This window comes from Silene latifolia, chromosome Y (genome assembly GCF_048544455.1).
Source record: "Silene latifolia isolate original U9 population chromosome Y, ASM4854445v1, whole genome shotgun sequence".
Lineage (NCBI taxonomy): Eukaryota > Viridiplantae > Streptophyta > Magnoliopsida > Caryophyllales > Caryophyllaceae > Silene > Silene latifolia.
Window position 1 is genome coordinate 150,938,634 of NC_133538.1, and position 51,363 is coordinate 150,989,996.

The 51,363-nt window shown below is 43.7% G+C and overlaps 1 pseudogene; it reads right to left on the reverse strand.

Moving 5' to 3' along the window:
• Window positions 1–17,528: 17,528 nt before the first annotated feature.
• On the reverse strand, window positions 17,529–43,851 carry LOC141627383 (ubiquitin-activating enzyme E1 1-like; annotated as a pseudogene).
• Window positions 43,852–51,363: the final 7,512 nt, after the last annotated feature.

Sequence of the window (51,363 nt, forward strand, 5' to 3'; positions counted from 1 at the left end):
AGCCGTTTTTCTGCCTCAGAGCCATGGCCCCGTCTTCGACTTCGTCCGTCAACAACAACAACAATGATAACAACAGAGATGTCACGACTGCTCAGCTAGCCAGCCTACTCACTGCTCTTAACGTCAATCTGGATCGTGTCGAGACCCGTATCGACACCCTGGAAAACAAGGAAGATGGAGAACACAACACTCCGCCTTTGACTGAAACTGAGAAACGGCTCAAGCTCTTGGAAGAACAACTCCTAGCCCGGGGTAACAATATCCATCTTGAGAATAACCGAAGATTTGAACCTGTTGGGGATCAACTACCCGACAACTTTACCTTGACTGATGTGCCCAAGTTCAAGGGAGTGGAGGACCCGCTCAATCATATCCGAGCCTTCAAAGACTACATGGCCATAAAAGGGGTCAAACAATAACTTTTGACCCGGATCTTTCCATCATCCTTAGAACCGATCCCTCGCCAATGGTACTACTCCCTTGAACCGAAGAACTTTATAACCTAGGATGAGGTCGCAGTTGAATTTGCCAAGCAATACGCCGACAACGTCGAAATCCAAGCCAATACCCGTACTCTTGAGGTCCTAACCCAGAATGACAAGGAAGGTTCTTAACCCGTTGGAGGAGGGTAAGCACTCAGTTGGTCAGCAAGCCGAGTGAGTCAACCTTGGTGGAAAAATTTGTCAACAATCTCTGCCCAGTATATGCCAACTTACTGAGGTACCAAAACATTAAGACCTTCCAGGATCTGTAAATCCTTGGGACACGCATTGAAGACGACCTCCGAAAGGGTGTCTTAGCCAAAACCACCGGTAGAGGCTACTAAGGATCCACATCAACCGGATCTCGCCCTTATGGTCAGACGAACAAGATTGATGAGGTCAACCTCCTTGAACCAACCGCCAAGAAAGCTGAACGCCCCCAAAGAGTGTTCACTAATATAAGGTCAACTTATGCAAGCGCCCTGAAAAGGCTTATGGACCAAGGGAAGCTACAACCGATCGGACCCACCCCGGATCCATCTGATGCTAAGAAATCCCGCTTTTGGAACCCTAATGCCTACTTTCAGTACCACAAAGGGAAAGGGCATGACACGGAAACCTGCTTCAAACTCAAACACATCATCCAAGACATGATCGAAAAAGGAGAACTGCATTTACCTCCACCAACTAAACCAAACAACAAAATGAACCCTTTGGGAATCCATGCCATCTCCGATGATGAGCCAACTTGGACTGCTCACATCTCATCCTGCCAATTGATGACGAGGTGAATGCCCTGGAGAAGGATGCCTCGGACGGGGTATTTGTGTTCACCACCTCAACTATGCTTGCCATGTTCCAACAAGTTGGGGAAGCTATAGCCAGTCTCTCCGAAAGGATCACCTGACTTGACAATGCTTACCGCCGACTGATTTTCAATCCTCCAACACCACACCCAAGGGAAGGTCCCCCAAACACCCAAAACTACCCTCGCCCGGATGGATTGCTCCCGCGACAATTTTGGCATGCACCTCACGACAATCAGCCTCACAAAAATCACCCCCACAACAATCAACCTCACAAAAACTACCCTCACAAAAATGTCCCTCACAAAAAATGCCCACCGAGGAATACCCCTTCAAGGTGCCCTCGAGATCCCGAAGTCAATAGCATCTGGAGAGATGATGTTGAAGATGTCTATATTGTCCCAGGGAAAGTGAAACGGGTGAAAGAGATTGGTCATCTTACCCGGTCCGGACGCCCCTATCAAAACCCGAACAATTCAACGATTGCTCCAACAACGAATGACCGGGTTGTCCTGGACACGGACACTCAAACCAAGGCTCTCGAGAATTCGATCCTCAAACAACTGCAGAAAGCAAAAGCCGAAATTTCAATTTGGCAACTGATTGCCACATCCTTCGAGCATCGGCAGGCTCTACTACAAGTCTTGGGAAAACTGACTGTGCCTTCTACCTCCTCCCCGGAAGAACTGGTGGCATATATGATAAGGGATGTCCCTAATTTGAGCAACCCAGCCATCTTCTCTGACGAGGATATCCCTCCCTTCAGAGTCAACCATAACCTGGCCCTGTACATCACCGTACAATGCCTCAAAAAGAATGTGCCTATGGTTCTTGTGGATGACGGATCCGCGGTGAATGTCATTCCCCACAAGACGTCTCACAAACTGGGTATAAAAGAAGCCGATTTGGTCCCAACCAATCAAGGAGTACGCGCTTATGACGGCACTCATCGTAAAGTCGTGGGGCTTATCACTCTAACCGTCGCAACCGGACCACTGGAAAGACAAACCAGTTTTCAGGTAGTCGACATTGGCGCCTCCTTCAATATGCTCCTATGGCGCCCCTGGATTCACGCCATCAAGGCAGTTACCTCAACTCTCCACCAGAAAATCAGGGTTCCCTTCAACGGGAAAACGATCACAATTTCTGCTTCCCGATCAAAGCCGTCATAAAAAAGGGAATAGCCTCCCAAGCCATTGAGGAAGATGATAATGAAATGTGGGGATTCCAAGCCGTGAATGCCATAACTGATGAATCAACACCCTTTGATTGTGACCCGTTTGCCAACCTCACAGTCAACTGCACCCTGATGCGCCAGGGTTAGTTCCCGGGTCTACCCCTCAATCCACTGAAGAGCACCTTACCTCCCTTGAAACAGGCTAAGGTCCCCGACATCCCCTTCGGACTGGGCTATGAACCTACCAATGAAGATATCTAGGAGATGAACCTCCTAGTTCGGAAGCGCAAGAAGCACGGAGTTATCCTCCGTCCCTATCATCTGACCCTCAATGGATACTTTGTCCCCGAGGGAGAGTCCGAGCTTTACCATGGCTTTCCGGAGCCGATCTATGACTCTGTGGCCAAGGTCAAGTACCCGGGTGTGGAAGTATTCCAGGACTGCTACTTCATCCCCGACAACACCGAAGCTGCATCAACCGAGTCTAAGCCGTCCTCATGCCTCGACGGACAAACTGTCACTCTCCTCTTTGGAGAAGATAACATCAGGCACCTTGACTATGAGGACATCATGAACATTGCTCTGAAGGACAACCAATTTGATCCGACCGCCTTGATCTCCGATACTGACCCGAAGAAAGCTACGCAGGGCTGGAGGAAAACCGTCAAGTGGACCGGCCAAGGCCGCATTCTCAAGATCACAACTGGAGAACACCCTATGTTCAAAGAGGGAAGTGAAGAAGAATCTGAGTCGAAGTCGGAGTCAGAGTCTGTCATAGGTCCTAACACTCCTGATGTCCCAGTCAAGGTCCCCTTCCCGCTGTTTTATCACAAACTCGTGGCTGATTCAGAGGCTGGGTTTACTAGGTTCACCCCCACTCCCATGAAAGGTGAGAACCTGGAGCCTGTTCCAGGGGCCATCTCTTCTGTTGTGTCGCCTCTGACTGACCATGAGATGTCTGTCCTCTCCGAGCTTTTCGCTCGTGTCAACTTAATGAACGCTAAGTTTGCTTATGACTCGTCTCAATTTAACCGCAATGCAATTCTGAATGACTATGAGGAATTTGAGTTGAGTGACTACCCACCTCACCTAGCCAAAGAACTTGACAAACGGGAAACCAGAACCCCCATCATTAAGGAGACCGAACCTATTAACGTAGGAACCGACAACACACCTCAAGAACTTAGGATAGGGACAACCCTTGACCCCTCGGAGAGACAACAGTTCATTAACCTCCTCCATGAATACAAGGACGTGTTCGCCTGGTCCTATAAAGATATGCCTGGGATTGACAGGGAAATTGCAGAGCACCGGATACCCATTAAGCCCGGAGCTAAACCCGTAAAGAAAAAGCTGCGTCGGATGCGTCCTGAATGGGCTCTGAAAATCAAGGAAAAAGTGGATAAACAGTTCAAGGCTGGTTTCATCAAAGTGTCTGAGTACTCCGACTGGGTGGCCAACATTGTTCCTGTACCAAAGAAGGACGGAAGAATTCGGGTTTGCGCCGACTTCAGGGATCTGAACAAGGCGGGTCCAAAGGACGACTTCCCTTTGCCACATGTTGACATTCTGGTGGACAATACTGCCGAAAATGCTCTCCTATCATTCATGGATGGGTATGCTGGGTACAACCAGATCAAAATGGCTGAGGAAGACATGCACAAGACTGCATTCACTACACAGTGGGGTACCTATTGCTACACGGTCATGCCTTTCGGTCTCATCAACGCCGGAGCAACCTATCAAAGAACCGCTACCACTCTCTTACATGATATGATTCACAAGGAGGTGGAGGTATATGTCGATGATATGATTGTCAAATCAAGAGAACGGGACGGCCACATCAGCGCCCTTCGAAAATTCTTCCCTCGTCTGCGGAAGTATAACACGAGACTAAATCCTCAGAAATGTGCATTCGGGGTCACCTCCGGAAAACTCTTGGGATATGTTGTCAGCAAGAGAGGCATTGAGATTGATCCAACCAAAATCAAAGCCCTTCAAAAAATGCCACGACCTAAGAACGAGAAGGAGATTCGGGGATTTCTCGGTCAGGTTCAATACATCAGCCGCTTTATTGCCAAGCTCACCATGATTTGCGAACCAATATTCAAGAAACTTCGTGCCTCTGATCACACCGATTGGGACGACGATTGTCAAAAGGCCTTCGACAGGATAAAGGAAATGCTATCCAAGCCTCTTGTCCTCATGCCACCTCAACCGGGGATCCCTCTATCCCTATACCTGACTATCACCGACACAGCCATGGGAGCAATGCTAGCACAAAGAGTCGACGGCGAAGAACGAGCCATCTACTACATCAGCAAAAAGTTCATTGAGTACGAAACAAGGTACACCCAACTGGAGAAGACATGCCTTGCCCTAGTATGGTCAACAAAGAAGCTGCGACATTACATGCTCAGCTACACGATCCACATCTACTCCAAGATGGACCCGGTCATATACCTCTTCGAAAAACCCGTACTAAACGGAAGGCTATATAGGTGGACACTTCATGCTGTCCGAGTTTGATCTCAAGTTTTTACCCCTCAAGGTTATCAAGGGAAGAGCAGTCGCCGATTTCCTAGCAGAGAATCCCGTCAATGAGGATCCAACAACCGACACATGGTCAGTTCCTGAGGAAGACATCCTTTGTGCTGACTTCGACGCATGGGACCTATACTTCGATGGTGCATCTAATCTGAGAGGCTTCGGGGTAGGAATCCTTCTAATATCACCAGAGGGAGAATATGTTCCGATCCCGGTCAAACTAGACTTTGTCGTCACCAACAATGCCGCCGAATATGAAGCATGCCTCATCGGCCTACAAGCAGCCATCACACTTGGCATCAAGAGACTGAGGGTCCACGGCGATTCCTCACTTATCATCAATCTGGTGTCCGGATCATGGAAAATCCGAAGTGACAGCTTAGCTCCCTACCAAGCGAAGATTAATCAAGAGGCCTAGTTCTTCGACCAAGTCGACTACTTCCACTTGCCACGAGAGGAAAATCAATTTGCTGACGCCCTGGCAAAACTTGTCGCGCTCGTCAACATACCTGACGACATGACATCGATGCCTCTATGTGTCGAGAGAAGGAGCGAGCCAGCTCACATTTGTGCCATCAACAACGATGAGGAAAGCCATGATGAACCCTGGTACCAAGCCATCCTCAACTACAAAACCAAAAACGAATTCCCTCCTAACTCTGACCCAAGAGGACAAAGAGCCATCTGTTTACTTGCATCACAATTCGTGATGAACCAAAATCAACTATACAAAAGAACATCCCAAGGGATTCTCCTCCTTTGCATTGACCATCACAAAGCCAAAAAAGTTATGGGAGCGGTCCACAACGGAGAATGTGGCCCTCACATGAGCGTAATGATGCTTACCCGAAAGATCATCCGGTAGGCTACTACTGGACCACCATGGAAGCCGATTGCCATAACTACGTCAAACATTGCCACAATTGCCAAATCTTCGCCAACATACAACACATACCACCATCCCTTTTATACACCATGACATCACCATGACCTTTCTCAACCTGGGGCATCGACATCATCGGGAAGGTTAACCCGATAGGCACTAAGGGGCATTGCTTCATCCTCGTCGCCATCGACTATTTCACTAAATGGGTGGAAGCGCAGTCATATGCAGTCTTGACCGCCAAACAAGTGGCCAAGTTCATCGAAAACAACATCATCTACCGATATGGGGTACCCAATGAAATCAACAACGACCAAGGCTCTCACTTTCGGGCGGAAACTCAGGCCTTGCTGGACAAATACAAGATTAAACGACATCGATCATCCCCCTACCGTCCCCAAACCAACGGAGCGCTGAAGGCAGCTAACAAAACTCTCGTCACCATTATCAAGAAAATTCAAGACAACTACCGTGATTGGCCGAGCAAACTCCTATTCGCACTCTGGGATACCGAACCTCCATTCGAACACCGACAGACGCCACACCCTTCTACCTAGCATACGGTATGGAGGTGGTTCAACCGGTAGAGTTAGAGGTTCCTTCTTTACGCATCCTACTGGAGAGTCAGGTCCCTGAGGCGGAATGGACCCATCGAAGGTACGACCAACTCACTCTTCTAGACGAGCGGCGGCTCAACGCCTTGCACAACGTCCAGCTATACCAACGACGTATACAACGGGCATTCAACAAGAAGGTTAAACCCAGGAATATTCGAGTAGGTGACTTGGTCCTCAAGTCGAACCGAGCACCATTACTCGTCGATCCGAGGGGAAGTTCAAACCCAACTGGGTCGGACCATACCTGGTCAAGAAAATACTTTCGGGGGGCGCAGTGAGACTGAGTGACCTAGATGGGGAGGATTTTACAAACCCGACCAACTCAAGAAATACTACCCTTGAACCATATCAGCCAACGACCTCAACCCTAGTTTTACAACTAGCAACCGCCTCAACCCTTTTCAAGTGAAGTTACTCAACGCGTTCTGATTTGAAATTGCATGTTTTATCGAGTCTAAGTTGCGGCACTTTACCCGTTTCGAATGTCCTTTGATCTGTCAAAGGCAACATCCATTTGCACTAAAACAAAAAAACCCTGAACTTCGAGCATGGTTTGATTTCACCTCTTCAGGTGGATACGTAGGCAGTCCCTCTTATACATGAGGGATACAACCACAAAACCCAATCAAAATTCACAAAACACCCTGAACTATGAGCATGGTTTGATTTCACCTCTTTAGGTGGATACGTAGGCAGTCTTTTCTTACACAAGAAAGATACAACCATACCCATAATCAAAAATACATCCCCATCAAAAAAATTCCTTTATGTTTAACCACATACAAAAAAGCACCCAAATCAACTTTCAAGGAAAAAAAAGAAAAATAAAATTCCTTTTCCCACAAAATACAAGAAAGAAGCCTTTCTCCCTTCCTACAAAAATCCCACTTCCTAAGTGCAAATGTTTAGGACGATTCAAACCGAATTGCCTTTACAAAATGGATGGAAGAAACAAGCGCTCACAATTTCGACACGAGTAATCCTCTTATTTAATTAATACTGGGAGGAATTACAAATTCAGCAACAAATAAAGCTCAGCAAGTCTACAACTTGTCAAAGCTAAGGTGCCGACTAAAACACCTCACATAGTAAAACTAGCACAAAACACACAAAACATAGCTAGAACAACATAATAAAAACCACAATACTAATACAACATAATAATAAAGTGGGTAATGGAGGTCTTCACTCTTCCATTCTACCCTTGCCTTTTCCCTCGGGATACATTTTCCCCTTGTTCTTCTTGTTGGCCCGCCTAGCTTGAGCCCTCTCTTCGGAACGGATCCTCAACGGATCTACAACGGCAACGGCCTCCGGTCTAGTGCAAGACCCCATGCTCGATCCAAAACGAGCCCATACACGGCCCACTTCATCTTTGGGTCCCGAGCTTCTCCTCTTTGGTGGCCTTATCACATCCGGGCTAGCTCCATCAACATAGTCCTCAAAGAAGGCACGGTTGGCCTTGCCAACCTCTCGATACTTCAAGTCAACAACCTCGTCCTTGCGGTATTTGGACCTCTCCTCTAAGGACGAAGATCTTGACTACTTGACATAAGCGGGAGTCACCCATGTCGTGGCAACGGGGTTTGGTACCTCCCAAAGCAGCCGAGTGGCCCACCATCTTTCGAAGACCTCCACAAGCTCGGAGTTCCGGAAAACAATCTCTTGGACAAGGGTATCTTGAGCGGGCACCTTTTGTTGACGCCCCATTTGCCTCATGAGCCTTTCGGGATAAATGAAGGAAGCAACCTTCAAACCCACCACCATCAAAAAACGAGGACTAGCACCTGAAGCGGGCAACCCCGTGAAGGACCTCAAGTGCCACCATGGCACCACCCAACGGATATGAGGACCACCCTCCTCCGCCAATCTCACGGCCCAATAAGCCTCTGTGGAAGCAAAACTATCTGAGTACAACTTCTTCCTCATAGTAAGGTGACTGAAGGAATAAGAAGAAGAATCAACCGGAGGCTCTACATACCTTAGCCTCTCCAATAGCCACACTTGGAGAATCCTTGGAGATCCAAATGAAGGAGCTTCTCCACAAGAGCCTTCCTTGTCCAAAGTTTGGATGATCTCGCCAAGCACCAACCATGATGGATCTCTACCATGCTCCATTTGCTCAACCACATGCACGAAGGTCATGCTACCATAGCATTTTGGCCCCTCCTTCTTCAAAGCATCAACAAAGAGGTATACATGGACAAGGCAAAAGGAAAGAGCCCTTCTCCTAGCCACCTCCGAAACATTGGCATCTAATCGGTTTGAAAAGATGTTGAGAAGAGCCAACATATCCACACCATGTGGAGCAAGAAGGAAGTTGACTTGACTTGTCGACAAGCCCAACATTGAACGAAATTTCTCCTTGTAGCACAACCGAGTCGGAGGAAGCACCGGAACAAAACCCGGCCACCAACCAATAGCTCCAACTTCTTCGGCTATTGGACAAATTTCACCTTTCGGGAAAATGAAAACATGGTGTTTTGAATCACAAAACCGAGAAGATGCTTCGAGAAATGAGGATTGCCCCTTGACTTGACGGAGCACCAACAATTGACCAACTCCCATTCAAATGAGTTGATACTTTTCGGGAGGCGACAAATCCCGGCACCATTGTCGCAACGCATTCTCAAAGGCATCCATGAAATATTTTTCTGGAAGAGGAAGAAGAGGTTTTGTAGAGATGATTTTGTGTTTCGGATGATGAAACAGTGAAGCACAAACATCACTATTTATACAAAAACAATCAGCGCGTTTTTCAGAAAAAAGGGAGAGCTGGCTTCTATCGCCCAATAGCTCGCGCCTCTTTAGGCCTATTCCCAGGATTCTCGCCTTGAATTGTCCCTTTCAAGTTGTGTTTTCTCCTGACACCTCAAACCTCTCGCCGGAATGCTTGCGCCTCTTCAGGATGGTGTAGGACATTTTGTGTTTCCTCACACTCACATTTCCTTGTTTTCGCGTTTTACGAAATCCGACACGGTTCCCATGACGCAGCTTTAAACATACGGATTTTTCTTTCTTTTTTTTAAGGGGGGAAGGGCTAGTCGCCCCGATCCGCGACGGATCGTTTCCATGTCAGTCGAAATCCGAAATTTTTCCGCTTTTTTTCGCGATTTTGCCAAAAATAAAATCGAAAATTGATAACACGACATCAATTTTCCTCAAAATTCAAGCACTCACAAATTCGAGTCTTGATCTCACAAAAAATCAAATCAAATACACTCGCAAAAATCTTTTCTAAAATTCATCCCTGACGGTTTGAGTTTAAATTTTTTTTATCGAGTCACAAATCAATTTCAACAATTCCGATGCAATTTAATTCAAGACACGAGTTAATTGCTCAATTTTCAAATCAATTCCTTTTGGAGTCCAAACGTGACGATTTGTCGCAAATTTTCAAAATACCCTTTCAAATTTCAAATTTCAATTTTTAACTTCGAGTCGTCATGGTTAAGTTTTGTTTTCAATCAATTGCTTATTACGTGTTTACGTTTATGCATATGTGCTACATGTTGCATGTTCTCTACACTAACGATGCAGGAACTAGTGCGAAGCAAAAGGGGAATTGACAACCGACAACGCTCCTCCGTAACACAACACAAAAAAGCCAAAAATCACAAAATGAACCACAATCCAAAAACACATATATACAAACCGCCTCACGCAAAATACATCGACACACGGCTGACCATACAAACAGGATCCGGTACAGACATTTATCATACAGACACTGGCCTAAGACAACAAACTGGGGGCTACCTGCCACCTACCGAACTAAGCACTCCATATCCTTCCAATCGGAAAAGAAAAGGAGCAACAAAGGAAACAAAGGAGTAACAACGGAAGCAGAGGTGGTTATCATGACGGTAACACCGCATTCCTACTCCATAACAAAAGGAAAAATGATGCCTGGCAGACTTCAGACGACACGACAACCGAGGATCGTAACTCAACACGTTACCCCGACGTTGACCTCCAATCATCAGAATTCAAGGGTGAAAGGGGACCATGACAAAGGACGCTACCCCGATGTTGACCCCCAATCACCAGAACTCGAAAACGATCAAAAGCGGCAACATGGGATAACACGCCCGTATTGAACCCCACTCATCGGACATCCAAACCTCTGCAGACAACGACCAACAATCGATACCCGATCATTGGCCGGGCAAAGGCCGCTAGGGAGAAGCAAAACCAAGCCTGTAATAAAAAACAGTCGTCTCTCCTCCTCCGGGATCATCCTCCTCCTCCAAGGCCTCCACAACAGACCCCATAGGTCACAAATGATCCCCTACAACCAAATGCAACCAAAGAACGTCAGCCGAAATTTCGGCATTACGACGACGTAAAATGGACAAATCTAAAAAAAACCTGCAAAGCAGAACAAGGGCAACCCCGCCCAAACCCAACCAAACAAAAACAATTCACAAAAAAAACAAAAAACGCACAAAAAACGACTCGCCCTTCTTTTCAAGCAAAAGACAAGTCAAAACAACCACAAAAAAAAAACGGCACCCCAAGGCCCGTACAAGGTCCGCCAACAAACCAAAATACATTCCCGATGCAATGGGGTATTCTACGGCTCGAAAAAGCAATTCCTACGCCAATTTGAGCACAAACCGGTCAAAATTCCAAAATACGACCGCAAAAAGGCAACGTGATTTTATCACGCCTCAAAGCGACCTAAACTACTAATAAGGTCCATTTCAAGGCAAACTGACTCAATTCAAGCCCTAAACAGGCGCTTATTCATCGGACATAAGACCGTCACAAAAGGCAAAAATTCCAATTTTGCCCACAATACCCAACAAAGGTCCACAATGGCAAATACGGTCTTTCCCGACTATAATGCAACCTAGTGGGACCCACTATCCAAGCAAATAAACTTGGCATTGTGAAATGAGACGGTTTCTTCGCCTCACTCACGTTTTTCGAGCATAGGAAGCGGGAACGGGGACCTAAATGCAAACTAAAAGCACCCCTATACTCCTAAACAGGTTTCTAACCTAATGCAATCATCAACTTCACTCGAAATGGGCTCAATCGAAAACGCCGAACTCGATTTTCTAGGGTAAATATTTCGCCCTAATTCAATCAATCAAAAAGACCAACAAATTCAAATGGATTCAAGAGAAAATACATACGTTGAGATGACATATTGATAATGGCACGAATGGAAGAAAGCTAGAGACCAACAATGGCAGTTTTTAGTTTGTCGAAAGGTTGAAGATGATGGAATGAGAATGGTATGCAAACCATTCTCGCGTCTTCTACAGGAAAATAGGGAAGCCCCCTTATCTCGCCAGGTTGCTCGCGCCTCAATGGGGTGCTCCCTGCTCTATTCAGCGAAATTTTGGGCTTTGGCCCAATTTCCCATAACAAACTTCAAATTTTCAATGACGACATCAAGGACCGTCATTTTTCAAATACAAAAATAATAGTGAAAATTCAAAATTCACTATTTCTTCAAATTTCGAACGGCGACAATTAAAACCGTCATTTTCAAAAATAATAGTGAAAATTCAAAATCACTATTTCTTCAAATTTCGAACGACAGCAATTAAAACCGTCATTTTCAAAATAATAGTTGGAAATTAAATTCTGCTATTTTCACCACATATGTCAACGGCGGCAACATAAACCGTCACTTTAAAAGTAATAGTGAAGATTCAAAATTCACTATTTCCTTCACATGTCAACGGCGGCAACATAAACCGTCACTTAAAACGTAATAGCGAAAATTCAAAATTCGCTATTTCCTTCAAAACTTAAACAAACGGTGATTAAAACCGCCACTTTAAATTCAAAAACGAGTAGTGAAGATTTAAAATTCGCTATTCCTTCAAATGTCAACAGGAGACTTCCTCGCGGAACCCGCTTATGTCAAAAACAATTATAGTAAAATTCAGAATTCACTATTTCCACGGCGGCATCAAGAGTCCGGTATTTCCAAAACAAGCCCATCCAAAGCGATTATTCTCACGGTTGATCAACCAACCGCCCCCATGGCTGGCGAGCCCTACAACGCGCCGCGGCTGGCGAGCCCTCCTCATATACGCCCCATGGCTGGCGAGCCTTACCATGCATCGCGGCTGGCGAGCCCTCCTCATATACGCCCCATGGCTGGCGAGCCTTACAACGCATCGCGGCTGGCGAGCCCTCCTCATATACGCCCCATGGGTGGCGAGCCTTACTACGCGCCGCGGCTAGCGAGCCCTCCTCATATACGCCCCATGGCTGGCGAGCCTTACTACGCATCGCGGCTGGCGAGCCCTCCTCATGTACGCCCCATAGCTGGTGAGCCTTACAACGCGCCGCGGCTGGCGAGCCCTCCTCATATACGCCTCATGGCTGGTGAGCCTTACAACGCGCCACGGCTGGCGAGCCCTCCTCATATACACCCCATGGCTGGCGAGCCTTACAACGCGCCGCGGCTGGCGAGCCCTCCTCATATACGCCCCATGGCTGGCTAGCCTTACAACGCTCCGCGGCTGGCGATCCCTCCTCATATACGCCCCATGGCTGGAGAGCCTTACTACGCATCGCGGTTGGCAAGCCCTCCTCATATACGCCTCATGGCTGGCGAGCCTTACAACGCTGGCGAGCCCTCCTCTTATACGCCCCATGGCTGGCGAGCCCTCCTCATATATGCCCCATGGCTGGTGATCCTTTGTACGTAGTCTAGCGGACTTTAAACGACCCCTATGGACAGTCGACAGACTCTAAACTGTTCCCGACGACATATCCTTGGCTCGTACCCTCGAGTCTCCTTGGCGTCGCCCTTCCCGACGACAGGTCCTTGGCCTGAATCCTTTCGAGCCGCCTTGACGTCGCTTGGGTCTCCAGGTTATAATCTTCGATTGACCTGGGGGCTCTACTTTGACTTTCGCCCTGTCCAAGCCTCAGTCAAAGTGGGGGTTCTGTAGATACCCAGTATCTGCTGAGACTCCAACAAACACCCGATGATTATCGGACTACAACATGCTTTGGAATCGCGGCGTTCGATCGACAGTTCGTGTACAACTTTACGTCAGAAAACTTAAAACGATTTAAAAAATAAAACATTTCAAAACTTTTCAAAAGTACCTGGAGTGTTTAATGCATGACGACGGGGTCGCAATAACACTAACTAGAGTCAAAACCGACAACGGACCAAAAACCGACACAAAAATTCACATCCCGACTCCAACAACGAGTCAAACCGAGTCAAACACAAAAAACAAACCATTCAAATACTTCCATGTTAAGATTTCCCGGATTCATGTATGGTCAAGTACCAAACATGTGCATACAAATCCTAGGATAGAACAAATCATGATTGCATTTGTGTGAAAGCGACAAGACACCTCGAAAACCCGCGACGTGGCTCACGCCTTTTGAGCAGCCCAGGCGGCCACGTCGCTCAAAACTCAGACAACCACTCATTTTCCTATAAATGCCCCTCAAATGCCCCCATTTGAGAACTTACGCGAGTGTCCGCCCCATCTTTATCCCTTAAAATTCTCGACTCGACTACCTAAGTCACAATCCGACGCGTATTTACGACCTACCGATCGTAAATACAAGCCTTACACATTGTTTGGTACCGTCATCGTGCATTAAATAACTTGACCGACCATTTCGAACACTACACCATCACTAAACTTAATAAAACACTCTTTTTACTTACTAAAACGGTTTTAAACCGAGTCTTTTCCGACCAAACGAGTTGATACACTTACGTCGGTTTCTCGCCATAAACCAAACATGTAAGTATGAGGGTGTAAAAATCCTTCTTTTATTATGTCCTTACTTATTTCATGACCATAACATGCTAAATCACGTATAACACGATCCAAATATAGGTTAAACGAGCCAAAACTGAGTTTTAGCCTGAGACAAAAGCCCCTTTTTTATGCACAGAGGCTCGCGCCTCAATGGGGTGTCCAGGTCAGACTCAACCGTGTTTGTTCTCGTCTTTCCTCTTTAATTTATTTTAATATTTGTAATCGATTTTTACCATTTCAAGTATTTTCAAACCCATTTTTATTTTATTTTACAAGTTTTAACCATAAAACATTTTTCACCCTTGGTTCTTAGTACCATTACGGTTTAATTCGTGTTTCGGTGATAATATTTGGTTAGTTACATTTAAAAGGTATTTTAAAACATTTTATTTCATTTCTTTACATTTTGGAAGGTATTTGAAAGCCTTTCATCATTTCTTTATATTTCCAAAATAAATGTATTAGTCACCAACACAAAGTCATCCTTGGTTCTACATACCATGTCGGATTTTAACCCGAGTACGATGATGAGTATTGACTAATTCTATTCAAATGAACTTAAAACAATTTGTTCATAATTATTTTCAAAACTATTCATGTCAAGCTTGTCAAATCGAACCCGACACCGAATATCATCAAAATAATGATGATTATTCGAGTCTCGTTCCTCAAATCAATAAATACGGTCTAAACGACCCTTTTAAACCAAAACCGATTCAAATACCCATTTTCAATACGTTTTACAAACGTTTTTCAAATGGTCAGAATGCGTCTTAAACCGTTGACTAACCCGCGCCTAATCATGCCATTTCTTTTCTATTTTCAAACCAAGGGAGACCCCCTTACACCGCCAACAAGCTCGCGCCTCATATGGCTGCCTGGTGCAGGGTCTGTTCCCCTTCCAGCATTAGTCTAGGACAACCCCGATTCTGGTTAACGCGGATATAGGACGGATCAGATGACTAATTTGCTCATACAAAAAATCATATTTGCAAAATGCCTTACTAAGACAAATGGATCGCGTTATGCACCATAAACCCAACTCGGTGAATGAATGTTTAATTTCCGTCTTGCATGCAAATCAATCATAAATCCAACTTGACATCTTATACTTGATACTTGGACTAAATCAACCGACTTAGAAAGCTCTCACATGTTAGGTTTAAATTATTGGATGCGCATTCATGCATTTAAACCGTTTTATCAACTTTTGCATTCAACCAACGAAGATCGATCAGTAGAGGCCGCTACCGCGGGCGGGATTGGGTGTCTGATTAAAGGGCTTCCCAATATGCACCTTCGCCTCTTATTCAGAAACTTTGTATAGTGGACGAGCTTATCCAGGGCGTACGAGAGTCATTCTAGAGACAAGATGCTAAAGAGAGACGATTCCTTATCTATAGTACCTATGTCAAACACTGCTTTGTGCTTCGTTTGATCGAGGTATAAAGTGGATTCGAATGGGTTCCAAGCATCCCACAAATGCTTGGTGGCGACTCCGAACATCTCTAATCGTTTCGAGACCCTTACCGAGACGAAGCCGACCGATCTAAAACGATCCGGTCGAAAGCATTTTTTACGCCGCCGAGCGTGGCTTTCAAAAAACCACTGCCGTTGTCCACAGATTGGCTGGGTATATGCAGATGGGCCCACGTCCACAGCTACTTCTACTATGGAAGCCGAATTTGTGGCATGCTTTGAGGCCACTATTCATGCATTGTGGTTGTGAAACTTTATCTCGGGACTTGGGATTGTCGATAGTATTGCCAAGCCGCTGAGAATTTATTGTGACAATTCTGCAGCCGTCTTCTTCTCTAAGAACGATAAATACTCCAAGGGTGCTAAACACATGGAATTAAAGTTCTTATCGGTCAAAGAGGAGGTACAGAAGCAAAGAGTGTCATTTGAGCATATAAGAACGGATAAAATGGTGGCAGATCTATTAACTAAGGGATTACCACCCAAGGCGTTCATTGGCCATGTAGAACGCATGAGTGTTGTATCAAAGGCCTTGTTATTATAAAGTTAATATGCTTGTAATAAATATGACATCTAGAATTCACTTATAGTATTGTTTTTGTTATAATAGACATGTTAATCATTATAGTATGTGTATACATTACAGGTATTAGATTACATGTGACTAATTGTGAGAATTAATGTTCTTCTCAAATTAGAGGTGACTTAGATTTGGAATTGATTTGTGATACATGGAAGGAATCATGTTGATTAATAAATGACGTGTGACCGCCATGATCCAATTAGTTCTAGTTCATTAAAGATACACAAGTTAATGAGCTTAACATAAAAGTGCAAATTATAGTATTATTGAACCATTAAGTCAACACAAAGGCCAAGTGGGAGAATGTTAGAATATTTAATAATATTCAAGTGGCCTAAGTGTTTCGGGTTTAAATGCAAGTTAAACTCATATTAAATATTACGAGACTTTAATATAAAAGACGACTCTGTGATGGATCGGATTCGATTAATATAAATAAAGTACGGGAATTATTATTCCCTCTTACCTTACCCTAACATGTCCCGTCTTTCACGAAAATGTACGATCGGGTTTCGGTTGTGCGAAAAGGTACGTAGTATATTTATTTATACTGGAAGTTAAAATAAATATATTTTTTTCATCTGACAAAACACAAAAACATACGTACAATAAAAGAAAGGGTGAAAAGACACAGTTTCTTCTCCATCATCAAGAAACATAAAAGCAAGAGGGTTAAGGAGGAGAATCAATCGTCTTATACTTCTTATTGTATTGAGTGCGTCTGTAAGACATGGACCAAGGTTAGTCCTTTATTTCGTCTATTGATTGTATTAGGGTTGAATTAATTCAAATCTATATTGTATCTTGGGACTGATTTTATCATTGAAATCATAAAGTTTTATCTTACAACTTACACACAGAGGCGGTTCTAGGACTTGAAGGATGGGGTGCGTAAAAAATTTTAACAATGAAAATATCGAGTTCTATGAAAAAAAATATTGTTTAGTTGGACTTATATATATAACATTAAATAAAAATTGTTCAATATAAGGCTAAAACCCATGACCTCTAACTAAGAAATAGTTGTAATAACCACTAGATCCACATAATTAATGTGCACCTTTACTAAAAAATACTGTAACTATTTTTCGGAAAAGGGGGTGCAGATGAACTCCTTGCACCCCCGCCAAAAACGCCTATGCTTACACATACACTACCTGCATTTGGAAGCAAGATACATCTCCGCCCTCTGGCATAATATTATCATCATCACAGTTCACAGTCTTAGAAGAGATCGAATCAAGCAAATTTTATCAGAAGAATATCCAACACTGTAGAGCATAATACACCATAGTTTACAACTCATTTTAAACTCAGCTTTCGCACTCCGGCTTCTTATACATTATCGGAAGCATACAGAAACCAGAGGGATGTCAATATCATTATCATCATCGTCCTCACATTCCACAACAATATCTAAGTTGTTGCGATAAGGTGGAATTTCCAACTTGGCGATATCCTTGGCAAGATCCACAACCTTCTTATCCATTCTGTCTTTCTGCAGGGGGAACATATTGTTGTATAGCAAGCAATTTCCACAGGATATGCTGTAACCATTCAAACCCTTATCCTTGAGCCACTCTACTACTTCCCTCAATGTAGGGTTCCCTTTCAAGACTCACCTATCCCACACAGTCCACCTCATGTCACGATGCTTAAACTCCTTGGTTCGGACCGGCTCAAACATAGAGAAGAGAGGCAATGACAGATTGGCAAATGTATTACGATAATCTTCCAGCTTGTGGTCTCCATTCAACACCTTGTACAGCTCCAGGCACACCAACCCAGTGTTGAAGTAAATGCTTTAAAATATAATTTAGTTAATTATTCAAATAATAGCATGCTAATAGGAGTAGTGGTTACATATTGTTGGTCATTCCACTATTCACGTTTGTTTAGTGTTTAGTTACTAGGTAGTGGTCAAATGTGTGCTTAGTTAGTTGCTTAGAATTAGGAAGTGTTAGTTTATATTTGTAAGCCTATATATTAGGCCATTTATGAACTTTTCTAATGCATTGCATAATCAGAAGTCTTTTATTCCTAAATTACATATTTTGCTTTGCTAGTTGTATCTCTTATTCCCAACAAAGTGGTATCCGAGCATCAGGTTTCGATCCTAAATTTCATCAAAAAAACATCCCAATCAAACTCATCAAATGGCTTCCAATACGGTGTCCCTTCCATATCCTATTCATAAGAGAGACAATTATCAATCTTGGTCTATCAAAATGAAATCTCATTTGAAAGCCTTGAATTTATGGGAGGTTATCGAGAGTGATTATGAGCCTAACCCTCTTCCAGAAAATCCTACTCTTATCCAAATTTAAAAATATGACGAGGATAGAGCAAAGACGCCAAAAGCACTCTCGTGTATCCATTCTGTGGTCTCTGAGGAAATCTTTTCTTTCATAATGGCATGTGAGTCTCCAAAAAAAGCATGAGAGGTACTAAAGCAGAGTTTGAAGGTAATGAGCAAACAAAATTAATGCAAGTATTGAATTTTAAGAGGGAATTCGAGATGCAAAGAATGAAGAAATCGGAGACTATCAAAGAATACGTGGGTAAGCTTACGACCATTGTCAATCAAATTAGGTTACTAGGCGAGAGTTTTCCCGATGAAAGAGTGATTGATAAAATTTTAGTCTCTGTTTCGGAAATCTATGAGAATAAAATTTCATCACTTGAAGATTTCAAAGACCTTTCCAAAATATCCTTAGGAGAGTTAGTTAATGCTCTTAGTGCTGAAGATCAAAGGAGGTTTATGCGAGGGGAAGAATATGAAAAAGGTGAAGGGGCATTTCTAGCTAAAAAGTCATTTTTCAAAGGGAAAGGTAAAGGAGTCCAATGTAAAATTTGCACTAAATTTGGTCATATTGAAGATAATTTTTGGCATAAGGGCAAGCCCCAATGTCACAAATGCAATAAATATGGTCACTTGGCAAAAAAATTGTTCGTCCGGAGCGGAGACAAGTATGGCACATGTTGCCGAAGAACAAACCTTATTTTGAAGGTATGATGAGAAGTGCACCATAAGTTAAGTTAGAGAGAAGTGCTCTAACAAGAGTATTGGAGAGAAGTGCTCCAAATGAATGTTGGTGATTATGTGCACCAAGATAATGGTGATTATGTGCACCGTTAAGATGGTGATGAGAAGTGCGTCACAGTGGAGAGAAGTGCTCCATACCAAAGACATTTTGAAGCAAGGGGTTGTGTTGAAGTAAATGTTTCAAAATATAATTTAGTTAATTATTCAAATAATAGCATGCTAATAGGAGTAGTGGTTACATATTGTTGGTCATTCCACTATTCACGTTTGTTTAGTGTTTAGTTACTAGGTAGTGGTCAAATGTGTGCTTAGTTAGTTGCTTAGAATTAGGAAGAGTTGTTTTGGTAAAAATTTACCGAGTTATTAATTTAATTATGTGAGTGATAGTGATTATTCTTAATGCCAATTATGATTAAAATGCGAATGATAGGTACGACGAAATAAGACAAACGAAGAAAATGACACGGAGGATTTTTAGTGACGCAGAAAACCCGGTGTGGGAACAACCGCGGGGGGAGTCGAAATCCCGCCAACTTTTGCACTATAATCGATGATAAATTCTCAAGTAAGGAAATACAAGATTATTTTGTAGTGGGATATTGCCAAATATGAATGGAATGTTGAGTGATACAGTGCTGAGAATGCTCGTATGCTCGATGCCCTCCTCGTGTTGCTCCTCTATTGCTTTTATAGCTGTTGAACCAAGTAGAGAGTCCAAAAACTTCTTTCCTATTTCTGCTCCAGGACTTTGGGTCAATTCCTTAAGAATAGGAATTTGTTATTGACCCAGCCCAACAATTCACTTTGCACGTGTGTTTTGCAATTCCCCAATTTGTGTTTGTTTCTTCTTTTGATCCCGCGGCCCATAACACGCCACCTCAGCGATTCCCTTTTCCCTTCATCTACCAATAGTTCCTTGCCACGTCATAAGTAATAAAGAGTCTTTTTTACCCCTAACAATTGCCCCCAAATTTCCGTCTTAAATATTTTTAGGCGGGAATTTCTGTTTGCGATGCGGAGAACTGACGAAGCTGGGCAGTTATACCTGATGATTACAACTCCCCACTTGTGACAAACTGCCGCCACTTTCCCACTTCCCCAAGAACTCTCTCCTCACCATAACTCCTCAACCTCCCCCTTTAATAAATCCCTCGGTATCCCCTCACTTTTCCTATTCCTCTTCATTATTACTCCTTCTCTCTCTACTTCTCTCCATTAATCAATTTAATACTTCCTCTTTTCCGGCCGCTACAGGTACATCATCTCCTTCCTTGCTTTCTTTTCTTTTTTCTTACTTTGCGTATCATGTCACAAAAAACCGCTTCTTCAACCTCGGACTCGGATCCGGTGATGCCGCCTGACCTCTTTCTTTCCGGCGGTGTGCTCTCCGCCAAGCACTCCTGTGATTCCGACTTCACTCCAGAGGATCTTGATTATATCAAGAAAACCTTTGGTTTCTCTGATGATGTGGTGTTCCACATTCTGACTCCTGGCCAGAAGGCCGACTCAGTGAGGGAAGGGTGGATTTGCTTGTACGAATACGCCTTTTTCGTCGGGTGCGATTTCCTTTCCCTCCTTTGGTCCAAGAGTATCTGAACTTGAATCAGTTGGCTATTTGCCAAGTGGCCCCATACACTTGGCGGACCTTGCTTGCGATTGATGCTATGAATAACCGTTTTGGTTATGAGATTGGTCTCCCGGACCTTGCACACTTGTTCTCGGTCAGGTCTCTTGCTCGGGGTCAAGTGACCATTCGGGTTCGAGACGGGGAAAAGAACTGCATCATCTTCCCCGTGAAGCCGGATGACAGCAAGTGGTTTTCCCGCTTTATTTTTGTGAAAATTGACACTCTTCCTGCTCCGACTGACTACATCGTCAGTGTCTGGCGATCAACAGACGGTACTTGCATGCCCTTATTCCTGTGTATTTTTCTTTGATGCTCATATTTCCTTACTTGGTTTTTTGTACAGGTTTGTGCCCCTTGCCTTTGTCCCCTGACAGAACCGCATCCCTTTCCAAGCTATTTAGTCCACCTCCAGAAAATAGGATCTTCCCCAATCTAGTTCAGGATTCTGCTGCTGTGGTGAAGAAAACAGCTGCTGAAGAAAAAGACTCAATGTCGACTAGTACGTTGTTCTTCCCCTTTTGACTTGGTTCTGTTTCCGGATTTTTCATATATCTGGTTCTGACTTAATCTTTGCTGCTTCCAGGTTCTGCAAAATCTAGAATTTCACTGCAGGATGTTTTGGCTCAGAGAGTGAAAGAACAGGTTACGGCTGCCCCCAAGCCTGCTGAGAAGAGAAAGTCTACTCCTGCCCCCGGTTCTGGACCTCGTCCCAAAAGGAGATCCGCTGCTGTGGACCGGGCTAAGGAGCAGACTCCTATTGAAGCTACACCTCTGGCTGTGAGGCCTCCATTACCTGGGCACGGGTTGTCTGCTTCTGGAGATGCTCCGGTTTCAAAGTCATTCTGGTTCCCGCCCACTATGCTGCGTCGGTGCGATTCCAACGTCGAAACCATCCCGCTTTCGGAGCTATTTCCTTACGAGCCGCTGCTCGCTTCAGGGCTATACGCTTCTAGAGTCGTACATACATACGGTTCCAAATCGCTCAGGGGTTATTGTTTTTACACTTCCGGACAATTTTGGTAAGGCTAAGTCTACGAGTAGCTTGGACTTAATGAGCCAGATGCTTCTTCCAGCTCCTAGGTCTATTTGGATAGCAATCCTTTGCACGACTTGGTGGATCGTGCTACGAGCATTCTTTTGAGGTAAACGATCATTGGCCATTTGCTATACATACTTCTTTTTTTTTTTTTTTTTTTTTTTTTTTTTTCGGGTTACGGTCCACGGTCCTTTCGAGATGGCCATGTCTGCGGGAGAAGGTGCCTCTCCTGGTAGCGTAAAACGCGAAACTCCGGAAGGTGGCGAAGGAAGCCAATGAGGATAGGTGAAAACTCAGTGATCTAAACAAGTCCCAGTTTCTTTGTTGGAGGAGGCCACTCGAAGCGAGTTTGCGAACGCAGTCTTTCTCTTCGAGGGGCGGATTTACAGTCTTTGAGAAGAAAGTTGCGATGTTGAGAAGAAAGTCGCGATCTTTGAGAAGGAGGGCTGCGATGCTAAAGAGAAAGGCGATCTTTGAAAGGCGTGCTTGAGGCCGAGAGGCGTATCTCGAGGTGGAGAAACGTGCTTCGATGCGAGGCTCGTCTTTGCTCAGTTCGGGAGGAGAAGGTTTCTGATGTGCAGGAGTTGAAAAGGACTCTAGTGGATGCTCTGTCCTATGCTGCTCTGGAAACGAAGATCAGCTGTATAAAGACGTTCCAGAAGGGGGAGCATTCGGCCTGGGATTTAGGAGCTGAAGAGGGGAGGCTCGCTGCTACCTTTCCGGACGGTCTGAATCTGGATATGTTGGCTGGCTTGGTGGAGCCTGGTGCATTCTTCTTTGACGACCAGTCTTTGAGGAAGAGGTGAATTCTCCTGCTCCTGATGCTCAGGCAGCTGCTTCTGAAGCTGTGGAGCATATTGATGTAGATTAGTTTTCCTTTGCACCTGAAAGACTTTGCTAGGTTTAGTTAGTTTTTAGCCCTACGGGGCATAACATCTTTATTTTGAACAGTTTATGTATTTGGTTCTGGTTCTGATGCCAGACGTACTTTGCTTTTGCGACTTAAGTATTTTCTGCTGGTTATTTCTTTGTGTCGTACCGTTTCTGGTGCTTTGATTTGTGCATGCACGTCGTTTGTTTGGCCATCGCTGTTAGATTGCTGGCTAAGGGATCTAGTATGCCCACTCGTCCAGAGGAGCCAGGATTACGTGGGTGTTAATGCATCGCGGGAGGCTGGTTGTCCCGGTTGTACGTGCTTAGCCACGGACACACGCCTTCTGTAATGAATACAGGCTCTGCCAGATTAGTTTGCATTTTATTTCCTTGGTTTTCTTGAAAAAATTTAATTTATTCAAGGTGGTTTTGCAATTTAAAGCTTGTTAGAATTAAAATACGAGCAAGGCTTTTAGAACCAGAAATGTTGGATTCAAAAATAACGTTTTTAGAGCCAGAAAACATTCAGAATCAGGAGATATCCAGACCCAGAGAAATATAAAAAATAGAAAAATATTTTAGAAGCAGGAAAATATCTTTTAGGGCCAGAAGAATTTTTGGAGGCATAAAAGTGTTCAGAGACAGAAAAATATTCAGAGCCAGAAAATATGTAAGGCAATATCTAGAACCTGGCTGGGCTGCATCTGGTAGGCTGAGTACCCAGTTGTTGACCCTGCTGGTGACTTTAAATAAAATATTTTTTCAAGTGGGTGATGTTCCAGGATCTGGGAACCATTTGCCCTTCCATAGTCATGAGTCGGTAGGCTCCATTTCCAACTGTGCTTTCTACTTGGTATGGCCCCTCCCAATTGTAGGCAAATTTCCCTGCTTGCTGGTTCTTGGTATTCTGGAAGACTTTCCTTAGGACCAGATCTCCCACCTGCAGAGTTCTTACTTTTACGTTCTTGTTGTAGCTTTTAGCCACAGTCTGTCGGTAGGAAGCCATCCTGATCTGGGCGCTGGTTCTGAGTTCATCTATCGAGTCCAGGCTGCTTGCCATTTCCACCTGGTTCCGATCTTCGTGATGCATCCATATCGTGGGTTGGGACCACGACTTGAGATGGGATGGCCTTCGCTCCGAGCACTAGGCTAAATGGGGTTTGCCCCGTTGCAACCTTTGGTGTGGTTCAGCCAGAGAACAGAGGTAGCTCTTCCGCCCATTTGCCCCCAATCTCCTCTAGTTTCTTTTTCAAGTTTTCAATGATAATCTTATTTTTTGGATTCAACTTGTCCGTTGGATTGGGGGTTCCGGGAGTAGATTTACGCAACGAGATATTCCACCTAGAACAAAAAGCTTGGTCTTATTTCCAATGAATTGGGATCCATTATCACATATAATTTCAGATGGAATGTCAAACCTGCATATGATATTGCGTTTAATGAAAGATATCACCTGGGTTTTACGTAACCTGGGAGGATGATTTCGCTTCTATCCATTTGGAAAAGTAATCCGTCATGGCGAGCATGTAGACTTTGTTTCATGGTGCTCTGGGTAATGGTCCCACGATATCCATCCCCCATTTCATGAAAGGCCATGGTGAGATAACCTGGTGCAGAGGCTCTGGTGGTGGTGGCTAACATGGGCGTGTCTCTGGCAAGCGTCGCATCTTTTTGCGAATTCCATGGCATCTTTGCGCATTGTGGGCCAGAAGTATCCCTGCCTCAGTGCCTTGTTGGACAGGCTCCTGCCCCCTGCATGGTTTCCACATTCTCCACTGTGGATAGCATGCAAAAAGCGACTGGGACTCTTCCCGATCCAGGCACGAGGTAGGGTCCGGCGTGGGATTTCTGAAAAGAACATTATCGATTAGTAGGAATCTGGATGCTTTCATTTTAAAGCCCCTTACCTCCTTTTATCTGCTTTGGTAGGACGTCATTCTGCTACCGGTCTAGGTAGGGCTTCCTCCGATCTGGGTACTTTCTTCACTGCTTTGGTCCGCACACTTTTTCTCGCTTTCTTTGAGATTTTAGTGTTCTTTGGCTCCGGCACGTGGACAATTGGTATCGTGGAAATAGTTCTGTCTTGAAGGTTGCCCCAGGGGTGGCTAGTGCGTCGCTTCGCATTCTGCTCCTGGGGATTTGCTTGATGTTGAATGTGACAAATTTGACTTTCAGCTCTTTTGCTATATCTAAATATGCCATCATCCTAGGTTCCCCGGCTTCATGTGATCATTTACATGGTTAACTATAAGCTTAGAATCACCGCAAACACGAAGGTGTCGATTTTGAGATCGAGCCGCCTTCGGACCCAGGATTAGTGCCTCATATTCGCTTCGTTGTTTGTGGCTTTGAATTCACATCGTACGGCCTGGACTATGAGGTCTCCCTGGGGTGATTTGAGGACCAACCCTACTCCTGCTCCTTTGGCGTTTGAGGCTCGATCCACATGTAACTCCCACACTTGTTCTCCTTTGTCTTCTTCCAGATTCGGGATGTCTGTTCGGCCTAGGTCCGGAGTCTTTGGATGAAGTCGGACACAAACCGCGAGCACGAGACTTTATGGCCGTACGGGGTTCAAACTTCAAATCGTACCCGCTCAAGTGCACGGACCATTTGGCCATTCGTCCTGACAATTCTGGTTTTCTCATGATAGTTTTAAGAGGATAATTAGTTATCACAGAAATTGTATGAGATTCAAAGTAGGGACGCAGTTTATAGGATGCAGTAACAAGTGCAAGGACAAGTTTTTCTAGCGATGTGTACCTGGTCTCTGCCGAAAGCGAGAGACTTTGCGATGTAGTATACCGGATCTTTGTGATCCTTCTGCTCTCGCACTAGAACGGCATCGATGGCCGCATTCTGGATTGCGATCTGAGAACAGTGGTTCTCCTGGCTCTGGTTTCAACAGGAGAGGTGGGGTGCTGAGATAGCGCTTTAACTCTTGAAATGCTTTCTCGTGGTCGTCCGTCCATTCAAATCTTTGGCTTTTTCTGAGTATATCATAGAATAGCCTGCATCTGTCCGAGGATCGGATATGAATCTGTTTAAGGCTGCCACTCTTCCAGTCGGTATTTGGACGTCTTTTGGTTTCTGCGGTGATTCAGTGCAGAATTGCTCTTATTTGCTCGATCTTGGCCTCTATCCCTCTCTGTGTCACCATGTACCTAGGAATTTTCCTTTGGATACTCGAAGGTGCACTTCGTAGGATTGAGCTTCATTTGATATTTCGAGGGTATTGAAAGTTTACGCCACGTCTTTGGTGGTCTTTGTGAAGCTTGCTTCAATTTGACGACCATATCGTCTATATATACTTCCATAGTTTGGCCTATTTGTTCTTTAAACATCATGTTTACCGACCTACGATAGGTTGATCCTGCATTTTTCGGTCAAAAGGCATGACATTATAACAATAGATACCTCTCTCGGATCGAACGCATTTGTTTTTTCTTGGTCAGGGGTGCATCTTTATCACGGTTATATCCGCTCCAGGCATCCGGGAATGTCGGCATCTCGTGGCTGCGATAGCGTCCACCATGGCGTCTATGTGTGGTAGGGGGAACGGGTCCTTTGGGCAAGCTTTGTTTAGATCCGTGAAATCGACGCAGACCCTCCACTTACCATTCTTCTTTGGGACCACTACCACATTAGACAACCACTACGGGTACTTTACTTCACGAATTTTTCTGCAGACAAAGGGGTTATCTACTTCTTGATTTATGACCTGGTTTCTTGGAAGCAAATTTTCTTCTCTTCTGCTGCACAAGTTTATAGCTTGGATCCACACTTAGCTTGTGAGTTATCACACTTGGGTCTATCCCTATCATATCATCATGTGACCAAGCAAAGCAATCTATGTTAGTTCTCAACAATCGAACGAGTTCTTCACGAATCTTACCTCTACACTCAGATCCAATGAGAACAGTTCGTTCCGGATGCAGCGAGTCCGGGATGACTTTGTCTAGTTCACTTCTTTGAGGCTCAATGTACTCGTCTGGATGCGCGGCTCTGTAATTGCTATGCGGGCGAACTGTTGTTGGCTTGAGCCACCTTGTAGCAATCCCTAGCTTCTTCCCGGTCCCCACGTATTTCTTGCACCCCCAAGGTGTTGGAAACTTCAGGCATTGGTGGTACGTTGAGGGAATTGCTTTCATCTCGTGGATCCAGGGCCTGCCAAGGATTACATTGTAAGTAGAGGGCCCATAAATAACCAAATACCTTACCTGTTTGTTTACACCTCCGGCGTAGGTTGGGATGATGATTTCTCCTAGGGAGTGTTTTGTTTCGCCGCTGAAACCAACCAAGGGAATTGCCTTCTTTGCTAGATCTTTCTCGGTGAATCCCATTCCTTTGAGTGTTTCCATCATGATCAAGTTGACGGAGATTCCGGTATCCACCAAGATCTTTTTCACCTTGCAATTTCCTATGGGAAGCGTGATGATTAGAGCGGCGTGGTCTTTGTTCAGAGTGGATCTGCGTCTGTTTCGTCGAAGGTGTGACGGCGGATTCTCAGTGGTTAACCCTGCAGGAGCTCTCAGTCTGTCTCCCTTAGCCCCTGGTTGCGTGCCTCTTAGCCGAGTAGGTTAGCCCACACGACTCCGATCCACCTGTAATGACATTCACAGTTCTAGAGCAATGAGGAGGAGGGGAGGGCAGAACCTGGTCCGCGGAATTTACTCTTGTTGTGTTTCTGGGTAGGAGATGATCCAGGTTTCCTTGGTCATAGTGGAATTTGACTTCCTTTCTGAGGGAGTGGCATTCATCGGTGTTGTGAGTGTTGCTGCCGTGGAACTCACACTTTTTACTGTGTCTCTCTTCTTTGGGGTTTCCTTCCGGAAGTTTTGGCCATCGACTCTGCGTCCCGGCTCCTTCAAGGCTTTGAATAATCCTGCAAGATTGGTAGTGAAACCATACTCACTTACTTTCGGGGCGGATCGCCGGATTTTCCTTCCGCATTTCAGAAACTTTATTCACGCTCCTTTGTAGGGTTTGGATCTTTCACTCTTCTTCTCTCTAGGAGCCTTTCGGATCTTGGGTCCGAATAATAAGTGCCTCTTACTGGTGCAGAGTCTTCTTCCAGCCTCATGACAGCGATCGCCTTCGATTGCACTTCCTCAAAGGTAGTGCATGGATGCATGGTTAGTTCCTTGTATAGCTGTGAATCCTGGTGCAGCCCTCGGCGGAAGGCTTGTATAGCGGTTGCTATATCACACCTCGGAATTGACACCTTCTCTTTGTTGAACCGGTTCAAGTAATCACGGGTAGATTCCTCAAACCCTTGCACTAGTCTGTAGAGGTCGCTGGTCTGCTTCTCTGGCTTTCTGCTGCTGGCGAACTGTTGGTTGAAGGCATTGACTAGGTCGGCGAAGCTGGATATGCTCTTGTTCGGTGGCCGAAGCGAACCCCGCAGGTCTCCTCGACAGTGTTGATCCGAAACCTTTGCACATACAAGCTTCCTTTAGAGATCCAGTTGCGGTTATCACCATCATTTTCTGCTTGTAGTGGTTGATATGGTCAAGTGGATCTGTGGTTCCGTCGTAGAGTGTCATAGCTGGCGGCACGCATCCTTTAGGAACACCGATTAGAGCTATATCATCCACGAAAGGTGAGTCTGCGTAACTATCTTTGGTGCTTTTTTCCAGCGGACAGACTACGCCTGGTATCCTATACATTAGCTCCCTCGGCTCCCGATATTCTTTGCTCAGTAATTACTCGCTCTCCTGCAAGAGGGTTAGAAACAGGCGGGAAGGAACCAGCAGGTGTACCTCCTAGCCAGGGTGCTCCGGAAGGTTGGCGATCTTTGGCCAGTGGTTACAGTCTTGCACGATTATGGATCAGGCTGCCATCCTGGTGTCTGCTGTAATCCTCCGATCCAGGCTCCACTGGTGAACTGGCTGCAGGATGAAATTGCTGCGTTGGGGACAGGTCCAGATTGCCATCCTGGTGTCTGGTGTGCGGGGGTACCTGAAAAGGGCGGAAGGTCAGATCCAGAAGGGTGCTAAATAAAGCGTTACTGTTGTCTGCTGCTGCAGGTGGGTGGATTATCAAATGACGAGACATCCCAATCCTCTTGGCTCGATTGGTTCATTTGGTGCTACCCCGCAAGATCCGGCACAGTAACTAGTTTCGGACGGGATTGGTCGACCCAGTCCTCCACCGCCAGTTACATTTGGAGCCTGCGGTGCGATCTTTGGTTTGGGACCGGGTATCGTCACGATTTGAGCCATCATATTCTGGTTGTCTTTCCTCGGATCTTCAATGACCCGACCGGGATGTCCATCCTCGAATCATCACCGATCGGATCGAGTCTTGGGGACCCTGCGCCGGAGAACCTGCGCTGAGCTTTCTGGGTCGGGCTTACGCATCGCTTCGCTTCCTCTGCTTTGGCCGCTTTCCCTTTGGATTTGGATCGGTGGATGCACCTGCTGCCTTTGGAATCTGCGGTGGTTTAAGTCAGGGCATGGCTCGGTTGACATCTTGTGAGGATCGTCTGGTGAATCTTTGGGGATGCATCGACCAGTCTGCAGATGCGAAGTAATTCTCGGGCTGAGAAGAAGATAGGTGACATACTCGTCTTTTTGGAAGGATTAGTCGGCAGTTCCAGACATTGTAATGGTTGGTTCGGCTTTGCGAGGCTTAGCTATAGAAAATGATCACTATGCCCCACGGTGGGCGCCAAACTGTTTTGGTAAAAATTTACCGAGTTATTAATTTAATTATGTGAGTGATAGTGATTATTCTTAATGCCAATTATGATTAAAATGCGAATGATAGGTACGACGAAATAAGACAAACGAAGAAAATGACACGGAGGATTTTTGGTGACGCGGAAAACCCGGTGTGGGAACAACCGCGGGGGGAGTCGGAATCCCGCCAACTTTTGCACTATAATCGATGATAAATTCTCAAGTAAGGAAATACAAGATTATTTTGTAGTGGGATATTGCCAAATATGAATGGAATGTTGAGTGATACAGTGCTGAGAATGCTCGTATGCTCGATGCCCTCCTCGTGTTGCTCCTCTATTGCTTTTATAGCTGTTGAACCAAGTAGAGAGTCCAAAAACTTCTTTCCTATTTCTGCTCCTGGACTTTGGGTCAATTCCTTAAGAATAGGAATTTGTTATTGACCCAGCCCAACAATTCACTTTGCACGTGTGTTTTGCAATTCCCCAATTTGTGTTTGTTTCTTCTTTTGATCCCGCGGCCCATAACACGCCACCTCAGCGATTCCCTTTTCCCTTCATCTACCAATAGTTCCTTGCCACGTCATAAGTAATAAAGAGTCTTTTTTACCCCTAACAAGAGTTAGTTTATATTTGTAAGCCTATATATTACGCCATTTATGAACTTTTCTAATGCATTGCATAATCAAAAGTATTTTATTCCTAAATTACATATTTTGCTTTCCCAGTTGTATCTCTTATTCCCAACACCCAGTTGCCATTGCAGTTGACGTGGCAATTGCAGGGATTATCCTACCTGCAATGAATTTCGCTTTCAACTTGTCCACTTCAGGGATGCTGTAGTTTCTCGCCCTCATATTAGCCAGAGCAGATATCAGGTCCATATGGTAGTTTGTGTCATCATCCTGTACAAAGTCGTAAAATGTGGATTCCCTTAGCACCCGTAGAAAATAATAACAGTCAGAGTCTTGGGTTGCGAAAATAGGATGTGAGATGCTGCCAAATATAATGCACTACATGGTATTCTCTCTATCCCATGTCCCTATTTCCTTCTTTTGTCCATCCCAAAATAATCGGCTCCATTCTATAACAGCCCAAATAAAGAGGAGAACTTCCCGGAATATCCCTACTTAAATAACAGTAACACTCTATCCGAAAATGGTAATATGGTGCTCTAAGTCGAGGGGAAATTATTTCTTAAATCTAGCCTCTAGTCATCAAAAGGAACAATATACGCGGGATAGAGAGAGTAACTTTAAGTTAATTATTCTATAAAATGATGAGGATCACCACAGGTTTTGGACAAACTATAACTCAGTGGACTGACAGTAATGATCAGTTGATCAAATTACTGCGGACTTCTAAGAGGAAATAAACTTCTCACTTTGGGAACGGCCACATGCTGGAATCTTGTGGCATGTGGGATTCAACCTTAATACTACAGTGGACTCAACCACAATGACCAAGTTGACTCAGAAATCACTAGAAAGAAACAAACCTTCTCAAACTGGATTGGTTTCATCCTGAAATTAGGTGGCAGATTGCTGCGGCAGTGCTCCAGCCTACTGATGAGCTCATCAATGACTGCTCCATCATCGATAGAAGAAGAAGACAAGGTTGTGGCCTCGTCATCAGTCACAATCTTTGCATCATTCTTTGGCTCAAAGTCTAGGATCAAAAATTTGTCAACGGCCTCGGCCAGCTTCTTTGGATGTGTAACCCAGTCGGGCACAGGGATACCAAATGTTTCAGCTCGTAATACAGACCCAGACAAAATAAAATGTAGATGAGAAGGATCAGAACATGAAAACTGCAAAGGAAGAGGAAACCTCTTTCGGGCAGACCAAAATGGAGCTCCGGTACTGGTTGCAGCGTTCTCGGGCAAGGTATATCTCAGTTGCTTCACACGGTTGGTAAATTACTCTTCAAACCTGTTCACACAATAAGATCTTCAGAAATAAACGCGGAAAAAGTTTAGGAGTAAGCATCATCTAGTTGGTGATACGTACTTCAATCTAGCCCCGGCAATACAATCCTCAAATGTTTTGCATCTCCCTTTTTCCAGGTACTCGAGAACACGTTCCAAAGTATCCCTTGCCTGAACATCACCAGCATTGCTCATGGCTGATGTGTATCCGTTAGGATTCGAAAGATAAGAGTTCACTTCAGCCGGCGTTTTGTCTAGTAATCCCTCAAATTCAGAGCGAGCCCAAGTCAGACAATGGTCAATGTTGTGCGGAAAAGAATGTAATACTACGGTTTTATGTGTCTAAGAGTACTCTATCGAGTGGGGCTTACTCTGTCGAGTAAGTAGTTTTTGACGCAAAATAGAGACTGCTTGTAGGGCACTCGATCGAGTAAGGGTCACTCGAACGAGTAAGTGACTTACTCGATCGAGTAAGTGGGTTTACGGGCTTAGTTTTGATAGGTTTTGTTAATAATGCGGGATTAGTATATAAAGCTTTCGTCACTTTTCTTAAAACACTTTTACACCCTAAAACCTTTCAAAGAGAAGATTAGAAGTTAAGTTGATTGTTCTCGCCGCATTATTAGCAAATCCCAAGGCTAGGAGTGTCGGATTGCATTGTTCATTACGCCGTTGTGATCCTTTTGTCGAGGGTAAGCTTTTTATACAACTTTTATTATGTTTTGGTAAGGTTGGTTAAACCCTAGTTGGGTGATATTGGGGGTTTTGGGAGATTTATATGAATGTGGTAGTAATTGTATATATGTATGTATAGGAGGAGGATTTGTTGAGGAGAGATTCTGACTTAGCTGCTTAATCGTCTGTTGGTGTTTGCTTTCCAGGTAGGGTTTTCCTACTCAGTATTGGCTACATAATGTGTTGGTGATTGTTGTTGTGATTGTTAAATAATTATAATGTTGGATTGGTTTTGATGATTGTTGATAGTATTTTGTTGATTGATTATGTATCTGTCTCTGATCTTTGGGGTGCGTCCCTGGCTGAGTGGAGTCACTTGTGGGAGTGGCTTCACGCCCTTGATTCGCCCCTTGTGGTTCCCGTCACAAGGGGGATGTGCACATTAATGAACTTGTTTATCGCTCGATGAAGATGAGCGGGGATTTGGTGGGTACGACTGCGGTCCCCCACTAGCGGCGAGGAGTACTTGTTGCGATGGGTACTCTGGCAGGGCTATACACTTTAGTGTGTAGTCAGTTGTGTGGAGATTGAAGTTGGAGACTAGAGATTTGTTTGAGCTGTTTGTGATATTGTTCCTTTGTGGTATTTGTTTTATGTAATCAGTACTGACCCCGTTAATTGTTTTAAAAACTGTGGTGATCCATTCGGGGATGGTGAGCAGTTGTTGAGCAGGTATGATGGCTTATGCGAGGTATAGCTGGGATGGAGTCACCACCAGTCTTAGAGTCTTCCGCTGTGTCTTAGTTAGCTGTTTGAGTACTTTGGTTTTTGGATTACAGTTGTATTTCTTTTGACAGTTTTTGGAACTTTATTTTATCACCTAAACTTTACTGTCATTTAAATGCGTTTCGTTATTGTCTATTTGAGTATCATGGCCTCGGGTAACCAAGATGGTGACGTTCTCATACCTTAAGTGGTCCTGGTAAGGCACTTGGAGTATGGGGGTGTCACAAAGTGGTATCAGAGCGACGATCTTAAAACCTGTAACCAATGAACCTAATGAACATAGGGAGTCAAACTAAAATGAACCCGGGTAGGAGTTGTAGGAGCTAATGCAAAGACTTGGGAGACGTCCTAAAGTCGCGAACTCGCCCTACAATTTTGAACCGGTCACTAAGGGGTGTGTATCGGGATCGCTATGTGTTTACTTTGTGCTTTGTGTATCTATATAGTAATGTGTGGTATGAATCGGTAGATGCATGCATGTGGAGGATAAGAGATATGAAGTAAAAGATGATGATGATGTGGTTTGTATGTTGTTTGGTTGAAAGCATGAAAACATGATGTTTGTTTTATAACGTGGCATGTTAGAAATACGGAAGGAAAGTTGTTTGTATGAGTATATAAAAGATACGTATATATATATATATATATATATATATATATATATATATTGTTGTTTGTCGTTTTGCATAAAAGTTTAGAAAGTTGGGAGTGCGAGTTTGAACATGCGGGTAGTGTACGAGTCTGCATGACTCGATCGAGTGGGGGCACTCGATCGAGTAGGCGAGAGACTCGATCGAGTGGGTTTGACTCGATCGAGTAGGTAGTTTTTCGTTTCTGGGCAAAAGTCTGTTTTGGGTCACTCGACCGACTAGGATAGAGGACTCGATCGAGTAGGGCTAACTCGATCGAGTGGGGTGTTGACTCGATCGAGTGGGGTGTTGACTCGATCGAGTACGTTTTGGGAGCTTTTTTCTTAGGTTCTAGAGTCAGGGCACTCGATCGAGTAAGTTGGACAACTCGATCGAGTGACCTCAACTCGATCGAGTGGATTGTGGGGCTCGATCGAGTAGGTGCAGTGCAGGTGGTTTTCGTATTTTGAGATATGGGATGTGTGTTTATGTTTACCCTTTTCTTATATAATTCAAAGATGCCGCCAAAGAGAACAACATTGTATGCCAGGGCAGAGAATATGAGTATTGACGAGATCGTTAAGAAGTTGGAGCACCAGGATGCTCTCATAGAGGCTTTAAAGAAGGTGGGAAAGGATAAGGAGACAGGGTCTGATCACTCAAAGATCAGCATACATATAGCGAGGTTTAATCCCAAGGAGTAGTTGGGGACTGGGGCGCCAATTCTGCTGGATAATTGGCATAGGGAAATGGAGAATATTCTCAATCTGGTACATTGTCCTGAGGAGCTTCGAGTGGAACAGGTTGCGTTCTACTTGAGGGAAGAAGCTGGTGAGTGGTGGGACAAGGTTAAGGTGAGTGCTTTGGAGTTGTATATGAAACAGGGGTTGCCTGCGATACCTTGGGATGAGTTTAAAAGGGCGATGAGGCGAGAGTTTGTGCCAGAGCATGTGCGTAGTAAGCTGAGAGAGGAGTTTGATGATTTTAAGATGACTTCTGATATAACAGTTGCGGAGTACTACGACAAGTTTAATGAGAAATCTAGGTATGCGGAGGACATGGGACTGAGCCAAGAGAACTTGGCATTGAGGTTTGAGAAGGGGTTGACCCCCAAGATCATGAAGAAGTTACCGGTAGGAGCCCTTACGGATGTTAAGAAGGTCTATGAGCATGCTGGGAGGGCTGAGAGGTTAGTTAAGATGACCAAGGAGAGAGTTTTTGAGAAGAGGAAAGCTGAGAGTGAGGATGGTGGCTAGTCTAGTTACAAGAAGAGCGACCATAACCAGGCAAGAGCGTACTCATCAGGTTCGGGGGGTTTAGTGCTGGAGCTTCTTATGGGCGTGGTCGTGGGGGTGGTAGTAGCAGTTGGGGTATGACCTGTTATAACTGTGGCGGTATGGGTCACAAGAGGCATGAGTGCACCAGTGCTATGAGTGGGGGTTTCCAGAGACCGTCGCAAGGGAGTTTCTCTCAGAGTCCTTTGCAGAGTTATGCTAGTAACAGGCCGGCTGGGTCGTGAAACAACAGGGGTGGCCATAGTAATAATGGTGGGGCTAACCGCAATGGCGGTAATTCATACCAGAAACCGGCAATGAACAACAATAACAACAATCAGGGGTCGGCTGCTAAGCCGTCTACCTCAGCTAGTACTGTCCAGGAAGGTGGGCAGAAGACCAGTGGTAAGCTGTTTATGATGGAGAAGAAGGCAGCTGAGGATGATGCTCACGTTCTCACCGGTACTTTTCTTGTTAATGGAGTCTTTACTTTTATTTTGTTTGATTCGGGAGCGTCATAGTCGTTTGTATCATCGAGTCATGCTAAGCGGTTGAGTTTGAGTGGGTATGAGTCTGTAAAAGAGGAACTTTTTATACCTTCGGGAGAGTCTGTATCTTGTGGGCGGTTGTATAGAGGTGTGTCTATGATAGTTAGGCAGGTTGACTTACCAGTGGACTTGTTAGAGTTTCCTTTGGATGGTTTTGAGCTGATAGTTGGTATGGACTGGTTGGTTAAGTATAAGGCTAAGATAGATTGTTATCAAAAGAGGATTTCTTTGAGAGGTCCTAAGAGGATTAGTGTGTCTTATCATGGGTTTGTTGTCAAACCCAAAGTTAAGTTAATTGCAGCAGTGACCTTGAAGTCCTATCTGAAGAAGGGGTGTCCGTTGATCTTATGCCATGTGAGAGACCATAGAGTGGAGAGTCCGTCAGTTGAGCAGAGACCAGTGGTGGGAGAGTTTCCAGATATTTTTCCAAAGGAGATACCGGGGTTGCCACCGAAGAGGGAGATAGATTTCAGTGTTGAGTTGAAACCGGGGACGGGGCCAATCTCAAAGGCACCGTACCGTATGGGTCCTAAGGAGTTGGAGGAGCTGAAGAAACAGTTGGATGATCTGATTGAGAAGGGATACATTAGACCTAGTGTATCACCGTGGGGAGCATCAGTCTTGTTTGTGAAGAAGAAAGATGGGAGCTTGACGTTGTGCATCGATTATAGAGAGCTGAACTGAGTCACGGTGAAGAACAAGTATCTTTTACCGAGGATAGATGATTTGTTTGATCAGTTGAACGGTGCAACGGTCTTTTCTAAGATTGATTTGAGGTCGGGTTACCATCAGGTGAAGATTCGGGAAGAGCACATACCGAAGACAGCTTTTACATTGAGGTATGGTCACTATGAGTATGTTGTGATGCCGTTTGGGTTGTCTAATCCACCTGCAGTGTTTATAAATTTGATGAACCGGGTCTTCAGTCAGTTCTTGGATCGGTTTGTAGTGGTCTTTATCGATGATATCCTAGTCTTTTCTAAGACTAAGGAGGAGCATGAGGAGCATTTAAGGATAGTGTTGCAGACTTTGTGAGAACATCAGCTGTATGCAAAGTTGTCTAAGTGTGAGTTCTGGTTAGAGGAAGTTGCTTTTCTGGGGTATGTGATTTCAAAGAAGGGTGTAGCCGTGAATCCTGCAAAGATTGAGGCAGTTACTAAGTGGGAAGCACCAAAGAATGTGGCAGAGATCAGGAGTTTCTTGGGTTTGGCAGGGTACTATCGACGGTTCGTGAAGGATTTCTCTAAGATAGCCAGACCTATAACAGCTTTGATGAGGAAAGAGAACAGGTTTCGTTGGGATGAAAGTTGTGAGATGGCGTTCCAGACATTAAAGGAGCGTTTGACCACAGCTCCAATCTTAGCATTACCTGAAGGGAGTTAGAACTTTGAGGTGTATATCGATGCTTCAAAGAATGGGTTGGGTTGTGTGTTGATGTAGAATGGGAAAGTGATTGCCTATGCTTCTAGGCAATTGAAGCCTTATGAGGAGAACTATCCGACACATGATCTGGAGTTGGGTGCCGTAGTGTTTGCTCTCAAGATTTGGAGGCAGTACCTTTATGAGGCGACCTTCAAGGTGTTTTCAGATCACAAGAGTCTCAAGTACATCTTCACTCAAAAGGAGTTGAACATGAGACAGAGGAGGTGGATGGAGCTGACTGGGAATTATGACATGGATATCATTTACCATGAAGGGAAAGATAATGTGGTTGCAGATGCTTTGAGCAGGAAGAGTGTGCATTCGCTATGCACAGCTATGTCTTTGATGAGGTTGAAAGATGAGGTGGGGAAGATGGGGATACACATGATACAGAAAGGGAGTGCTAGAGGGGATTTGACAGTGGAGCCAGACCTTTATGATGACATTCGCAGGAAGCAAGCTTTGGATTCCAAGATTGAGGAGTGGAGACCTGGAGTAGAGAAAGGGACAGTGTCTAGATTCTCTATTCATACAGATGGTAGTGTGAGATTTGATGGAAGATGGTGTGTTCCTAGTGATGAGGAGTTGAAAAGGATAATCATGACAGAGGTTCATTGCACACCATACTCGGTACATTCAGGCGGTGACAAGCTATATAAAGATTTGAAGAAGTCTTTATGGTGGCCTGGGATGAAGAAGAAAACAGCTGAGTTTGTGGCTCGTTGTTTGACATGTCAGAGAGTGAAAGGGGAGCAGCGACGACCGCAAAGTAAGATTCAGTCTCTTGAGGTACCTGAGTGGAAGTGGGAGTCCATTTTTATGGATTTTATAGTGGGTTTGCCGAGTAGTCAACAGGGTAATAACATTATATGGGTTATAGTTGATCGACTGACAAAGTCAGCTCACTTTGTACCGATGAAAGATAATTGGACCAAGAAACAGTTGGCTTTGGCTTATATGGAGAATGTGGTTCGTTTGCATGGGGTGCCTAAGGATATAGTGTCAGATAGAGATGCGAGGTTCATATCACGGTTTTGGAAAGAGTTGCAGGAGTTGATGGGAACAACCTTGTAGATGAATACTGCATTTCATCCTGCGACAGATGGCCAGACAGAGAGGGCCATCAAGACTTTAGAGGACATGTTGCGAGCTTATGTTATGAATTTTGGTGGTAGTTGGGAGCAGAGATTAGACTTGATTGAGTTTTCTTACAACAATAGCTATCACACCAGTATTGGCATGGCACCATTTGAGGCTTTGTATGGGAGGAGATGTCGGAGTCCGATTTGTTGGGATGATAGTGCTGAGGCAGTTGTTTTGGGACCACAGATGGTACAGAAGATGGTTGAACAAGTTAATATGATTAAACAAAGGATGAAAGCGGCCCAGGATCGACAAAAGAGTTATGCAGATCTAAATCGTCGTGACATAGAGTTTCAGGTTGGGGACAAGGTTCTTTTGAAAGTGTCTCATATGTGTAGGGTCATGAGATTTGGTAAGAAAGGGAAGCTGAGCCAGAATTTTATCGGACCTTATGAGATTTTGGATCGTGTGGGTGAGGTTGCTTACCGGTTAGCTTTACTAGCTGCTTTGGATAGAGTGCATAATGTGTTTCATGTGTCTCAGCTGCGGAAGTATGTCAGTGATCATCACATGTGTTAGATGTAGAGAACATCGAGTTGGATGAGTCCTTGTCTTATCTTGAGGTGCCCAAACAGATTCTTGATCGTAAGGTTAGGAAAACTAGACATGGGGAGACAGTGTTGCTTAAGGTTCTTTGGTCTAACCTTGAGGTTGAGGAGGCTACTTGGGAGGCGGGAGAGGCTATGAGGTAGCGGTATCCGTCTCTTTTTTATCAGGTATGTGTGGTTACGGGGACGTAACCATGTTTCTTTTAGGGGGGTAGGAGATGGTTGCATAGAGTTTTTGTATGTTTTATGTTGGTTTTAGTACAGTTAGTAGTTGCTTTGATTCGGTTTGGGGTGTTGGTTGGGAGTTTTGTTTTGAGTTTTGTTTCGAGTTTTGGTTATGTTGTTGTGTCGGAGTGGTGTTTGTGTGTTTTGTTTTTGTTTGTGGTTTGACTTCAGGGACGAAGTTCTTTTAAGGAGGAAAGACAGTAATATTAAGGTTTTATGTGTCTAAAGGTACTCTATCAAGTGGGGCTTACTCTGTCGAGTAGGTAGTTTTTGACGCAAAACAGAAGACTGCCTGTAAGGTACTCGATCGAGTAAGCTTGGCACTCGATCGAGTAAGGGTCACTCGATCGAGTAAGTGACTTACTCGATCGAGTAAGTGGGTTTACGAGCTGAGTTTTGACAGGTTTTGTTAATAATGCGGGATTAGTATATAAAGCTTTCGTCACTTTTCTTAAAACACTTTTACACCCTAAAACCTTTCAAAGAGAAGATTAGAAGTTACGTTGATTGTTCTCGCCGCATTATTAGCAAATCCCAAGGCTAGGAGTGTCGAATTGCATTGTTCTTTACGCCGTTGTGATCCTTGTGTCGAGGGTAAGCTTTTTATACAACTTTTATTATGTTTTGGTAAGGTTGGTTAAACCCTAATTGGGTGATATTGGGGGTTTTGGGAGATTTATATGAATGTGGTAGTAATTGTATGTATGTATGTATGTATGTATGTATGTATGTATGTATGTATGTATGTATGTATAGGAGGAGGATTCGTTGAGGAGAGATTCTGACTTAGCTGCTTAATCGTCTGTTGGTGTTTGCTTTCCAGGTAGGGTTTCCCTACTCAGTATTGGCTACATAATATGTTGGTGATTATTGTTGTGATTGTTAAATAATTATAATGTTGGATTGGTTTTGATGATTGTTGACAGTATGTTGTTGATTGATTGTGTATCTGTCACTAATCTTCGGGGTACGTCCCTGGCTGAGTGGAGTCACTTGAGGGAGTGGCTTCGTGCCTTTGATTCGCCCCTTGTGGTTCCTGTCACAAGGGGGATGTGCACATTAATGAGCTTGGGTTTATCGCTCGATGGAGATGAGCGGGGATTTGGTGGGTACGGCTGCGGTCCCCCACTGGCGACGAGGAGTACTTGTTGCGATGGGAACTCTGGCGGGGCTACACACTTTAGTGTGTAGTCAGTTGTGTGGAGATTGGAGACTGGAGACTGGAGACTGGAGATTTGTTTGAGCTGTTTGTTATATTGTTCCTTTGTGGTATTTGTCTTATGTTATCAGTACTGACCCCGTTAATTGTTTTAAAAACTGTGGTGATCCATTCGGGTTTGGTGAGCAGTTGTTGAGCAGGTATGATGGCTTATGCGAGGGATAGCTGGGATGGAGTCACCACCAGTCTTAGGGTCTTCCGCTGTGTCTTAGTTAGGTATTTGAGTACTTTGGTTTTTGGAGAACAGTTGTATTTCTTTTGCGAGTTTTTGGAACTTTGTTGTATCACCTAAACTTTACTATCATTTAAATGCGTTTCGTTATTGTCTATTTGAGTATCATGGCCTCGGGTAACCGAGATGGTGACGTTCTCATACCTTATGTGGTCCTGGTAAGGCACTTGGAGTATGTGGGTGTCACAAAGAATGCACTGTGCACATAGGTGCTTGCTTCTTAGGCGGATCTCGAGAGGCCCCATAATTTTCGGTAAGGTGTGGGATAACCATCTGTGTATTGCACTTGGCACCTAAAGTTCCTGATTGAAGTAGAGGTTTCTGGAAATATAAGCACCTCTGATCAACATAAATTCTGGCATTTACATTGTCCAGTGCGTTGATTACAACACTTACTCTCCCAGTAACTGTCATCAAACACAATTTTGGTTTCAGTGCCAACTCGATTCTGCAATGCTTCAACACAGAACTGTGGATTAATTGCAGCAGCAGTAGCAGCAACGGTGGATTTAGCTTGTCCAATGTTCCATCCACGAAACAAAAAGCGCCTACTAAGATTGCTTTTCTCTATTACATCATCATCAGTAACTGTTAGCTTCCCCTGGCTACCACAAGAAACTCCCATCAAAGCTAAATTCTTCAAGAATTCACATCCAAGAGCGTCAGACCCTACAACAAATACTTTAGCATCTTCAAGTTTCTTCTGAAGTTTTGATCCAAAAACTGATATCTGAGCACCATAGCGACTATTCCTTGGAATACGCTCGCAGGGTTCCAGTGGTTCAGAAGGAAGAGATTCAACTGAATCAAAATAGAAGAACTACAAACAGAAAGCAACTATTGAAGGTCAAGGTTAACAGAGCCTCAGTGGAAGAGCATACAAGAAAAAAGTAATAAATGATGCCAAGTGGAACAATACCAACCTGAAAAAGAGGGTGAAACTTTCCAGAGCAAGCCTTGACAACTTCTTGGCCGACAAAACTGCCAAACATAGCAGCCATAGGGATCAAAATTGCCCTGGCCCCAAAAGCAAAGTGACGCAAAATTTTGGGGTTAATATCTTCAAGCTTGCCATCCACAAGACCATCGTTCATTTGGCTAGCTATAGATATCAGCTTCTGCGCATCATCCTCCAAACCGGGATTGGGATAACGTCCTAGCTCATTAACAAACTTGTCCAAAGCTTGGAAAGGCCAAATGTAGCACAGGGGGGCGATCAAATTTCGAAAAGTCACTCAAAAAAAAGTCACCAGGATCACTGATTGCTTCTCTTAACGGCTTAAACCGCGGAACCTTTGGGTGCTTGATTTGTGTCACAATCCCACCTTTTTGGTACACACCATAGTTTGTAGTGTCCTCCTCAAGCGTAAAAGAATAAGGCCTTGCATTTGTAATCTTTCTGGGCTTACCATCAGTCAGTTCCGTCATTCCATGAACCTCTGTGAAGACAACAAGGTCGCCATCTTGGAATTCTAGCCTTTCATCATCAACACACAATACAAGAGCAGGGTTGTCATTGCTAATTGAGGCAATTACACCAGTGTGTGGTTCCTCACCGTCAACATCAAAAACAGTAAATTCAGGTCCAAAGTCACAAAAGACACTTCCATATCCCAAAAATCACAAGAAAAACCCAAACACTGATAAGAAAGATGGTACGGAAAATTCACAACCTACTCTTTAGGTTTGACACATTTCCCATGGTACATAAAAGATTCTAACTTTTGTGCAAGCAGTACCTCTGGATATTGTATTTCTTGCCCACTGTGATCAAATCATAATTTTTGTGAACATTTTAGGTTAAACTGACGAGTCTTTGATTAATGCCAGAATTTAATTTGGAGGGAAAATTAGTTAGAAAATGTGCAAAGCCGGAAACCTCAAGAGTAGCATGTAGATAAACAAATAAAACTCAAGGATAGCATGTGAATTATGGGAAGATGGTTTAAAGTGAGAGAAAAGAAGTAAGCTGTACCTAGAAATGAGAGAGTTGTTGGGAGGTTAAAGTAGAAGTCAAGGTTGTAACATGCACAGCATTATTTAATTCTTGTAACTTAGGCATAGCAGCAAGAGCCCTATTGTTGCCGGGAAGTGCTATGGCGACATCGGGTGTTACCGAGTTTCAGTAACACCCTAATAAAAAAATAGAAAAAAATAAAAAGTAAAAAAAATAATTTTCATTTTTGCGCCAATATCGTAGGGATACAACCGTAATTAACAATTATTATATTAATAAAATAAAATATAAAATAAAATGTACTATTCACCTGTAAGCGGAGAGCTTTGAAAACAAAATTAGTGCAGTAATGGCGGAGTACATGCCTAAATATGAATAGAATTGTAATCATCATTAAGATTGTTTCGTTTGCTTGTATAAGGAATTAGGCAATTGTAACATGAGTGTTCGAACTTCTTAATTCTAATGCACAACTAATTAAGCATGATTAATATGACCTAAATCCAGCATAAAATTAGTGCAGTAATGTACCAGTTACGTCTCAATCACTTTCTCCCGACTCTCCACTTTCAGATTTCCAGCCTTTTTTACAGTTCATCGCCCGAGTTTTTTTACAATTCAGCCAATTTCGGAGTAGTTTGTTAGACATCTAAATGTATAGCCCGTCAGTTTCTTCAATTTCATCGTGGTGAAAGGAAAGATCACTAATGTAGAAGTATGGTTTCACCAATATAGCACAAAATATCGCACAGAATCTTCCATTTATCAATATTGTTAAAATATTTAATTAATCTTAAGTTCCTAAATTGCCCTTTAACACTAATTAGTTTGAAATTTGAATTTTTATGGAGGGGAAGCAAAATAACTAAGGGGGCGTTTGGCTCAAACATTAGGTATGGAATGGAATGGATTCTAACTTCAAAGAGCTATGGAGTTAGAACCCCATACATGTTTAAAGTTAATTGGTTCAATCCGGGTATGAGAATAATAATGTGTTGGGTGGAATGGAGTTGGAAACTTGGGGAGAGAGATGGATATGGGATTCCAAGGGGTTGGAATGGAGTTAGAATCCATCAGGTATCTAACTCCATTCCAAAATGCTCCAACCAAACATTGGAATGGTCTGAATCCATTCCAATCCATTCCAAAAGCTCCAACCAAACACCCCCCTAAGTAAATTACAATAATGTCCCGGGTGTCGCTCATTTGAGTAACACCCGGTGTCGCCATCTCATTTTCCATTGTTATCAACCTCAGTTTCAGAGAAAAGAAAATTGCTGGACAAGTCCCATAACTCGACGGAACCTTGATCATACAACTTCACGGATTTGACTCCAGCAAGGATAAGATATTTTGCTGAAATTGAGAAGAAATTAAAACATGTTTATGCAGAGATTATGATGGATGGAATTGAGTAGCATACGCAGCTGGAAAGGCGCTGGGTTTGAAAATAAAAGCGTACCGATTTCAGCACAAAGCCCTTGCAAACCAGAGATGAGAACATTAGAGGCAAAAAGGCGTCTCATGGTATCACGACCATAGACAGCGAGCTGCCTGCTTAGCAGATCCTCATCGATATCGGGCACTGCTATCATAATATGAAGTTGTTTGTTGCTGCTGCTGCTGCTGTTGTTGTTATCGGCACCTTGAATGCGAGATTTCTTAACATGTTGAAGAAGAAGAAGAAGAAGAAGAAGAAGAAGAAGAAGAAGAAGAAGAAGAAGAAGAAGAAGAAGAAGAGTGGTGGTGGTGATGGTGAGCAGCTCTGTTTTTTGGAAGCATATATTTCAAACAACTGTTGAATAATCGACGCCCCCACACCATCGCTTCCGTCAATTCAATTAATATTATAATTCTAATAGCTAATAAAAAGTAAAAATAAAGAAGAAATGAAAGTTTGATGAAACAAGCAAATTAGAAATGCTAGAATTAAGCTACCAAATTAGAAATTTATAAACCAAACTCGATTCTACACTATGCAAAAAGAATAGTAGTAAAGGGAAGTAAGGGTCGAACCCAAGAGAAGGGATTTAAGACTAAAAGCTTGTATTAGACTAATGATAATGGACAAAGCACAAGATTATGGACAAACTATGGATATTAACAATGAACAACAATAGAGGGACATAAAAGGAGAATCGGCATGGAGAAAACAAGCAACAAAATGAAAGAGATGTGATATTTCCTATGAGACAAGGCAACAAACACTTGGTGTACAAGTAACAATTATAAGAGATGAAAACTTGGTATAATCCTACAAGCTTCAGCTTTTCTCAAAGCAAGACTCTTTTCTCTCCAATTTCATTTACCCAACAACAATCCTCAAGAAATTGATCACCACTATCTAAGCCAACAATGATAATCCTACTTAAACTACAATTTCCAACACTAAGCCATGTAAGAATTGTAGCCAAGAGCATGAAGAACACAACCAAGAGGAAAGTAAATGGGATATCAAAAGAGCTTGTCTAAGCCAACAAACCCAATGATACAAACAATTTCTACTCACAAATATTGATTATCTAAGCCGAGATAACAATAATTATGAGATGCTTCAACAAGTTATCACAAAAGCAAGGAACTTTGCAACAACAAGCAATAGATGAACAATAAAGAGGCAAGAGTGATCAATTCTCACAACAAAATATTCATCATGGCATTCAAACTTAGAAATTGAAATAAATGAAAGATTAAAGAGTAGAGAGTCAATACAATGATAAAGTCGAAGACTTGAAATGGATTACACCAAGCAAGGAAGGATTTAGCCTTCCATAGTCTTCAAAAACCCAAAATAACATGGAAAGATTACAACTTGAATGAAAAAGTCTTCTAAATTATTACAAGATTAAAACCCTAAATGATGAGATTAGATGAGATGATATGATGTTGTATGATGCCTTCCAATCTTGGATATATATATGGCTTCACGGAAACATAAAAAGATCCTCACTTAAGAAGCCCAAATGCGGAATAGAAAGCCCCGTAAAACAGAGCTGCGCAAGCTGAGCCAAATTAACTCTGTCTGCGCAATCGGGCGCAGCTGCGCACCTTATTTGCGCAGCCTGCGCCTAAGCTCGCATTTGGAATTGCAACGCGTATTTGAGCAGGCTGCGCAAAATTTGCGCAAGCTGCGCTTCAGACTGACAGCAGCATCTTGCGAAGGCCATATCTCCCTCGTTTTTTTTTTGGCAAATAAGGCGTGTGACCTGCCGTTGGAAAGCTAAGATCACAAGCTTTCACCTCCAATTGGCCTTGCGTCGATACGAGCTCTAGAACTCGAGATATATCCATTTGAAGTTGACCCTTGTGAAACCGAGTTTTCAATTCTTCATTTTGGCTCTTGTGTGTCTATGCCAAGGCATCAAATCTTCCATTAGCTTACTTTTTTTTACTTTGAACTTATTTTCTTGGCTTACCTTTTGCTCTCCTTCTTCACCTTGGTTGACCGTGGCTCGAGTTTGACTTGTGTGTCGGTTTGTACAAAATGATCCATTCATCTCAACTTACCAATATGAAGTACTTGAATTACCTTGAGATGTAAATACCAACAACAAGTTCACATGATCCAAATTACAACAAAAGTGGAATCACCGGAAAATACCACGATTAACATTCAAAACCGGCTTTATGACAAGTTTATTCAACTAAAATTACCTAATTAGGCCGACACTATTTGACTCTATCAAATACCCTCACACTTAAACTTTTGCTTGTCCCGAGCAAAACACTAGACAAACAATTGAGTAAGTCTACAAGTAAGTAAGGGTGTAAATGATCACTCTTCTCTTACCTCTTCCTTCTTATATCTCCCTCTTGAACAACCTCCAATTAAAGAGAAAATCTAGACTCAAAGTTGACACAAACTCTTCACTCACTCCCCCGCCTTATATCTCCCTCAAAAAAGGACACGACACACCACCAACTCCGACTCATCACGCAACTCCACCCTTCTTATATCACCAAGGTAGTAATGGTCACTCTTGCCTTATCTCAAGGCAATAGCAAAGTGACCTCTCATCCTCCCATCAATCATAACTCATCACTACTTATAACACCCCTTTATCACTCCATATACATGTAAGATCATGCTACTTGGTTGGCCAAACACCCTTAAGAATCAACAACTCAAGTAGCCAATCGGAAAGACCACCGATTTGAAGCAAATTTTTTTTTTGACACAAAAAGAAATTAAGTCCTAAAAACTAGCCTCCTTCCAAGACCCTCCTTATCACTCCCTTCTTGTCCCTCCATATTTTTGGTGTTGCCTTTTTCAATTTTTCAATTTTTATTTTTTTTTGTTGAAAATCCCTCATTTTGCCTAAGGTGCCCTTTCGGGTTTTCACCTTAGTTTTTCCTTTCCTCTCATCGGTGGCTCACAACTCGATTCTTCATTTTGCCCGGAATGCCCTTTTGGGTTTTCATCGCGTCCTCGGCCACTTTTCCCAATCTTGCCTAGGTGCCCACCCTTGTGGGTTTTCACCTAGCCGGAATTTTCATTTTTTTTTTGTTTTTTTGTTTTTTTTAAATAATGCATCAAAAACATGAAATAAAGCTTACATATGTTACAACTAAACTCCTCCTCCACACTTAATTTCCACATTGTCCTCAATGTGGAGGAGAGTACTAGAAATGCAAAGGAGAGTAAAGAAATGTGAAAGGAGTACGGGTTGCCTCCCGTAAAGCGCTTTTGGTTTTCGTCGTTTGCTCGACGCCTTTTCAACATTTTTCTTCTTCAAGAATCAAGAGCGGAACAACGCATTGCCCTTAGTAACTTGTCATACACACTAGCCCATAAACAAGAGGCATGAACATAGCATAGATCACCCACATAGCAAGAATAAGTAAGGAAATAGTAAACACAAGATAAGTGTCTCAAGTTTTCATATCCAAGGAACGGTTTCTTGTCACGATAAGGCTCTTTGAATGATGGAATGGACTTGGTGAAGAACAAGTAAGAATAAGGGGACTCGTGAGCTTCTTTGGGTGATAAGTTTGATGGCTTTTCAAAACAAATTTGAGGTGGTTCCTCCTTGAGGGGGTATACCTCTACAAACTCATTTTCCATTCCCTCTTTTGCATATTCCTTGACCCCCACACTTGTAAGTTTCATAATCTTGAAGGGTCACAAACATCTTCAAGAGCTACCACCTTATCTTTTTCTATCACAACCACCTCATAAATCATTGGTCCTTCCTCATTATTCTCAAACACCTCACTCCTTGATTCCTTAAGGGTCAATTCCGGACAAGAGTTTCTACAAACCAAGGAGTTGTTATCAAGATGTGAGGTATCAACTTCGGTACAAGGAATGTGAACAGGGATCTCAATGGATGGTAAGGCCAAAGAAAGTTTCAAGTCACACATATCATCTCCCTCATCAAATAAACCCTCAAAATAAGAGTTGTCAAAGGTGCAAACAACCTCTTCCTCAACCTTACTTCCCTCATGTTCATCTTTTTAACCAATTTGACCAAATGACTCTTCACACGATAACTCCTCACCAAGGCCACTAAGGACCGAGGAGTTGTTCTCATCCACATGACTATTACTCGAGGAACCATCATCACTAGTGCACAAGGTGTCGGTAGATAGCACAACGGGGGAGTGACATGGAAGTGTGGTAAAAACATAAGCATCCTTCTCATCATCCCAAAAACAATACTCTTTATAAGAGTAGCTCGTATCAAGATTAAGGGGAGGAGGGTTTTCAACCTCAAGATCATTCTCTTTATCATAGGAACCATCATCAAAACACTCATTGTCTAAAATGTGAATAACCTCTTCATGTTCTACTTCCTCAACTAATTCACTCAACAATCCCTCAAGAGTAGAATCCTCACTCACATAACTATGACTCGGGGAATCATCACAAGGAGAGTCACTAGAAACACAAGTGGGTTGTAAGGGAGGTGAAGTAGTCAAGTCACAACTATAACTCTTACCCTCGGGGCACCGGTCATCCTCAATTTTAGGCTCCTCACTATGAATAGCCTCACATGCTACACTAGGGAGTGAATTTCTCAACTCCAATTCTTTACTCGCAATATCCAACAAAAGGAAAAATTTCCACTTCTCTTCATAACTATAGGTGTAATACTCCGTATTTATGAGTCTTGGGGTACTCTATCGAGTAGGCCTTACTCTGTCGAGTAAGGGAGTTTTGCAAAATAAAATAGTTTCTGACCTGTTGGGTACTCGATCGAGTAACTACGACACTCGATCGAGTAGGGGGGTACTCGATCGAGTACCTGGGCTACTCGATCGAGTAGCCGGTTTACGGGGGTTGTTTTCTCGGGTTTTGTTAATTATGCGATTAAGGTATATAATCTTATCGTCATTCATTCTAATCACTTTTCTAAAACCTAAATCACTGTGAGAAGAGAAAGCAAACTACGTTCATCACCTTAATCGCATTGTTAACAAATCCCGGAGCTTGGAAGGTCGGATTTCACTTGTCTTTACACCGTTGTAATCCTTGCGTCGAGGGTAAGACCTTTATACCGTTTTTTTATTGTATTTCGTCAAAGTTAGTTAAACCCTAATATTGGGAATTGGGGATTTTGTTGTGTTATGTGCATAGTAGTAATTATGTGCTTGTATAATTAAGAGGAGGATTCGTAGAGGAAGCTTTTTGACTTCAAATTTGTGAGATCGTCGACAATTGTGCTTTCCGGGTAGGGTTTGCCTACTCGGATTACTTACATGTGGTGTGGTGTTGTCTTTGTAATTAGTATAATTGGTTGATTCGGACGATGTTGTGATTGTGATTGTGATTGTTTGTCTGTGGTTCTCGAGATGCGTTCTCGGCTGAGTGGAGTCACTTGCGGGAGTGGCTTCACGCCCTAGTTTCGCCCTTCGTGGAACCCGCCACGGAAGGGGATGTGCACATTAATGGGACAGGGTTATCGCTCGGTATGATGAGCGGGGCTTAGGTGGGAACGGCTGCGGTCCCCCAGCGCGTGGCTGGTCCGGTGGACGTCGGTGACGGAGATGGAGTGGAGTGCTTGATCGTGTATGATTATTTGAGTTGTGTTGGTTACTGTATTGTTGATTATACCACTTGTGTAAATAGTACTGACCTCGGTTAATGTTTTAAAACCTGCGGTGATCCATTCGGGGATGGTGAGCGGATATTGAGCGGTGTATGACATGAAATCTTGGGATAGCTGGGATTGCCACGATCGGATGATAGAAGTCTTCATTGTAGCCTATTAGTTTTATAGACATTTCGATTAGTTCGATGAGACAACCGTTTTGAGAACATGTATTAGTATTTGGTTTGGTTTTTGGATTGTAACCTTTCGCTAAAGTATTACTATTTAAATATCGTTTCATTATTGTTTATTTGATTATCATTGCCTCGGGTAACCGAGATGGTAACGTCCTTATACCTGAGTGGTCCTGGTAAGGCACTTGGAGTATGGGGGTGTTACAAAATGGTATCAGAGCGACGATTCTGAAACCTGTAACCAATGAACCCAATGAATATAGGGAGTCAATTAAAATGAACCCGGGGTAAAGGTTGTAGGAGCTAATGCAAAGGCTTGGGAGACGTCCTAAAGTCGCGAACTCACCCTACAATTTTGAACCGGTCACATGGGGGGAATATCTGTTGAGTCATATGTGTTGTTTGTTCGCTGGTGTGTGGATGTGATGAGGTGTGTTGTAAATGTTGGATGTTTGAAGTAGAGTTGAGAATATGAATGAAATTTAAGAGATATATATATATATATAGAACTGTGTTGGAATGAGAAGCATGTTGAGTGATTACTATGTGGCATTAATAACATGATATAATTGTTTGTTAATCGCATGAGCAGTTGAGTAGCATAGTATGCATAATTAAGAAATGATATCGTGTTTATAAGTTGTTTTACATGTTAGAATATGTTATGGCATGCGGGTAGCATATTCGAGTTAGCATGATTCGATCGAGTGGGACTGACTTGATCGGGTGGGTTTTTGACGTTTTTACGACCAGAATCGAGTTTTAGGGTACTCGATCGAGTAACTAGGGGTACTCGATCGAGTAGGGGGTCACTCGATCGAGTAGCCTGGCTACTCGGTCGAGTATGTTAGGAGGTCGGAAGGTCTGTTTGTGTTCGGAGTCGAGGTACTCGATCGAGTATGGGAGGCACTCGATCGAGTAGCCTCCTACTCGATCGAGTAGGTTGGGACACTCGATCGAGTAGCACTGGGTAGCCTTTGTTTTCGTGTTTTGAGGTTTAGTACATGTGTTTATGTCTACCCTTTCTTATATATAGCTTCAAGATGCCGCCTAAGAGAAACGCTTACTATGCGAGAGCTGAGTCCATGAATACGGATGATATTATTAAGATGTTGGAGCACCAGGATGCTCTTACGGAGGCCTTAAAGAAAGTGAATAAGGATAAGGAGGTTGATCACTCTAAGATCAGCCTTTACATAGCTAGGTTCAACCCAAAGGAGTACAAAGGGACCGGAGAACCAAACCTTCTTGACAACTGGCATCGTGAGATGGAGAATATCTTGGACCTGGTTCATTGTCCGATGAGATGAGAGTAGAGCAAGCTGCGTTCTACCCGAGAGGCGGTGGTGAGTGGTGGGATAAGGTGAAAGTGAGTGCCAGAGAGATGTATGCTAACCAAGGCTTACCTGCTATACCTTGGGATGAGTTCCGTAGGGCTATGAGAAAAGAGTTTGTGCCAGAGCATGTGAGAAGCAAGCTGAGGGAGGAGTTCGATGGGTTCAAGATGACATCTGACATGTCTGTGGCCGAGTACTATAAGCGATTTAATGAGAAGTCTAGGTATGCCGAGGACATGGGATTGAGTGATGAGAATCGGCGCCGAGGTTTGAGAGGGGTTGGCCCTAGGATCATGGATAAGCTACCTGTAGGAGTCCTTACCGATGTTAAGGACGCTTATGAAAAGAGCCGGGAGGGCCGAGAGGTTAGTGGAGATGGCTCGGGAGAGGTCCGGTGTTGAGAAAAGAAAGGTCGAGAGTGAGGGTGGTGGCCAATCTAGTCATAAGAAAGGCAACCACAATCAAGCTAAGGGGTTTTCTTTGGGTCGGGGTTTAGTCTTTGGGGCTTCCTTCGGGCGTGGCCGTGGGGGTAGCAGTAACAGTTGGGGTATGACTTGCTTTGGCTGTGGCGGTGTTGGCCACAAGAGACATGAGTGCACGAGTGTGCCT